At 35.9% G+C, this 72,089-nt stretch overlaps 2 protein-coding genes and 3 pseudogenes across 2 annotated transcripts; 4 read left to right on the top strand and 1 right to left on the bottom strand.

The window, feature by feature from the left end:
- Positions 1–3,686: 3,686 nt before the first annotated feature.
- On the top strand, positions 3,687–4,577 carry LOC125359841 (annotated as a pseudogene).
- A 15,860-nt stretch (positions 4,578–20,437) lies between these two features.
- On the top strand, positions 20,438–26,562 carry LOC125359840 (annotated as a pseudogene).
- Positions 26,563–34,390: 7,828 nt separating this feature from the next.
- Positions 34,391–36,463, top strand: LOC125359457 (annotated as a pseudogene).
- A 20,983-nt stretch (positions 36,464–57,446) lies between these two features.
- Positions 57,447–58,535, top strand: LOC125359839 (vomeronasal type-1 receptor 90-like). Its single transcript, XM_048357718.1, has one exon. The coding sequence runs from the start codon at positions 57,447–57,449 to the stop codon at positions 58,533–58,535; it is 1,089 nt and encodes a 362-aa protein (XP_048213675.1).
- Positions 58,536–68,259: 9,724 nt separating this feature from the next.
- On the bottom strand, positions 68,260–69,183 carry LOC125359838 (olfactory receptor 14C36-like). Its single transcript, XM_048357716.1, has one exon. It carries the CDS (start codon positions 69,181–69,183, stop codon positions 68,260–68,262), a length of 924 nt encoding a protein of 307 aa, XP_048213673.1.
- Between the last annotated feature and the right edge of the window lie 2,906 nt (positions 69,184–72,089).

The following is a 72,089-nucleotide window of genomic DNA, read 5'->3' as shown; positions in this document are numbered from 1 at the left end:
GCACTCTACCACTTGAGCCACAAGTCTACTTTTAGCTTTTTGGTGGTCAATTGGAGATAAGAGTCTCACAGATTTTTCTACACAAGCTGGCTTTGAATCATGATCCTCAGACCTCAGATTCTTTAGTATTTAGAATTATAGTTATGAACAACTAGTACTAAGCTTCAGTTGATGCTTTTAATTTTTTAAGGAAATAAGACCACAGTTAAATATAACATCTACATAAAATATTCCATACACAAACTGTGTTATTCTTTTACATTTAAATATGAGTATCTTTGTACTTATACTTCATACATATTGTAGCTACATTTGTTGGCATGTAGTTTCTGCAATATTGTTTCCTATTTGTGCTAGTCATGTTATACATACAGTGTATTAGTGATCTCATTTGTGTGTGTATGTGTTTGTGTGTGGGCGTGTGTGTGTGTATAAAGGAGAGAAGAAGAGCAAGAGAAAGGAAAAGAGCAGCCCACATGGGGTATAAACACACAGCCCATGGGATAGGAATTGCAAATATTTTAGACACATTCCATGTCTTTCCCTAAATTGTCACCCATGAAATTCTTTTCTTTCTCTTAAAAAGAAACAAAACACAGCTCTTGCTTTTTTTCTGGTTTTGATACAATATTTAATTTTTATTTCTTTTTATTATATTTCATTAGTACAAAGGAGTTGCCATATAACAAATTAGTTTATGAACATTTGGTCAATGTCTACCTTTTCAACATTCTCATCCATCCTGTCCATATCCACCCATTCCCTCATTTTTAAAAACATTTATTATTATTATAAAGGTGATGTACCAAAATAGTTACAGTTACATAAATCAAGTAAAGAATAACCTTCACTGTTCTTAACTTTATAGGATATACACTGTACTCTTGTCTGCATTCTCCCTATTTTCTCCTCTTCAAAAATCTACCCCTTTCTCCTTGACCCATCCCATCCTTTCGAAAACCTACTTCCTGATGTTTTATTTGGCTGAACTTTGATTTTTAACTTGAACTCTGTGCCTGGGCACCGTCCTGAACGCTTCACCTCAAGGCTAGCACCCTACCATTTAAGCAACTGCGTCACTTCCAGTTTTCCGGTTATAATTACATCTTAGATTCAGTGTGGAGAATGCCATACTTAAAGGGAAGTTAAAAGCTTTCTCTACCTGCTTGCCTCATCTCGAAGTTGTGATTATGTTTTTAGTGACAGGTGCTATAGCTTATTTGAAATTAGTCCCTAATTCTCCAAGTCTTATTGATATTTTGATATCTGTTTTCTATTCTGTGATGCCTCCATGTTTAAATCATATAACATACAGTCTGAGAAACAAGGAAATCAAAGCTTCTGTGTGGAGATTTCTGTGGAAATGAAATCATTATAATGATCATGGGGAAAACATTAGAATGACTATGAGAAAGTATAAATGACATTTCTTCCTTGTAGAGCTATATGGTTTAAATGTAATTGTATAGGAACTTTATGATATATGGGAAATAGTTTGAAGACCCATACTTAAATATAATTTTATTCAAATTTTTTAGAAAGGGCTTTATAATGGTTTATCATCACAAATCAACTGCCATTGTCATTGAATCTTTGAGAGTGGGATGTTTGTTGCTCAGAATGATCAATGTAACTCAGACTTCACAGGCCCCATGTGAGTCTCTGACAGGTTCAAAAAGCTGTTGCCAAATCTTGGAGCTGAGAATACATTGCTTATATAGAGACCTTACCAGTAGAATTACTATAAGTATTCTGGGGAAGGGAAGAGTTGCACAAATGTTCACACTAAAATCACACCAATTTTTAAAAGCTGAGGAATGTTGAAAATGCTACTGAGACATTGATGAGAGGATGGAATTTCATTGTGGACGTAGAGGGTGGAAGGTTGTCATAAGCTCCAGAGAAATGGTGGCCTCAGTAACTGAAAAGAGTGAAAAAACATGGAGAGTCCATAAAGGATTCAGCCTTTTCAGTACCCAAAGACATTAGCATAATGTGGCTTATGCTACAGTTCCATATTACAGTACTAGGAAATAATACAAGTGTTTTATTTTAAAATAACTAGTAGGTTATGGAAACAAACAAACAAACAAAAAACAAGTACAAGCCTGAAATCGACAATAGGTGTCTGAATTTGGCATATGAGGACATACTCCAATCCTAAAGTAAAATGTGAAGAATGCTAAATATAATATATAATTCTTACTCTCAAAAGTGTGCGCAATATGCCATTCATATCCATTTTAGATAGAATGTACTCATTCTCCAGAACTTAGATCTCTTTAGTAGCTAGAAATACAGGCATCCTGTGCAGAAGGAGAGTTTGGGCTTTAAATACAGAGTGGATTTTTCATGAAAACATTAACACTTGAGAACAACTCAGGTAATTATGATAATCTAAAAAACATTTCATGGGCACCAAAAACAAACACAATGAAAATGAGTCTTCTTGCATTCATTTATAGAAGCAGTGAATCCTGTTCAGAGATGCACAGGGCTCTCATGTGGGACTGGATACATGCCCAGTGTAGGATATATCTTTGCTGTATTCTCTTTTTCACATCTTCCCTGTCTTTATATCCTCCAATTTTATTTAACATCTTTTCAATGAAACAATTTAATAACCTCTTGTAGCCATTTGCTTCCTCCAGTAGAAAGGTTTTTTCAGTGAACCTTAATGTTAGTTTAACCTCTGTAAGTCCTGCCATCCTCTGGTCCACACAAGAATTGTGAAGATACTGACAACCTCTGGATCCTACCCACCAGTCCTTTTCTGCTCTTGGTCGAACATCTGAGGAATGCATTGCTCCAAACACTGTTGCTATCTGTTCACCTCTATAAATTTCCTGCTCACATGCTTGTTAGTATGCAAAGAATTTCTCTAAAAACTAAAGGTATTAGAAATTCGCAATTATTATCAGAGTTAGATTCATCTCCCTGTGGGAAGTCCATTAAAGCTCAATGCCTCAGTTAATCTGAATCAGACAAGTCTCACACAGTATCTATCCAGGCCAGCCAAGTGTGGCATTTCTTCATTCTTCATGTGACAGGAATTCAGGTTTTAAGAGTTCTCCTTCTCTCTAATTTCTGTGTCTCTTTTCTGCCCAGATAAAAAGTTCCATCTTTCTTTTAGCTCTTCTTGAGGCTTTTGTGTCCTTAAGTGGAGGAATTTCACATTTAGGAAGTTTCATTTTAATCACTTATTAAGACTGTAATTTCAAGAAGTAAAAACATAGGATATATTATTTTAGTTTGACCAGTGAGGTTTCTCCTTCATAATTAAGATATATATTGTTAATTAAAATGATAGGAGTGATGACCTGCACTTTGCAGCCGCTCTCCCGGCTTAAATGAGACTGGGCTCCCTGTTGGCCACTTCAGTGGAGCCCCGCCCTCTCAGAGGCCGTAGCAGCAACCAGCGCTGGGAATGAGTTTGGGCTCCCTCCCTGTGTTCGCCAATTCAGTGGAGCCCCGACGTGGCAGAGGCAGGCGACGCGGCCAGTGCAGCCAGTTAGCCCTGCTTGACTCTCGGGCGGTCAGGTGGTTGAGGCGGCCGCATAGGGACCGGCCGCGGCGAGGCAGCCCGCGGCCGGCGACAGGGACGGAGGGGGGCTGCTGCCACCCCGGGCCGTGAGTCCCGCGCCAACCCGCCGCGGTCCGGCATGGAGCCTGGGCCGCTGGGGAACATGGCCTTGGAGCAGCTCTGCTCGGTCCACAAAGTACTGTTAATAACAATATTTGTGGTAGAAGGGATCGCTGTGTCCCAAAAGACTCAAGATGGACAAAACATTGGACTCAAGCACAGTCTCCCAACTCAGTGTGGCATTTGGGTTAGAACCAGTAATGGATGTCATTTTGCTTCGCCAAATTATCCCAACTCCTACCCACCAAACAAGAAGTGCATCTACATTTTGGAAGCTGCTCCACGTCAAAGAATAGAGTTGACCTTTGATGAACATTATTATATAGAACCATCATTTGAATGTCGGTTTGATCACTTGCAAGTTCGAGATGGGCCATTTGTTTTCTCTCCTCTTATAGATCGTTACTGTGGCATGAAAAGCCGTCCATTAATTAGGTCAACAGGGAGATTCATGTGGGTTAAATTTAGTTCTGATGAAGAACTTAAAGGTCTGGGATTTTGAGCAAAATATTCATTTATTCCAGATCCAGACTTTACTTACCTAGGAGATTGCCAGTTTGAGCTCTCAGGAGCTGATGGAATAGTGCGTTCTAGTCAGGTAGAACAAGAAAACAAAACAAAACCTGGACAAGCCGTTGATTGCATATGGACAATTAAAGCCACTCCAAAAGCTAAGATTTATTTGAGGTTCCTAGATAACCAAATGGAGCACTCAAATGAATGCAAGAGAAATTTTGTTGCTGTCTGTGATGGGAGCAGTGCCACTGAGAATCTGAAGGCCAAATTTTGCAGCACTGTGGCCAATGATGTAACCCTCAAAACTGGAGTCGGGGTTATCTGTATGTGGGCAGAAGAAGGCAGTCAGCTTAGCAGGTTTCGAATGCTTTTCACGTCCTTTATAGAGCATAGCATCTCCCATTTTTGCCTGAAGTAGCTCCAGACTACAGTTCTGCTTCTAGCTCCTGAATAGCTGGGGTTACAGGCATATACCACCAGCCAAACTGTTTTTAAGAGAATTGTTTCCTGGTCTGCCCTTGAACCATGATCTTCCTTCCTATCTCTACATCCCAACTAGCTAGGATTAGAAACATGTGCCACTTCATGTGGCTTTTGCTTAATTTTAAGTTGCCCTTCCCTTCAACCCATAGATGAGCAGGACCAGTTAGCCTCTCTGACTACTCCCTTTACTCACATTAATCACCTATGTTAAGAAAATTTAACAACATATTCATACCGTCCAGCTATAGCTAAGTATAATGTTTATGTCACAAAGATGTATTGTCTAGAAAGCAGTGGTATATCTTTTGTGCTCATGAACAAAACAAAAATGTAGCCTTTGTATCTTGATTCATAAGCTGTATAATTTGTACAACTCCAATATCTGAAAGTTTAAAGATGTAGCAGTAAGATATTATCATGATTTTCTTAATAAATTTGAAAATTAAGTTTTTCCTTTACTTATAGCTCAAGATATTATACTATTTTTCTCTTTATTCTGTATTAAAATCCTGACTATTTGTGGCCATATACAAATGATGTTATAGCTGAGCTTTTATATCTATAATATTAAAAAGACTTTAAGTTGTCAGTTGGTCAGTTGGATTTTGAAGCCAGTTTGCCCTTCCAGCTTTTATACCTGTCGGTGCTCATTTATTTAACATTATACAAGGTACTGTTTGTAGTACTGTGAAGACACAAGAGTGAATGAAACAGTCTGTTCTATAGGATCTTTTAAGATCCTGTGAAATAGAACTGACTGTGACAAAGACAGCATCGATTGTTGGGTGCAGGTTCTGGAAAAGAGATACTTCAGAAGAAATATTAACTGAGTTTGCTATCCTACACCAAGGCCACAGAATGAGCAATGGCGTCAAAGCAAAGCTCGTTCAGACTCTGGGAAGCAATTGTAGAAAGCAGAGGTAAACAAGCCAGGAAAGGAATGGAAGCTCCAATGCAAAGGCTAAATGTAGGCTTTATCTTCTAGGCATCCAGGAATTGTATATCACACAGTGACTTGGCAGAGCTGTGCCTTTAATGGAGTGTGGAGGCCAGTTAAGAGGTTACTTCCAGGGCTGGGAATATGGCACAGTGGCAAGAGTGCTTGCCTCGCATACATGAAGCCCTGGGTTCAATTCCCCAGCACCACATACATAGAAAACGGCCAGAAGTGGCGCTGTGGCTCAAGTGGCAGAGTCCTAGCCTTGAGCAAAAAGAAGCCAGGGACAGTGCTCAGGCCTTGAGTCCAAGCCCTAGGACTGGCAAAAAATAGAAATAAGATAAAGTTTAAAAGAAAAAAAAGAGGTTACCTCCACAGTCAAGGTGGGAAACCATGGTCAGAACCGAACACTGACAGGACAGGGAAAAGTTAAGGACACAGAATCATCAAGATTTGGTGACTGATCTAGAAAATTCAGTTTAAGCCAAATGAGTCAGAAACCTACAACTTTCAGTCAGACTAACTTGGAAAGTGAAAAGTGAGTAGATGAGAATGGACAAGTGTTCAGCTGGTTTGGACTTAGCTTCACAGAGGGTAGGAAGTGTCAAGAGACCAGCTCTGGTGTTGGCCATGGATAAACTGTCCTGCTGATGCTTACTAATGGATATGACCTGAGCTTGTTTCTAAATAGTTTTAAAATTTTTAATTTGAGAACAATTTTTAACTTAAAAAACAAAGCCAGCCATAAGAAGGTTGTTTCAGCAGTTCAGACAACTAAAGCTCAGTGCTTTGTACAGAGACTTCACTAAGCAGAAACCTCTGCCTTCTTGCTCTCCTCTTTGGTTTCTTTCAACACCTACCTGTGCCCTGTGTTACACTATCCTTAACCAGATACCACTGCTCAGTTCCTGTAATGGGATCACAAGCTGATGGATTGTTCTGTCATTGTAAAACTGTACCCCAGATTTTAGATGCTAGTGTGACATAAAGAATATGAAGTAAAAAATAAATAAAATGATAGGAGTTGGTTTTGACATTTGCAACATAAAAGAAGACCCTAATTTTTTTTGATGTTTTCATCAAGTAAAAACAATTGCAATTTATATTTCCAAATAGTATAAAATTAATGGTTTTATTTTAAGGGTAAAAATCTGTATCAAATCAAAATAATGTATAGCACACCATGAATTTTTCTTTTATCTCTAAACCAAATATAGAGAAGGCTGTCGACACCATGTTGATGTACTCTGTGCCATGAAAGAAAATAGATGTCAACCCAAAATACTGTGTCCAGCAAAGCTATCCTTTAGAAGCAGAGGATAATAAAAGCTTTCCATAGTAAACAAACACAAATTAATCCATGACCTCTAAGCACTTCAGAAGATACTTAAAGGAATCCTACTCTGAGAAGAAGAAGATTAAGCACAGCCATGAGATTATGGGAAAGATACATCTCATTAGATGAGTACATAAACAAATAGAAATTAGGAAAGAATCAAACATCACAAAAGCAACAAAATAACGGCAATCCTTATACATATTTCAACAATAACTCCATATGTTAGGGGGTCTCAATATTCTAATTAAAATACCGAGCCTGAAAAATGGATTTAAAGTGAAACCCAATTCTTTGCATTGATTTATTTTTTAAATTCAACTCACTTGGAAAGACACATACAGACTTTAAAGATAGAAAATTGTACATCAAGAGAAGTGAGTATAAAGGCATATATTACAGGGTAGACTTCAAAATAAAATGTAACCACATAAGACACAGAAAGTAACTTCAAATAAACAATGGAAATTATACATTAGGAGAACATAATAGTTGTAAAAATATATACGCAGATATCAGCACAACCAATTTCATTAAGCAAATAGTACTGGGTGTAAATGACAGAAAAGTCCCCAATACGATCATATTGGGTGTCTTTAATTCTCTGCTTTCACTAATCATTCAGGCCAAAAAAAAAAAAATTAAACCAGGTTCTGAGATAAGAGTCTCATGGACTTTCCTGCTGTGGCTGGCTTCAAAGTGTAATTCAGATCTCAGCCTCCTGAGCAACTAGGATTATAGGTGTAAGCCACTGGAGCCTGGCAAAATGTATTACGTTTAATAATTGTTTTAACTTCCCCAAAGATACTATCTCCAAATATAACCATATAGTCATACACTGGTTAGAGTTTAACATACATATTTTGAAGCATATACTTCAGGTCACAGTATTGTAATACCCTTTTCTTTTTGGTATAACATAGCTATTTGGGTATTTGGTATTTTCCAGATATGTTCTCAAAGGTATTTACAAACTTACTTCTAGATTTTGTAAAATTTAACACTTTTTAGGTAACATACAAATCCACTGGATTTATTATGCTTATATACCTGTGACTTTTTAAAGTATACAGATATTTAGTGATACAAGGAAAATAGTTTGATGTCCTGCGTTAAATATTTATCTCATTTCCAACTTGTAGAAAGGGCCTTATATTGATAAAGGGGCGAAAACAATAGTTTGGAAGAAAGATAGCCTCTTTAACAAATTGTGCTGGAAAAACTGGCTCAACACATGCAACAAACTAAAACTAGAGCCTTATATATCACCCTGCACCAAAATCAATTCCAAATGGATTAAAGACCTCGAAATCAAAACAGACACCCTGAAAACACTAAAGGAAGAAGTAGGAGAAACACTTGGGCTCCTTGGCGCAGGACAGAACTTCCTTAACCAAGACCCAGAAAGGCTACAAATCAAAGAAAGGTTGGACAAATGGGACTGCATCAAACTGCAGAGCTTCTGCACAGCAAAGGACATAGCTTGCAAGATAAACAGAAAGCCCACAGACTGGGAGAAGATCTTTACCGGCCATTCAATGGACAAAGGCCTCATATCTAAAATATATGCAGAACTAAAAAAATTACCTTCCTCCAAAACAAAACCGCAAAGAACTAACAGCCAGCTCATCAAGTGGGCTAAAGACCTACAAAGAGACTTCTCTGATGAGGAAATGAGAATGGCCAAGAGACATATGAAAAAGTGCTCTACATCACTGGCCATAAAAGAAATGCAAATCAAAACAAGATTGAGATTCCATCTCACCCCAGTAAGAATGTCATATATCAAGAAAACTAACAATAACAGTTGTTGGAGGGGATGTGGCCAAAAGGGAACCCTACTTCATTGTTGGTGGGAATGTAAACTGGTTCAGCCGCTCTGGCAAGCAGTATGGAGATTCCTCAGAAGGCTAAATGTAGAACTCCCCTATGACCCAGCAACCCCACTTTTGGGTATTTATCCAAAAAACCACAAACAAAATCACAGTAAAGCCACCAGCACAACTATGTTCATTGCAGCGCAATTTGTCATAGCTAGAATCTGGAACCAACCCAGATGCCCCTCCGTAGACGAATGGATCAGGAAAATGTGGTACATATACACAATGGAATTTTATGCCTCTATCAGAAAGAATGACATTTCCCCATTTGTAAGGAAATGGAAGGACTTGGGAAAAATTATACTAAGTGAAGTGAGCCAGACCCAAAGAAACATGGACTCTATGGTCTCCCTTATTGGGAATAATTAGCACAGGTTTAGGCAAGTCACAGCAGGGCATCACAAGGCCCAATAGCTATACCCTTATGATCACATAAGATGATGCTAAGTGTAATGAACTCCATGTTATGGAAATGATTGTTATATCACAGTTGTAACTACTTTCAACATCCCATGTGTATATGTAGTTTCTACTATTGATGATGTTCTTGTATCACCTTCTTGTGATTGTATCTACACTATGTCTGTAATCTTATCTGAGTATATTGGAAACCGTGTATACTGGTATTAGAATTAGGAAATTGAAAGGGAATACCAAAATTGAGAGACAAAGGGTAAAATAAGAGAAACAACAACAAAAGCAATACTTGCAAAACTGTTTGGTGTAAGTGAACTGAACACCTCAGGGGGGGAAAGGGGGAGGGGTAGGGGGATATGATGGACAAGGTAACAAACAGTACAAGAAATGTATCCAATGCCTAACATAAGAAACTCTAACCTCTCTGTACATCAGTTTTATAAAAAAAAAAAAAAAAGAATAAAAGGCAAACCAATGCAACAGTGCTACTCACAAAACAATCTGTTGGAAATTAACTGTACGGCTCAGTGGGGGGAGGGAGGTGCTGGGGAGAAGGGAAGATGGGAGACAAATGAAGGAGGAGGTAATATGTTTGACAAGAAATGTACTCACTACCTTATACATGTAATTGTAACTCTGTCCATCACCTTGATAATAAAATTAAATTAAAAATAAACAAAAGAAAGGGCCTTATAGATGTTCATCACCATGAATTCGTAATCATTATCTCAGAACCTGCATGTGTTGAGTATTTGTTACTTTGAGTGATCTATACATAGGTAGTACCTGCTTCAGAGGAGCCATGGCAACTTATAATGTAAAAATAGAACTATAAATTTGCAAAACTTTGCCAAGGTATACATTACTTTAATTGTAACCAGGACATTATAGCTGTGAGTATAATAAATTTAGGTTGATGATTGGATTTTATAGATAATCAGTTTTTAATTATATTTTAATATTTTAAAGTACTTGTACAAGGGGTTACAATTCAGCTTGTCAGCAAAGTGCATCTTAATCAGTATCACCCTTTTGTGGTGGAGTGATTCTCTGACCTGTGGTTACCTCAGCCTCTGCAAAGACCTGCTGACGTCCTTGGAAAGGGCTTGAGGAGGAAAACCTCCTCTAAAGCACTTCTACATCTGATGGCGAGCCAGACCGTCTGGACATGAGACATTCCTGATAAGAGAAGTCCTGGGAAGACTGCTTTGCAGCTGCACGTGTAGGGGATATTATTGTTAAGATAGTTAGCACAGCACAGACAGCAATTATATGAAAAAATATAGCCATGTTTTGATAAGTCTTTATCCTATGATGTATATTTTTCTGTTTGAACTTTACTTTTGAAGTTGTGAACTGATGTATAAGGACCCTATTCCTAAACCAGTATATAAGTGCTGGCTTTCCTAAAATAAAACATGCATTGGTTCCTTTGCCTTTGCATTCCCCATTTCCTGATTTTTGCAGCTTCAGTTCCCTGGTCCAGGCCCCCTCTAGAGGGCTGCAACACTCTTTCATCATTCTCCCTTTCTCTCTCAAGCCCACTCATCTTCCTAACTTTTCTCATTTCATAGAATATATATTTAATATTATGATTGTATTCTCAAGACAAATGTCAGCTTCTAAAAGCTGAGAAATTTGTAGGTGTTTGTTTAGAAATTGGGCTTTCCCTTCCTGCATTCCTTCTGTCCCAACAAGCAAACCCTAACTATTCAGTCCTCCTGCATTATATCTATCCATATATTATGTGAACATATTGCCTGACAGCAATTGCTAATTTCCCATAAATATCTAATTTTAGTTCATAAAATGTTTTGCACTGAGCTATTTTTCTCTGCTCTGTGACATGTGATAGAGCTCATTTTGCCCAGCAGAAAGTAATGACAGAGATGCAGAGTGAAGACTTTATTTGCAATTTAAGAATTGTGGCCTGAGACAATGCCCAAGCCTCGAGTTCAAGCCCCAGGACCAGCACAAATGAAAGCACGCGCGCGCACACACACACACACACACACACACACACACACACACCCCACTATAAACCAGGCCCTAGTGTCTTGGCCACTCAATCTTAGCTACTCAGGAGGCTGATATATGAGTATCATGGTCTGAATTCAACCCAAGCAGGGAAGTCTGTGACTCTTATCTTTAATTAACCACCTGAATCAGAAATGGAAGGACTTGGAAAAAAATAATATTAAGTGAAGTGATCCAGACCCAAAGAAACATAAACCGTATGGTGTCCCTCAGAGGCAATAACAAGTAAATGATTAGGCTAGTTATGGTAGAAGACAAAAATACCCCAATAGCTATACCCATATGATCACACAAGATGATGCCAAGTGAAATTTCCATGTTACGGAAACAAGAGTTATATCACTGTTGTAATTACTGTCAACATGCCATGTGAAACCATACCTTTTGTATTTTTTTTGTTTTTTTTCTTATGATCTGTTTGTTTGATTGTTTTGCTTAGTTTTGTTTCTCTTGTATTCCTTTCCTGTGGTTGTATCCCCGCTACCACTATATCTCATCTGAATACCCTGGATACTGTTTATATGGATATTAGAACTGGGGAAGTGAAAGGGAATATCAAAATTGAGAGACAAAGGACAAGAAGACAAACCATTCCAAAAGCAATACTTACAAAACCATTTGGTGTAAAATAACTGCACAACTCTTGGGGGGGCGAGGAAAAAGGGAAGGGGGGAGGCGGGGAATGAGGGAAGAGGTAACAAGTTGAACAAGAAATGTTCTCAATGCCTTACATATGAATCTGTAACCCCTCTGTACCACACTTTGACAATAAAGAAAAATGTTTAGTTAAAAAAATGGAACACTGGCTTAGGTGGTAGAGTGCAGACCTTGAGCATAGAAGCTCACAGACAGCAGGCCCTAAGTTCAAGCTCCAGGACCAGCACAAAAACAAACAAAACAAACAACAGCCAGCAACAAAAAACCTACAGTATAGGATAAAATACCAAACTTATCATCTAAAGTATTCTTATTCTTATTATTTTTTTTTTGGCCAGTCCTGGGCTTGGACTCAGGGCCTGAGCACTGTCCCTGGCTTCTTTTTGCTCAAGGCTAGCACTCTGCCACTTGAGCCACAGCAACACTTCTGGCCATTTTCTGTATATGTGGTGCTGGGGAATTGAACCCAGGGCCTCATGTATACGAGGCAAGCACTCTTGCCACTAGGCCATATCCCCAGCCCCCTAAAGTATCCTTTGTCAAAAATATATACAAGCTCAAACATCAGCTTTTTACAGAGTTTAAAAGAAACATAAATGATGAATGGTAAATGAACCTCTTGAAATAGAGAAGAAAACAAAATGAACAGAATGACTGGTGACTTTATTGTCCAGAGACAGATAAGAGCATTAATGATCCTACAAGAATGGTTACAGCACAGACACAAGGTGAGAAGAATAAAGATGGCGCCTGGGTGAACCCACTGATCATCCTCTTGTGGCTCCATGAAGCACTGCCCGGTGGTCCCCAGGAGAAATGTGCTCCCTGTCCCTTATTTTCCCAGTGGGCGATATAGAGTGCATTAAAAATTATTTAATCCTCTTTGAAAAGAGGACTTCCAATAAGATGAAGCCAGTAACTTTCTGTGGAACCATGAAGAGTTCTCAAGAATGAAGGAAAACGTTAATACTTCAAACATAGGAAGTGAGTCACAATATCAGAACTTCATTAAGGCTAGTCAGAAGAGGGACCACCATGGTCCAAGTATAAAGCAGCTTTTTCTATCTGCAAGTAGTACCTTCAAGCACTGACCCAATCTAACTAAAATTCAAATTGCCTAGAAATGCTCACTTTAATTATTTTAATGTACTTAAAAAAATCATAAGTTATACTTCGTATATGTGATATATATATATGATAATTTGATATATTTACTCAATGTAAAAATATCACTTCAGGGTAATTGTGACTAGAGAATTTTTTTATGAAATGCTTCTGGAGTATATCAAACCCCACATTTATTTTTCCTGAATTTTGCTCGTCTAAGTTTAAAGATCATATTGGCAATGTTCAAAGTACTTCTCTACTTGTATTGTATATCTACTGTAATCATCTGTAGGAATTGTGATACAAATATCATTATCAGGAGTTACAAACTCACCAGGTACCATTTGCATATGCCTTGCTACTCCTCAGGATCAGATCTGAGGATCATGTTTCAAAGCTAGCTCAGGTGAAAATTAATTGCCTAGTAAGAGCAAGGTTCAGGCTGTGACAAATGTGTTCTCTTCCTTCTTTTGCCCACAACAGGTAAATGCAGGAGCCTCATAGCCAACCACGCAGTGGAGATGGACTTCCTCCTCACTCAGTTCTCTGGCAGCAGGCAGATCCAGGTTGTACATGCTTTGTCTTTCTGCTGACTTACTTGGTGTGTATCTTGGGGAATCTTGTCATCTTCACCCTTGTCACTATGGACCATTGTCTTCACACCCCGATGTACTTCTTCCTGAAGGACTTATTCTCCCTTGATGCAGGCCTCATTTCAGTCACGGTCCCAAACCTCATTCTAAACTGCTGGACACACAGGAGCACCATCTCTTTCCCACCGTGTGTGTGTCAGCTCTTCTTGGTGGTTCACTTTACTAGGTGTGCGCTTTCTCTCCTCACAGCCATGTCCTATGACCACCCTGTGGCCATCTGTCACCCACTACATTATGATGTCATTATGGACAAGGGAGTCTGCATGCAGATAGGAGCTGCCTCTTGGCTGTTTGGGAGTCTGATTGGGATTTTATATACAACTGGAACTTTCTCTTTGTGTTTCTGTGGCTCCAGAAATTCCCAGTTTTTCTGTGATGTCCCCTCTCTACTGAAGATTTCTTGCTCTAAGATGCATGTTACCATTGATGTTAGTGTGGCCATTGCAATCCTATGTGGACTTTTCTCCTTGTTGTGTATGGGGATTTCATATGTTTACATTTTCAGTACAGTGCTGAGAATGCCATCAATACAAGGGCAGTCAGTCAAAAGTTTTCTCCACCTGTGTGCCCCATCGCATAGTCATCACCACATTTTTAGTATCGGCCGTTTTTTCCTATTTGAAACCAGTCCCCAGCTCTCATCATCTTGTGGACTTTACAGCATATTTTCTATTTTGTGATGCCTCCATGTTTAAACCCTATAATATACAGTCTGAGAAACAAGGAAATCAAAGCTTCTGTGTGTAAGTTTCTGTGGAAGCTGCATCATGTAAGTGTTTTTGGAAAAGCAATAGAACTAGAATCACAAAATCTTTAAGAGCATCTCTTGTTTGTGGGGATTTTAGTAATCATATAGTGTCTTTGTGATGTACATAAAATAATTCAGGGTCACATATTCATACTTATTTTTGTCTTAAAGTTCTGGAAGAGTGGCTCATCATCATTATTTTCACAGAACAGTTGGAGTTGGGTATTTGTTACTTAGAATGATCTATGTAATTCAGTCTTTTGTGACCCTATGATAGACTGATCTAAAAAAATCCTGTCTATTCTCAGATTGTTGGTGTCTATGAATATATTATTACATTGAAAAGGTTGAATTACTGTAAAGAATTTCAAATGGGTTGATGACCAAATATTCACAGTACAATCACAACAAACCTTAAAGGCTAAGGTTTTTAAGATTTTTCTCTGCAGGGAAGATAGTTCTATGGTTGATGGTCTTACACTGCTGGAATTAATGGTGGTAAATTGTCTTAATTTGCCTAATGAGGACAACTTCTAGGGCTGGAAGAGTAAAGAAAACACCATCCTCACTAGAAACTCAAAAAAACAATGCAGAACTGCCAGCTTCCCTGTACTAAAATTTTAAATTACAGAACTGAAAAATAATGCTAGTTTTGTCTTGAGATAATGAATAGGTTATAATAATAGCAATAAAAGTAAGTGCAATACTTGATTTTTCACTATAAATGACCAAATTAAAATATGTGATATGACATAGACACTGAAGTCAATAAAGTTAGGAATGCTGAAAAAATAACACATATGATTCATACTCTTAAATATTTCTGCAGGGCTGGGAATATGGCCTAGTGGCAAGAGTGCTTGCCTCGTATACATGAGGCCCTGGGTTCAATTCCCCAGCACCACATATACAGAAAACGGCCAGAAGTGGCGCTGTGGCTCAAGTGGCAGAGTGCTATCCTTGAGCAAAAAGAAGCCAGGGACAGTGCTCAGGCCCTGAGTCCAAGGCACAGGACTGGCAAAAAAAAAAAAAATATATAATATATATATATATATTTCTGCAATATATTAAAATGTCATGTGTTTTCCAATATACTAACTCATTTTATGAATAAATAGCATAAACACTAATGTAGTTTTCAGTTGTCATTTTAACTTTAAAATTGTGGAATTATAGTTACAGAATGTTATATAAATAAGACTGGGTTTTACTGGGCCTTTAACTTTTCAGTGCCATAGCTTTTTTTTTTTTTGCTTTTTTTTTTCCGGCCAGTCCTGGGCCTTGGACTCAGGGCCTGAGCACTGTCCCTGGCTTCCTTTTGCTCAAGGCTAGCACTCTGCCACTTGAGCCACAGTGCCACTTCTGGCCATTTTTGTATATGTGGTGCTGGGGAATCGAACCCAGGGCCTCATGTATACGAGGCAAGCTCTCTTGCCACTAGGCCATATCCTCAGCCCCGATGCCGTAGCTTTTCTGTTGGTTTTTGTTTGTTGTTATTTTTTAAAATGATATTCTTTCTGTTAAGATGAGCATTTGGGGCCACTGGCTATTTACACATGATGAATATAATTTTAAATAATGATTCTAATATAGATAGAGACATGTTTTATACTTGTCAATGTCAGTTGTTTATATATTTAAGTATAAAAATAAGCCATGTGGAAGGATTAGAATTTAACTGAAGGTCTTTAGCTTAACCAGCGTTGCAGGATGGCAAACTGAGGTCAGGTCTTAGAGGACTGTTTTGCAGAGAGCAGAGCACTTCCTTTAACATGTCACAGAACAAAATGGAGAGAGAATCCATTAGTGTTTACCACCTCACAGTTTATTATTCAGAGTATTCTATCATGTCGGAAAACTAATATCATTACTTGAAAGGAAGCTTGCAGAAATAAGAAGCCTGGATAGTTATGGTCTTTTTCAGTTGCTGTAACAAAAAAGTATAGGTATAGACTGCAGAGAATTTATACATGACTGAATTTTCCTCACAGTTCTTGAAAATGGGCAATTAGTACTACGTTTGGTATAACATAGTCTGGTGCATGTGAGGGCCATCGTATGGTTTGCAAACTGCCAGCAATTCTTTATGTCTCATACAAAGAAGAGAGAGCCAAGTTTATGTTGCTCACAAAGGAATTAATTCTATCAATGAGGGACCCATCCACATAAACTCAATATCTTCTCCCATAGCAAGGCAAGACTGGCATTATGCACAAAAAAATTTGGGGTGGTGGATTTTCTTTTGGAAGGGAAATAAAACTGGATAAAAACACATTCTGCATCCTGGTTTTGGGAGGCTGTCAATGCTCTGGTTTCTGTCTTCCCTAAAGGAGAACCTGGTTGAGAAATGGCATAGTTGGACTGCACTCAGAGTGTTACATCTGTTTTTCTTCCCTCCATATTTGGGAGGAATGTGAGGTTATTGCATAAAACAAATATAAAATCACCATTGGTGTAATATAAAAATTCATATAAGAGTGAGTCATGGAAAGTAAAAGTAGACATGATTTAATTTCTATTATGACAAACAGGTTGTGATTTTTCACTAAAAGATTTCATAATATATTGATTTCTAAACAGGGAACATTTCAAGAAGCTTCTTTGAGAAAGAATAACTTAAAAAATACTTCTCCCTAACTTCTATTTTAGTTATTGTCCATTACTCCACTGTGTGCAATGTTCCACAAGATTTTAGCTTCAACAGATTTAATGTTTCTATTCTTTAGGCAATAACCTGTCCAGGATAGGTGGTGCATCGGTGTCTGTTTGTACTTACCTAACATAGATATGGTGAATTGTGCTGCAATAAGCATGAGTGTAGAGACAGTTTTTACATGCTAACTCTGGATCCTTTTGGATATATGCCTAGTTGCACAGGAGGACTATGGTAGCCCCAAATTTCTGAGAAACATCCATACTGAGTTAAAAAGTGCTTCATGAAATTCTCAGCTGTATGGAAGGCTCTCTTTTCCCACAATCCTCTCTAAAATTTTTGTTGTTATTTCCTTTGTTAAGAACAATTCTGACTAGATATTCATAGAATCTCAATATAATTTTGATTTTCATTTTCACTATGGCTATGAATTTTGAGCATTTTTCAAGTTCTTTGGAGAACTGTCATTTCATTTTATTTGACTGATCATTGATTAAGCAATAGCTTTCATGGTCTTATTTCTGAAATTTCTACTCATTTTGTATACTTACAAGTAGAATATGTTCTCTAAATCTCTATGCCTATTTCTGAGCCAGTATGATGTAATGGGATGTCATCATTAGACAAATTGTCCTCATCAGTTTGGCAGAATCTGTTCTATGTTATTGCACTTTGAGTGAGTCAATGATTGTTTTTGTTTTACCAAAACTAATTGGTAAAATGCTTTAAGAAAAACTGTCTCGCAGAGGGTAGCACCCAGTAAATTTCTGATTATTAAGAATATCAAAGAGGGGCAGGGTCATCCTGCCTTACAAGCAGCCTTGATTCCTTTTCCAACCATCTTTTATGTCCTATTTTTCAAAACCAAAGTTTGATTTGGTCATGACCTTTTCCTATGTTTGAAGAAAACACTTCTATTTTGTCTCATTGAATCAAAGAAAACTTGTATATCCTTGGCAAATGGTTTACATAATATCTGAAAGATCTAACCCATCCAAAAGTTGGAGCAGAAGGCAGAAAATGCCCCATTAATCTAGAGTATAACCCTAGATATCTATAGAAGTATTTTTTTCTTCAGGTTGTGTGTAATTGATTACATATTTAATTACCTTTAAATAGTTGTACAAAGGAGTTGCCATTCACTGAAGCAGTTTCTGAACACAGTGCATCTGGATTGATGTCAACCTTTTCAACCCTTCCACCTACCTTACCAACCCACACCTCCTTTTACTTACCTTAATTTTAGGTTATGTATTTAATTATTTTTGCCTTTTAACAAAGAAGTTCATGTGTAGCTTGGGTTTTTATCTGTGTCATCACTTCAATCTCTTCACTGTATTTTTAGTAGAAAGTATAAAGTCAAATTTTGTCTGCCAAGTGATTTCACCATAATTTAGAAGGGCTTGCCTAGGATAGAAACACAAGCATAGGCCCAATTCTCCTTAAAGAGGCTCATAGCCCTTTGTGTTACCTCTATCAACTCCTAAATAATAAGGTGAATAAATCAAAGATCTGAGAAAACAGGTCACACACAGAAGCTATGCAAGTAGGAAACTGACACATAGTACAGAAAGTATTGTATTGAGAGTTTTAACTGTGTCCACACCTTGCATTGCTATGATAGAAAAGTTTAAGGGAAGTGACAGAAAAGTTTCTTAAAATAACCAAGACAGAGCCTCTCAGATCAGTTGATGAGCAGAGCTCCCAGTAGATAGGAGTGGTAACAAAGAAGGGAACTGCCTGGTAGGCATTGCAATGGAGTGACTCTCTAGGAAAGATTGACATAATGTTAAAAATCACCAGACAATTTGCAGGTCATATAACCTTGCCTACACAATCAGAAGCTTCGTGCAGTCTGATCACACTCTTCATGTGCATTGACTGAATTCCCATTCAGGCACTTTGGGGTGCAATCAACCATTATTCGTTCATTTGTTTTTTTTTCTTATTTATTGTCAAACTGATGTACAGAGAGGATACAGTTTCATACATTATACCTTGGGTACATTTCTTGTATTGTTTGTTACCTCCTCCCTCATTCCCCTCTCCGCCCTCCCCTTTCCCTTCTCCCTCCATGAGTTGTTCAGTTGGTTTACACCAAATTGTTTTGCAAGTATTGCTTTTGGAGTTTTGTCTTTTTATCCTTTGTCTCTCAATTTTGATATGCCTTTTCACTTCCCTAGTTCTAATACCAGTATATACAGTTTCCAGTGTACTCAGGTAAGATACAGTGATAGTGTGGGTACAACCACAGGAAGGGGATACAAGAGGATCATCAACAATAGAAGCTACAGTTTCACGTGCCATGTTGCAAGTAATTACAACAGACATTATTCTTGTACAAATTTTCCTGCGGTAGTATGCTAGGACCTGATGCGCAAGTGCCTACATGTGCAACTGGGCGAGGCCATAGTGAGAAATGCAGAACTTTTGTGGAAGAAAGGTCAGGCTCATTGTTTTGTTCTTACCAACACCAGGGGAACTTTGTTTATGTCGGTTTTGCATGGGGAATTCCCAAGCAGGAATTGTTAACTGATTTTTTTTTTCTAAAGAGTCAGCATATTATGTTTGTGCTTGCATTACTTGGCTTTGTTCCCTTAGCATTATTTCCTGGAAACATACAAGAATCTATCTCATATTCTCCCCCCAACTCCCTCTCTCTACACACACATGCAAACACATATCTTTGCATTGGGATACCTCAGTTTATAGAATCATGTCCATATGTGATTTTGAAATAACCTACAGTATTTGGAAAATTTTAACTGTGCTTTGATGAATATTTATTTTTAATTTTCTGGTTGAAACAAATGATTGAGCTGCTATGTGAGAATTTTCTATACGTGTTCAGTGTTCAAAGTGGGATTACAACTCACTTTGGGACCCAAAGTGGGGTTGCTCTTAGTAACATACAAGAATACTTGTTAGTTCATTCACCTTATTAGAATGGATATTAAGATTTGAATCAATACCAGACTAACAAGTAAGAAATAGTATTTTCAGCTGATAGAAAGCTTGAACATGGGCTGGGAATATGGCCGAGTGGCAAGAGTGCTCGCCTCGTATACATGAAGCCCTGGGTTCGATTCCCAGCACCACATATACAGAAAATGACCAGAAGTGGCGCTGTGGCTCAAGTGGCAGAGTGCTAGCCTTGAGCAAAAAGAAGCCAGGGACAGTGCTCAGGCCCTGAGTCCAAGGCCCAGGACTGGCAAAAAAAAAAAAAAAAAAAAGAAAGAAAGAAAGCTTGAACAAGTTAAAACATCTCTTTTCAAAGACCCACATTCACACAGGCCCCTTTCCAGAGACCTTCTACATCGTCCCTCATCCTTTGATTTTATAGCCAGGTTTGTAAAGGAGCTAGTCCCAAATGGACTTCACAGCAGTGGCCCCTGCTCTTACCATGCGGTCTCTATTTCAGAGTACCCAACTAGATAAGAGGTAAATTGAAACCCCTTTGTAAAACAATTTAAAGACAGTATTTTTTAAAACACTAGCAAAGTAAGAACAAAAAAGATGTAATAAGCAGTAAATATGTAAAAGATTTGCATAATTGGCTTGGTTCCTACAAATGTATATAGCTTTAAAATCCTTAAAAATTTCATAATTTGATGAAAATTCAGGTTAAAATATAACTTTAAAGCAATGCATGTAGTTTTAAAACATACCAGTGTTACCATTTGAGGATAGAAATTTGATGATAAATAATGATTATCTAAGACAAACAACTCTGATTTTCATTTTTTTCATTTAGACAATGTAAAGTATTACAAAGATAACACCTGCCTCTTCAAAGGAAGATCAATTTGAACTTATATACAATTTGAATTTATGCCCACAAGTATCTGCACAAGAGCTAACCAATCCAAAAAAGAGACTATATTACCTGGATACAGCATAGGAAAAAATAAAATAAAATAAACCTATACTGGATTAGAATATTACCATAATTAAGTTAAAATAGGCAGAGAAAGACAAATAGAGCCTGTTCTTACTTACATGTGCAATGGAGCTTATGAAAGTACAGAGGCAGAATGGTGGTTTGTAGGAGAATGATTCTCTGACCTGTGGTGGACTCAGCCTCAACACTAACTTTCTGAAGCCTTATTAGCAAACTAATAGGCCGATGGGGGCATACCTCCATTAAGGAATTTCCTGTGTTTGATGGCGGAAAGAAACCATTTGATAATGAGACATTCCTCTCCTGATAAGAGAGTTCCTTGGAAGATTTATTTACACAGTTACATGGGGAGGGGCTTTTACTGTGTGTGTGTGGGGGGGGGGGAGTTTTATGGCTAAGATAGTTAACTCAGAGCAAACAAGTAGTTAGGGGATAAATGTAACCTTGCCTTGACCAGTCTGATCCTATAATGTATTGACAGATGTAGCCATGCTTAGATAAGTTTTATCTTATGATGTGTATCTTTCTGTTTGAACTTTACTCTTGAAGTTGTAAACTGATGTCTTATGGCCCTGTTCCTAAAACAGTATATAAGTCTTGGCCCTCCTAAAATAAAGTGTGCATTGGTTCATTCGCCTTTGCACCCCCGTGTCCTGATTTTCATCATTTCAGTTTCTGGGTACAGCCCCCTCTAGAGGGGTACCCTGACAGTGGTTATTTTGGTTGAGGAACAGAAGAAATGTGAAGATGTTGGGCAGTGTACAAAGCTTCAGTTAAACAGGAAGAATATATGCTGTGATTCATTTTAGCCATATTATACAGCACGAAGGAACAGTTAATTTTGTCTAATACTGATAGACATCACCATGTTCTAATATAGTTTGTAAGATCATTATTATTTAAGTTTCCCACCATAAAAGTGATTTGCACATGGCTGGTGGATATAGTAATAAAGTTTATTGAATGAAATCACATTGAATTTATAAATCATAACATTTTGTTACTCATAAATGTATCCACTTACCAATTGTTGATTTACAGTTAATTAAATAAAAAGGTGACTCTCCCAAACCTAGTACAGTAAAGAGAAATCTTTATGTAGGAAAGAGATTGTAGCTAGAACCCAACTTTTCAAGAGATCCACTTGTTCTTGAATTTCTAGCCAAAGGCATTAGAGAAAACATTTACGTTAAAGACGCATTTGGGGTTGGGGATATGGCCTAGTGGCAAGAGTGCCTGCCTCGTATACATGAGGCCCTGGGTTCAATTCCCCAGCACCACATATACAGAAAACGGCCAGAAGCGGCACTGTGGCTCAAGTGGCAGAGTGCTAGCCTTGAGCAATAGGAAGCCAGGGACACTGCTCAAGCCCTGAGTCCAAGCCCCAGGACTGGCAAAAAAAAATAATAAAAAAAGACGCATTTGTTTTACAGAGCAAGGAGCAAAGATAGTTTCACATTTCATGACCTCAAATAGTAAACTCCCTTGTTTGTGTTTGCTCTTACTTACATGCAAGCAACCAAAATCTGAAGATATTCAATGAAAATTGTCAAAACACAAATTCACAAATTTTGAATAACATTTATAACAGCACCTGTTGTCTAAACTTTAGGGCTATTGTGTGCTAATCTCTTACAGTCTCTAATTTATAAATTAAACATTATCATATGCATTTATATATGTGAAAACTAGAGAGGACACAGGGATCAGAACGGCTTGTGTTTTAAAACATTATTGTGAAAAGTTTTAGAAGTATCCCTAGCTTATTTGGTAGAACTAATGAGAAAGATTAGTAGTACATGTGAAAAAATCATTTATTGAAAATCCAATTTGTTTTGTGGAAAATGATATTTGAACCTTTATTACTTATGGATTGGTAAAGTATTTTAAAAAGAAAAAACAATATTGTCAAAAAATTTATTTGAGGGCTGGGGATATGGCCTAGTGGCAAGAGTGCCTGCCTCATATACATGAGGCCCTGGGTTCGATTCCCCAGCACCACATATACAGAAAATGGCCAGAAGTGGCGCTGTGGCTCAAGTGGCAGAGTGCTAGCCTTGAGCAAAAAGAAGCCAGGGACAGTGCTCAGGCCCTGAGTCCAAGCCCCAGGACTGGCCAGAAAAAAAAAAAAAAAAATTTATTTGGGCTGGGGATATGGCCTAGTGGCAAGAGTGCTTGCCTCGTATACATGAAGCCCTGGGTTCGATTCCCCAGCACCACGTATACAGAAAACGGCCAGAAGTGGCGCTGTGGCTCAAGTGGCAGAGTGCTAGCCTTGAGCAAAAAGAAGCCAGGGACAGTGCCCAGGCCCTGAGTCCAAGGCCCAGGACTGGCCAAAAAAAAAATAAACAACAACAAAAAAATTTATTTGAATGAGTCAAGTGGCATAGAGTGAAAATACCATTTATATTTATGCATGTGTGTCATTTCAAAACTAGCTTGTGATATTATTGTTTCCTCAGCAGATATGGGATATCTGTAAATATGTAAAAACAATTATATATATTTATATATACTTTTATATATGATACATATATGTGTTATACAGTATCATATATAATTATACATATTTATATGTGCTTTTAAATAAATGATATTTGATAAACGTATCATGTATGTGTCAGATATAATAAAAGTATGATTTCATAAGACAATAGTAAGAGAGGGCTAGGAATCTAGCCTAGTGGTAGAGTGCTTGCCTAGCATGCCTGAAGCCCGGGGTTTGATTCCTCAGTGCCACATAAACAGAAAATGTGAGAAGTGGTGCTGTGGCTCAAGTGGTAGAGTGCTAGCCTTGAGCAAAAAAGAAGCCAGGGACAATGTTCGGGGCCTTAGTTCAAGCCCCAGTACTGGCAATAAAAAGAAAATAATAAGAGATAAACAAGCCCTGGGAAAATTCAGACACGTTAGCTCTTCTGTATAAATGCTCAATGAATGACCAGAATAATATGCTTACTCAATGACTTCTCAGTATTAATAAAGACTCTCAGTTGTATTACACTATTTGAAGGTACTCCTTGCAAGAGAACATAATTTGTGATGCAATGTTTCTATATATAAATTGTGACAACTTTTGTGTCTTGTAATTGAGAGGAATGGATTAATAACGCCCCTACAGCAGTAGCAGCATTTCCCTTTGGAATTTTGGGCACAGCCTTTGGTAGATGGGCAACAGAGATCAAAAGCTTTCCATCTCACTTTTTGCTCTTATACACAGCTGTGTTTGCTTAAATTCAGTGCTATTAGTGAGAGAGCTTCACAAAATTAAGATGTTAGAGACATCTGAGTTACTGATGAGTAATCATTTATCCAGCCATTTCATCAAAAATCGGATGGCCTGTGATCTCTGCAAGGAAGATAATTTAGTAAGTTTTAGTTTTCCTATTTTTCTGGTTATAATTTCAGACATAAAAATTGTCCCAAGAGAAAATATCTATGTATCCTAATCCTAAACATATTTAACACATTCAGCATAGTTTCACTAGTTTTACATGTACAATGTTAAATCTCTACTACCTGGACCTTCTAATAAAATGTTAATTTTAACCAATGTTATACAGTACATAAACAGTTATCAGAGAGTTAGAAACAGATTTAAATAAAGGAAAATATAAATTTATACATATTTTCAATCTTTCGTATCATAGGTTTTAGTTTTTGATATTGCTGGAATTTGACATCAGGGCCTCATGAACATGCTCTACAATGGGCCATGCCCACATTCCTTTTTGCTGTAATCACTCTTCTTGTAGGTTCTAAATAGTGCCTTGGGACCAACCTTGGACATAATCATCCTACCTATGGCCTCTTTTGCACCTGGGATCAGGCATATGCCACCAGGACAAACTTGTTGATAGGGACAGAGATTTGCTAACCATTACCCAGGATAAACTCTCTAATTTCTAGTGCCTAACTTGCTGGGATTGCATGAGTGAGACACCTAACCTATCTATTCTTTTGTAGATTTAAAACCTACAGAAGTATTTAATGAAAGTCTCATCCCCCAAAGAAACTCTGTGACTATGATATTTGAACAAACAATTCATTTAAAAATTTAGAAATTATGAAAACAAGAAATAAAAATGAAGAGAATGAAAAAGGTTTTATTGCTTTACTTCTGAGTTAGCATATATTATATGTATAACATGCAGAAGTTCCACTCTAATATGTCCATATGTGGATACAGTGCATTTTAAACACAGAAAAAGTTATCAGTAAAAAAAACTACTAAGCACCAAAATTATCAAAGACATAAAATAGTTCATGGCAGGGGAATAATGGGTATTCCATGTATAGGGTCTTTCTTGACCCTCATATACTTTCACAATAATATCCTTCTTCACAAGGGACTGATTATCTGTCCTGAAATCCTCTAAAGAGCTTATTGACACATCTGAATACTGTGGTAATACTTAAACTTCTCAAAAACAAAATGAAATAAAAAACATGATGAGAATGAACATGCCAAAAAAAAAAAAACACCAAGCAACTACTGTTTGTTCAATTCAGGAACATTTGCCTCCAAAGCTATTATTTATAGAAACTCACATAAAGTCATACACATAGACAGAAATTACCTAGTTCTTCTAAACATTAAACAGAAAAGTACGGTGCTGTTGATTATTATATTCAAACTGTTTTTAAACACAGGATGCATAACCAAGAATCATCAATGACTCAGTGGTCACAGAGTTCCTTCTCCTGGGTTTCTCTGGCCTGTGGCAGCTTCAGTTCTTGCATACTGGGGCTTTCACTGTGATTTCTCTGGCAGCTGTGATGGGGAATGCTCTCGTCATCACTGTAACATCCTTGGACCTCTGCCTCCACTCACCCATGTACTTTTTCTTACGGATAATGTTCATCTTTTATCTCTCCCTCATTTCTGCTGTGGTGCCGAAAACCATTGCCAACACCATCACCCATCAAAACTCCATCTCTTTCCTTGGCTGTGTGGACCAGGTCTTTCTGGTACTGTTTTCAGCAGACACAGGGCTTTGCCTCCTCATGCTCATGTCCATTTATCACTATGCTGCCATTTGTCATCCTCTGCACTATGAAGTCATCATGTGTGCAGATGGCCACCTTTGCCTGGCTCCACAGTGCCCTGATATCAGCTATACACACAGTGAGTACCTTTTAGCTGTCTTACTGTGGATAGCATGAAGTCCACCAGTTTTTCTGTGATATTCCCCAGTTGCTATTTCTTGTTCAAAGCATATAATTGTAGAAATTGCGCTCATTCTCAATACTTGATTTTTGCTACTTTGTCTACATCATGATCTCCTATATCTATATCTTCTCCACTGTCAGGAAAATTCCATCCACAGAAGGCCAGGCAAAAGCCTGTTCCACTTGCCTTCCACACAGTAGTCACTCTATTCCTATCAAGTGGTTTTATTGCTTACCTGAAACCTACCTTGGGGTCTTCATCATATACTGATCTCATTCTATCTGCTTCCTATATTGTGTTACCCCCTTCCCTTAACCCAGTCATATACTGCCTAAGAAATAGAGCTCTGAAGGCGGGGTTAGTGAAACTGATCAAAAGAAAGCATTTGTCTAAACAGAATATTCTTCAGTTTCAGAGAGACTAGAGTGCCTCTAGTCTGAGTGCTTTCCTTGGGGTTACCTGGAATTATTGTGCTGCTCTGTAGTCAAACTGGAACAAAATACACTAAAAGTTTACTAGTACACAAAAGCTTAGTGTCTGGGGCTGGGGATATAGCCTAGTGGCAAGAGTGCCTGCCTCGGATACACGAGGCCCTAGGTTTGATTCCCCAGCACCACATATACAGAAAACGGCCAGAAGCGGCGCTGTGGCTCAAGTGGCAGAGTGCTAGCCTTGAGCGGGAAGAAGCCAGGGACAGTGCTCAGGCCCTGAGTCCAAGGCCCAGAACTGGCCAAAAAAAAAAAAAAAAAAAAAAAAAAGCTTAGTGTCAATACATTAAACTTCCAGAATACTGGGAAAGAAAGTATGGTATATTGGTGATTCACACCTATGTGTTAGACTTAATTTTGGGAGGTGTACATAGACAGATATATGATTTATTTGTGTTAACACAATTTTAAAAATTGAACTAGAGTCAATAATACAATTATTAACTCAAGAAAATATCCATAAATATGTTCTGACATAAAATTTAATTTATTTTCCATAGACAGGTATTTTTCCCATTTATTTTTGTTGTTGTTGCCGTTGGTGTGGGACTTGAACTCTTGGCCTGGGAGCTATCCCTGCGCTCTTTAGCTAACAGCTAAAACTCTACAATTTTGAGCCACAGGGTCACTTCTGGTTTTTCTGGTGGTTAATTGGAGATAAGAGTCTCCTGGACTTTCCTGCCCAGGCTAGCCTTAAACCTTGATCCTCAGACCTCAGCCTCCTCAGTATCTAGGATTACAGGTGTGAGCCACCAGCACCCTGCCATTTGCCTTTCTATAAGTATTTCTGTTTACTAAAGTCTTAATTATATTTCTTCAAGTTTTATACATTTGTTATATATGAGAAAATAAGAATTTTTATATAACTTCAATATGGATTGTGGAAATAATTTATTTTAACATTATGAAGTACTTCTTTGCTAACATTTGAACTATGTTTTTAATTCTCCATTCTTATTGACTGGGATATGGAAGTAGTATATAGAATCATTAACTATATGATTTGTTAATATTTTCTTCCAAGCAATGATGGATGCCATCTAACAATAGTGACTGCAGGTAACACAGTGCTATGTACCACATTTGGAAATTCCCCTTAGCCCTCAGCCACCAATTAACAGTGGAGCAAGAGTTAGAGGGAAAAATAGGTAGGTAGGTTGATAAATGACAGATAAATGGATGAATAGATGATGTACATAGAATTTATAATTATCTTACAATTTTCATCATTATATCAAAAAGAAATATAATGTAAACACTATATTTAAGGAAATACATTCACACAGACAAATTGATACATTACCCAACCACAAAGAAGTACTTAATGCCATTATTGTAGTAACATGGACAGAAGACAAATATTTTGTCACTCATTTGTAGAAACTCATAAGTCAATTTATTTGCATAAGATACTGAGAAAAATGGAATACAGGGCTGGGAGAGTTGCTTAGTGGGAGAGTGCTTGCCTAGCATGCACAAAGCTACAGGTTATATTCCTCAGCACTATATACACAGCAAAAAACAGAAGTGGCACTGTGGCTCAAGACTGAAGTGGAGTGCTAGCCTTGAGCAAAAAGAAGCCAGGGACAGTGCTCAGACCTTGAGTCCGAGTCCCAGTACTGGCAAAAAGTAAATAAAAAATGGACTACAGAATCACAGTAAGATTCAACCAAACAGATAGAAAGGAAGAATTTATTGTAGTTTCCCTATAATAATCCCTAATCTATTTCAACATAAATTGAAGAGCAATAAATATTCACCACATAAAATAAATAATATTTGAAAAGTATAAAGTAATAGCTATCCTGATTTAATTATTATACATTGCATACATATATGAAATTACCATTAATTCATCTATAAGAATGTACAAATATGTCTCAATAGAAAATAAAAGTAAATTACATTTGAGTAAACAGAACATATATGTAAGAACAATTATTATACTTCCAACACAAAATATTAAAACTAAAGTATACCTAAAGAAGTAACCTCAGTGAAGACCGGAAACCATGAAACTAGTACAGGCGGTGTAGGGGAGTCATTAGGGCTCCTAGGCACAGGTAAAAATTTTCTAAGTAACAATTCAGAAGCATAGCAAATCAAAGAAAGATAAAAGAGATTGTATCAAACTTAAGAGGGTTTGCTCAACAAAGAGCATAGCCAATGAGCTAAACAATAGAATGGGAGATTTCTGACAACTATATATCAGACAAGGGTATAGTATCCCAAATACACAGAAAGTATAAAAATGTTAAGAAGCAACAACCCAATTAATAAATAAGTTACTAACTTAAAAAGAGACTTCTCAGAAGTAAAAATGGCCAATATATACATGAAGAAATACTCAATATATCTGGCCATAATGGAAATGCAAATCTGAACAACATTGAAATTCTACCTCATCTCAATTAGAATGTTCATTATCAAGAAAACAAACTTAAACAGATGCTGGTCAGAATGTGACCAAAAGAGAAGGACCTAAATACATTGTTGATGGGAATGTAATCTTGTGCAACCACTCTGGAATACAGTGTAGAGATTCTTCAAAGAACTAAATATAAACCAGACACCAGTGGCTCCTGCCTGTGATCCTAGCTACTCTTCTGAGGATCCCAGTTCAAAGCCAGCTCAGGCAGGAAAATCTGTGATACTCTTATTTCTACTAAACTACAAAAAAGGGGTGGGAGCACAAGCAGAGCTGTGGCTTAAACCAGGGACAGTGCCCAGGCCCCAGTTCAAGCCCTAGGTTCAGCATACACACACACACACACACACACACACACACGTACACACATACACACAAATGCACACGCATGCACACACACAAATCAAAAACTACAATTGCTCTATGACACAGCAATTGTACTTCTGAGTCTTTATCTAAAAGATCACAAATAAGGTTGTAGTAAAACCCCCATCCAAACTGTGTTTATTATAGAACCAGTCATCATAGACAAGACAGGAAATCAGTCCAGATGACCTTCAACTGATAAATGAATCAAGAAAATGTAGTGTACATACACAATGAAATTTTATGCATCTATTAGAAGGAATGACATTGTACATTTCTAAAGAAAAAGAAAGATTTGGAAAAATGCATGATTCCCCTTATATGTATAAATTACGTAGTACATAGGGTGGTATGCAAATCAAATAGTGCAATTCCTTGCAAAAATGAGTCAAAGCCCAACAAAATAAACACCAGGAAGCAGGTATTTTCAAAAGTAGGGGGAGGTTGGGGAAAGTTGAGAGGGGTAGATAAATGAAGAAGAAAAGGGAGAAGTTAAAGTTAAAAAAGTGAGGCAAAGTGTGAATAGAGAGAGGTTGATGAGAATGTTGAAAATGTTTGTTTTTGTTTTTTTTTTTTGGCCAGTCCTGGGCCTTGGACTCAGGGCCTGAGCACCTTCCCTGGCTTCTTCCCGCTCAAGGCTAGCACTCTGCCACCTGAGCCACAGCGCCCCTTCTGGCTGTTTTCCATATATGTGGTGCTGGGGAATCGAACTGAGAGCTTCATGTGTAGGAGGCAAACACTCTTGCCACTAGGCCATATTCCCAGCCCCGAGAATGTTGAAAGTGTTGACATTGATCAAGATGCACTGTACTCATAAACTGCTTTGTTAAATCACAACTCCTTTGTACAACTAAGGACAATTTAGAAAACAAGCATTTTCAAGTAATAGACACATAAACTAGAATTTACTTAAGGAAAAAATATGTATGCATTCCATTTGCTTCTATCTTTTTTATTATTTTCAAAGACATTTCTCCAAAATAATTTGAAATGAAACTACCAGTGTCCAGCAGTCTCACTGAGTATATATCTAAAGAGTGAAATCAAGTGGAAAAAAATCTGCATTTCTGAGATCAAACAGCCTTATTCTAAGTCTTTGAGGAATGTAAAATTGAAATGCCCATTAATCCAATGTTTAGATATATTTAATAACTATGAACAAGAATTATATTGAACCAGAGCAGAGGTATACAACACATATTCAATAGAATTATTACAGAGATTTTCCCCAATCTCAAAAGGGAAAACCTCACCCAAATAACAGAAGCATATAGAATACCTGGAAGACCAGACCCTAGAAGGTCTTCCCCCAGACACATTATAATCAAGACCTCAGATTTCAACAATAAGGAGCAAATTTTGAACGCAGGCAAAACAAAGGAAGAACTATATTACAATGGAAAAAAGACCAGAATCACAGCAGACCTCTCCACACAAACTTACAACCAATGAAGAGCCTTGAAGAACATAATCCAAGTCCTCTAGGCCTACAACTGCAAACCCAGAATTAGATGCCCAGAGAAATTAGAATTTACTTTCGAGGTAAAACCAGATCTTTCCATAGCAAAGAGTAACTAAAGGAAAATGTGAATAAAATAAAACAGCCTTAGAGCGAATTCTAAGAGGGGAACCCCACCCAACAGAAAACATACAGGACCTCCAGACAGAAACAGAAAGAAACTGAAATAGCCAGAGCCCAACAGGAAGAGCAGGTCAATAAAAACAAGAAAGAAGGGAGAGGAAACACCGACTAACAGGAAAATGGAAGGGAAAAAACCACATCTATCAATGATCTCTTTGAATATAAATGGTATAAATTCTCCGATAAAGAGAAGACTGACAGAGTGGATCCATAAACAAAAAATTGATATCTGTTGTCTTCAAGAGAACCATCGTACAGCAAGGGACAAAAACAGGCTCCCAACAAAAGGATGAAGCAAGATCTTCCAAGCAAATGCACCTACCCAAACGGCAGGGGTAGCCATCCTGATTGCAGACAAGCTAGACTTCTCATTAAAATCAGTTCAAAAAGATATAGGACACTACATTTTAATACAAGGAAAAATCCAGAATCAAGATATCACAGTGATGAATTTATACTCACTGAACAAAAGAGGCTCTAAATATGTCAAACAAATTCTTTCAGAACTACAGAACAAGATAGACCCAAATACAATCATAGTGGGAGATTTTAATGCTCCACTCTCTCTAAGAGACAGATCCAACACACAGAGGATTAGCAAGGGAGCTGAAGACATAAGTAACACCATATCCCACATGGATCTGACAGATCTGTGCAGAGTTTTTCACCCTACAGAGACCCAATACACCTTCTTCTCAGAAGCCCATGGAACATACTCCAAAATAGATCATGTCATAGTCCACACAAAGAACCTCAGCAAATTCAATAGTATTGACATTATCCCATGTATTTTATCTGATCACAGTGGAATCAAGGTAACCCTCAATAACAAAGGATACCACAAAAATTACACAAATACTTGGAGGCTAAACCCCTCACTGTTATCTAACACTTCGGTCACAGAGCAAATTAAAGACAAAATCAACAAATTCATAAGCCACAACGACAATGACAACACATCACCAAGAAACCTATGGGATACAGCAAAGGCAGTGCTGAATGGCATGATCAATGTCCTCAGTGCACACATTAAAAGATGAAATCAGAACAGGTAAATAACCTCATGACGCAGCTAAAACGTCTGGATAAACAAGAAAAAAAATTGAATCTAAAATGACTAGGAGGAGAGAGATCACAAAGATTAAAGAAGAGATAAGTCTGATGGAGAATAGAAAGACCGTTCAACAAGTAAATAAAACTAAAAGCTGGTTCTTTGAGAAAATAAATAAAATTGACAGACCCCTTGCAAGACTTACAAAAAAAAAAAAAAAAACGAAGAGAAGAGACTCATATCTGTAAGATCAGGGACTACACTGTAAAAATTACAAGTACACAGGATATTCAAACAGTCATAAGGAACTATTTCCAGAACCTCTACTCACTAAAGAATGAAAATTTTACAGAAATGTATCAATTCTTAGAGAAGTATAAACTGCCCAAACTGAACCAAGACCTATCAGTGGATCACAATAGCTCAACAGGTATGTACATATGATCATATAAGACGAGGTTAAGCAAAAACAATTCCAGGAGAAAGACACAGGAGGACTCTATTGTTGATGTTACATTTAAAGTTCTAGGTAAATATCCTTTGGCATATGCCATATAGTTACTGTATATGATTTCGGTACACTGGGTATTGTATATATGCCTACCTGATCTAAGGAAGGGAAAGAAAAACAAGGGTGTAAGATATCACAAGATATGTACTCACTGCCCTATTATGTGACTGTATCCCTTTTGCACAACACCTTGTCAACAAAATTTAATTAATAAAAAAAGAATTATATTGAACTATAAGAATGAAATTCCTTTGTATCTGGCAACATAAATATAACTGGAGATCACTCTGTTAAGTGAAATAACCCAGGCATTCTCACTGATATCCACAATCAGAAATTTGATCTCATTGAAATTGAAATAGAATAATGGTTACTGAATGTGGGTAAAATGGGACTGAGGGGAGATGGCAAGTATTTATTAATAGTTAATAAGCTGCAGCTGGAAGTAGACAGTAAATTTAGGGGTGCCACCTCACAATATAGTGACTATAAATAGCAATGATATCTTGTACATTTCAAAAACTCAAGGAACACATTTGGGAGTATCAGTGAGAAAGAAATGATGAATGTTTCCGAGACAAACATGTCTAATCTGGTTTAAGAATTATACACTATACATAATTATTAAAACATCACAGAGCACAGTATAATATGTACAATATTTAGTAGATAAAATCCAATGTATGAAAAGCAATAAAAATTAACTTTAATGTATTAAAATATTCAGAAAAGCTTAAAAGCAGTAAAAATCAACTATAAAATTTTCATCAGCTCTTAGAAATTAACTTAGAAGTCTATATCATTTCCATCCAGTAGGAGGAAGAGCAGTTATAGCCACTACATCTTGTAACTTCATACATGGTATGGCCTTTTATTGGTGGTGGTGGTGTTCCCCAGACTAGGTAAGGAATTTGTATATGATTAAAGTATCTAGTATAGACTTCTGGAGTCTAGCATTTTAACCCACCAGCCACACTCACCTGTCACTTTACTATGTTGAATCTAAATTCTAGACTGCCTGATAGGTAGGTGTCCTTAACATCATTACAATGCATCTGCATGGCCAATGACTCCTCAGATTCATAAGAGGTTACAATTGCCATGACTCAAGAAATACATGCAAAGAGAAAAATAGGGACAATGCTTAAATTACCAGGAATGATAAGAAGTTGTCTCCCCATTCTTATCATATTCACATTTCTTTTAAACTAAATTTAAAGATCTCAACCTCCACTGAATTAAGAAGCTAAACTATGCCCCTTCTCCCTGGCGGTTACTGCTGAGAGTGCGGAGTGTGTGCTCCGGGCTTGGAACACACATTTATTATTAAAAAATCTTAAAAAAAATCCTTTAAAAAAAAAAACCCAAAAATTTACAAAAAATCCACGTCTCCCCCACCGGAGACTTTTATTTTTTTCCTTCCTCCTCTTTTATAAAATAACCCGGTGAAGCAGCTGAGACCGACCCGCCCAGCCGCCCGATGCCCCGCAGCAGCTCCAAGAAGACACCCAGAGACCAAGGCCTTCCCACCGGTCCGCCCGCCTGGCACCACCAGCCTCTCTCCCAGCCAGCAGCCGGCCACCCTGCAGCAGCAGTGAAAGCGATCCAGCTCTGCGGCCTTTGAGTAGTCATGGATTCCGGTTGATTTTTGTCCCTCTGCGCTAGTCCCTGCTCCCCTCCCCCCCCGCTCCAGCCCAGGGCCCCAGCACTCGCTCTCCTCTCATGGAAAGGTCGCAGCCTGTGGCCCTGCAGGCAGATGTGCCAAGATGAACCCCAGCGCCCCCAGCTACCCCATGGCCTCGCTCTATGTGAGGGATCCACACCCCGACATGACCAAGGCTATGCTCTATGAGAAGTTCAGCCCGGCCAGGCCCATCCTCTCCGTCCGGGTCTACAGGGACATGATCACCTGCTGCTCCTTGGGCTACTGGTATGTGAACTTCCAGCAGCCGGCAGACGCTGAGCAGGCTTTGGACACCATTAATTTTGATGTTGTAAAGGGCAAGCCAGTATGCATCATGTGGTCTCAGCATGATCCATCACTTCGTAAAAGTGGAGTGGGCAACATATTCATTAAAAAATTGGACAAATCCATTGATAATAAAGCACTGTATGATACATTTTCTGCTTTTGGTAACATCCTTTCATGTAAGGTATTTTGTGATGAAAATGGTTCCAAGGGCTATGGATCTGTACATTTTGAGACACAAGAAGAAGCTGAAAGAGCTATTGAAAAAAATGAATGGGATGCTTCTAAATAATCGCAAAGTAGTTGTTGGACAATTTAAGTCTCATAAGGAATGAGAAGCAGAACTTGGAGAAGACATGGATGATGAGCGCCTTAAGGAGCTCTTGGGCAAGTTTGGACCTGCCTTAAGTGTGAAAGTAATGACTGATGAAAGTGGGAAATCCAAAGGACTTGGATTTGTAAGCTTTGAAAGGCATGAAGATGCACAGAAAGCTGTGGATGAGATGAACTGAAAGGAGCTCAATGGAAAACAAATTTATGTTGGTTGAGCTCAGAAAAAAGTGGAACGACAGACAGCAAATTTAAGCAGATGAAGCAAGATAGGATCAGCAGATACCAGGGTGTTAACCTTCATGTGAAAAATCTTTTTTTTTGGCCAGTCCTGGGCCTTGGACTCAGGGCCTGAGCACTGTCCCTGGCTTCTTCCCGCTCAAGGCTAGCACTCTGCCACTTGAGCCACAGCGCCGCTTCTGGCCATTTTCTGTATATGTGGTGCTGGGGAATCGAACCTAGGGCCTCGTGTATCCGAGGCAGGCACTCTTGCCACTAGGCTATATCCCCAGCCCCTATGTGAAAAATCTTGATGATGGTATTGATGATGAACGTCTCCGGAAAGAGTTTTCTCCATTTGGTACAACCACTAGTGCAAAGGTTATGATAGAAGGTGGTCAAAGCAAAGGGTTTGGGTTTGTATGTTTCTCCTCCCCAGAAGAAGCCACTAAAGCAGTTACAAAAATGAATGGTAGAATTGTGGCCACAAAGCCACTCTATGTTGCTTTAGCTTAGTGCAAAGAAGAGTGCCAAGCTCACCTCACTAACCAGTATATGCAGAGAATGGCAAGTGTACGAGCTGTGCCCAACCCTGTAATCAACCCCTACCAGCCAGCACCTGCTTCAGTTTACTTCATGGCAGCTATCCCACAGACTCAGAACCGTGCTGCATACTATCCTCCTACCCAAATTGCTCAACTAAGACCAAGTCTTCGCTGGACTGCTCAGGGTGCCAGACCTCATGCATTCCAAAATATTCCTGGTGCTATCCACCAGCCGCTCCTAGACCACCATTTAGTACTATGAGACCAGCTTCTTCACAGATTCCATGAGTCATGTCCACACAGCGTGCTGCTAACACATCAACACAAACAATGGGTCCACATCCTGCAGCTGCTGCTGCAGCAGCCACTCCTGCTGTCTGCACCATTCCCCAGTATAAATATGCTGCAGGAGTCCACAATCCTCAGCAACATCTTAATGCACAGCCACAAGTTACCATGCAACAGCTTGCTGTTCATGTACAAGGTCAGGAACCTTTGCTTCCATGTTGGCATCTGCCCACACTCAAGAGCAAAAGCAAATGTTGGGTGAAAGGCTGTTTTCTCTTATCCAAGCCATGCACCCTACTCTTGCTGGTAAAATCACTGGCATGTTGTTGGAGATAGATAATTCAGAATTACTTCATATGCTTGAGTCTCCAGAGTGTCTGCATTCTAAGGTTGATGAAGCTGTAGCTGTACTACAAGCCCACCAAGCTAAAGAGGCTGCCCTGAAAGCAGTCAACAGTGCCACTGGTGTTCCAACTGTTTAAAAAACTGATCAGGGACCATGAAAAGAAACTCGTGCTTCACCAAAGAAAAATATATAAGCATCGAAAAACTTAAATATTATGAAAACAACATTGCAAAATATAAAATAAATAAAAAAAAAGGAAAGGAAACTTTGAACCTTATGTACCAAACAAATGCCAGGTCTAGCAAACAGTGCTAGTCCTAGATTACCTGATTTAAAAACAACAAAAAAACCTACAAAAAATAGTAAAATAGGGGCTGGGAATATTGGCCTAGTGGCAAGAGTGCTTGCCTCCTATACATGAGGCCCTGGGTTCGATTCCTCAGCACCACATATACAGAAAATGGCCAGAAGTGGCGCTGTGGCTCAAGTGGCAGAGTGCTAGCCTTGAGCAAAAAAGAAGCCAGTGACAGTGCTCAGGCCCTGAGTTCATGGCCCAGGACTGGCCAAAAAAAAAAAAATTAGTAAAATATAAAAACAAATTAATGTTTTATAGACCTTGGGAAAAAGAATTTTCAGCAAAGTACAAAAATTTTAAGCATTCCTTTCTTTAATTTTGTAATTCTTTACTGTGGAATAGCTCAGGATGTTAGTTCTAAGTAACAGAATTGATAACTGTGCGAGGAAACGTAATTTGGATTATAAAATTCTTGCTTTAATAAAATTCTTTAAACAGTGAAAAAGAAAAGAAGCTAAACTATGAGTCTGTTTTCTACTTCTCTTATTATATTGGTCAGACAATTAACCTCATGTCCCCACAAGTCTGAAAATAATACTATGAGCCATATTCCAAGAAGTAATAATAATTTATATTATTATATTGACAATCATTAACTTAAAGATTAGCCACACAATTAATGGTTGGTTATTAGCCACCAACTATATATGATTAAATATTTAATGAATATAATTATTTATATAACAATAAATAGTTATGGTGAAGTGAAAGATTTTACTGACACAGTATTTACCCAATGATAAAATTCAGAACACATAACTATGAAAGATAGACTTAAAAGCTCTTGGAAAACTCAGTGGATTACCAAGCACATTTTTCAGTGGAGATTTTATAAGAGTATAAAATGAAATTTAAGTCTCACAGAGGAAGAAAGTTGCTTCTTCTACTTGCTATTGTTTGTAGAAGGAAACATGGATCAACTAAGTAAGAACAAGAAAAGCTTACTTATCATAGGAATTGTTGTAAGAGAGTCAGCCACTATAGCTTATATTTTGGTACAGTCTCAAAGTAGAAAGAAGAGTAAGAAGAGTTCAATGAGCTCTAACTGGAGGTATAGGCAGGCCAAAGCTGTAAGCTGCCCAAGCTTACATATTCAACTTTCTCTAGTTGCTCATAAATTGGAGGCAGGGATCAAAATCAAGAAAGCTTTCATTTTTTACTTTAATTGAGACCATTTGGGGTTGCTTAGTACTGTAAATATAGTTTGGCTAGCTGGTACTACTAAAGAAGTTGATAATACCGTTTATAGGACTTATTGATAGCACAGTGGTGAAAGTGGTCAGAAGTCTATTTACATGCATGGTGCACATATATTCAATAGCAAAATAAATATATTTCTTAATCTACAAGGATATTCAAAATAAAAATTCTGATATCTTTAAAGGAAAGTTGATTACATCAGTCACCAACATATCCATATATATTATATAATATATTATATATGCTGCCTAAAGAACTGCACATTCTTACAGAAAATGAATGAATATGAATAATTTGAACTATAATCTCAGCCAGTTAGGAAGCAAAGGAAGTAGAGTCTGTGTCTAAGGCAACAGAGAAAAAGGAAAATGCTATCTGACAAAATAGCTACAGCAAAAAGGAATGGATTCATGACATAAGTGGTAGAGCCATTGCCTGAAAATATTCCAGAAAAAAAAAAAAAAACTTCTTTAAGATATGGCCCCAAGATGATGAGGGACATTTGTTTTGTCAAGAAGCTGGAATTTTTTATTGCTTCCTCTATTTCATTAAAGAATAATGTTGCGATATTGATGGGTATTGCACTAAAATTGTAGACAGCTTTTGATAGTATTGCCATTTTCACGATGCTAATCCTCCCAATCCAGGAAATGAACTCCAAGATATGGAAACGAGGGAATTTTTAAAAAAATTGTTGTTATTTTTGGTGTACTACATAAAGGTTTTGGGTTTTTTTTCATTTTCCTTTCCTATGGTTTATCTCCTATTGTCACTGTATTTGATTTTGGTAAACAGGGTTTCGTATATACATTTATCTGAATTAGAGAGGGGGAACATTAAAATGGTGAGACAAAGAATAAAAGAAGAATCAATGCAATAGTGATCCTCCTCACAAGGGGAAATTAACTGTGCAACTGGTGGGTGGTTGGGGGAGGGAAGGTAGGAGTAAAATGAAGGAGGGGTAACAAGTGTGACAAGAAATGTACTCATGGGGCTGGGAATATGGCCTAGTGGCAAGAGTGCTTGCCTCGTATACATGAGGCCCTGGGTTCGATTCATCAGCACCACATATACAGAAAATGGCCAGAAGTGGCGCTGTGGCTCAAGTGGCAGAGTGCAAGCCTTGAGCAAAAAAGAAGCCAGTGACAGTGCTCAGGCCCTGAGTTCACGGCCTAGGACTGGCCAAAAAAAAAAGAAATGTACTCACAATCTTATTTATGTAACTGCTAACCCTTTGTACATCATCTTGACAATTAAATTAAATTTAAAAAAAAGATGCACACTGATGATGCCCAGCCCATGAATTACCATGTAAAGGCAGCCAAAGACTTCCTGGAGACAGAGCAAGTATTCAAATCTTAGGCCACACCTACAGTTATTGTTTACTTTATTGATTTGTTTAGAGATAAGGTCTTGCTACTTTGGCTCAGGACTACTTCTACCTCATGATCTTTGAAGTAAGACAAAAAGAACTGATGATAGTGCATCCAGCAATACCACTTTTAAGTATTTATGCAAAATAATGCAAGTCAGGATTACAGCAACTGCATACCCACATTCAGTGATGCACCACTCAGCATAGCTAAGTTATAGGAACAACCCAGATGCCTTGCAATGGATAGTACATCAAGAAAATATTGTCTGTAAGTCCTTTACCTTGGCCTTCTAAATAGATGAGATTGTAGGTATGGATCACCATGCCCAGCCATACAGAACATTTAACTCATCAGGAAGAAGAATGCATTGATGATTCAAGGAGAGAAATTTAGACACACAAATGCAGTCATGAATGTGTGCTGACTGAAAAAAAGCACATGCATAGGTGTGAACATAGATGCTTAGGAAATTGCAAAGAGTACACAAAGTCTTCACATTCTTGATGATTTCAGAAGAAGCAATCTTCAATGACAGGGTTTCATGACTTATAAAAAGCCCAGGTTTCAACCAAAACCAAAATGTGCAAAACCCAGGGAATCGTATCACATTCATAAGAATCAATCTTCAGATAGTAACACTGAAGTCACAGTGTCAGATTTTCTATATAAAGAAAATATTTTAATTATGTTCAAAAGCTAAAGAAATATCCTAACATAATAAAAGAAAACTAGAAAATGATTTATGAACAAAAAAGAGAATTATCAACAAAATACAGAAAATGTAACAATTGTGATGTTAACAATATCTAATTTTAATACTTTACCAAAAATATGCAAAGTCAGTTTAGTACAGCAGAAAAAATAAATATCAAACTATGAAACAGGTAACTTGAAATTATAGTCTGAGCCTAGTGTTGGTGGCTCACACTTATAATCTGTGCTACTCAGGAAGTTGAAATCTGAAGGTCATAGTTTGAAGCCAGCCTAGTTAGCAATGTCCATGAGACTCATTTCCAATTAATCACCAAAAAGCTGGAAGTAGAACTGTGGTTCAAGTGATAAAGTGCTAGCCTTGAGCAAAAATGCTTGCAAGAGTATCCAGGCCCTGGCTTCAAGCCTCATGATAAAGGAAGGGAAAGGCAAAGGCAAAGACAAAGAGAAAGAGAAAAAGAAATTGTGGTATGGAAATTGAAAGGAAATAAAGATTCAACACAAAAGAAACAAATTAAAGAATTTATAAGACACTAGTGATTAGTGCAGAATGGAGGAAAGATTTCTCAGGAAAATATACAAAAACTTTACACATTTGAGAAAAGAAATGACATGAAAAACTAAGGTACTCAATATACTCTAAGATAATCCCAAAGACAAACATCAGAAGATAAATTATAATTAAAATGTCTAAATCCGGATGCTTTCCTGGAAGAACTAGAGTGGCTAATTAAACACACACACACACACACACACACACACACACACACACACACACACGAAGGTAATAATCCTATTTACATAACTATAGTGTTGACCAATAGGCTTCAATATAGGCCACACCTTGGATTGGATTGGATTCTTGAGAAATAAGTGAGTATTATTTAAAAACCACGTAAAGGAAGGCATTTTAAATATATATGTAAAGTATATACTATATTACAATATATTAATTAATAACAATGAATTATTATCCTGTAAATATGCATCCCATATATTATCTATACCTATTTATATTAATATTTTAAACTAGCCCCATTAACTCTATAAGAAGATTTCACTGTGGTATTTCCATATATATGAATAATGTACCCTCATCAATTTCACCACCTCTATTTTTATTCCCTCATTTCCTCTCTCCTCTCACAAAAATAAATTGAACAGGTTTCATTACCTATTTTCATACATGAATATAGCACACGTATATAAAGCACATATTATTCACCCTACTTTACCTTCTCAGTTCATAATCCCTTCTTACCTTGGTACTCAGTCCCCCAGAGTACCTCTTTTACACTCTTGTTATTCAATTATTTGTGTGTATAACTTGAACAAAGTTGGAATCATTCATGGTGTGCTTTGGGTATGCAGAAGTTCTGATTCTTTGGATGTTTCATGGGCCTCTTTTTTTTTTTTTTTTTTTTTTTTTTTTTTTTTTTTAGCCAGTCCTGGGGCTTGGACTCAGGGCCTGAGCACTGTCCCTGGCTTCTTTTTGCTCAAGGCTAGCACTCTGCCACTTGAGCCACAGCGCCACTTCTGGCCATTTTCTGTATATGTGGTGCTGGGAAATTGAACCCAGGGCCTCATGTATATGAGGCAGGCACTCTTGCCACTAGGCCATATCCCCAGCCCCCATGGGCCTCTTCTTAACAGCTTCATAGTGGCACATGCTGACTTTATTCCTTCTGCAAACTCTCATCCTCAATTCATGTTGAAGCTCATATAAATAAAATTTTTACTATGCTAGTCATATACTATTTGCCTAATTTTGCCAAACATGAGGTAAAAACTCTACAGAATAAGTGAAAAAAGGACTCAAAATTATTGGTCAAAATTATTGTTTATTTTCTCCTTAAGAAGGTTAAGTAAAGTTACCATGAATCCAATGACAACATAGATCACCAGGTCTGGTTAATGCCTTCCTAAAGCAACTTCATTAATGCATACTTATATACCTACGATTATTCAAAAGTATTGCACAATCAACTTTAAAGCAGATTGGCTTGATGAATGTATTTAATAGAAGCAATTGAGCAATTAACTCAAAGATAAGCTTCATAAATGTTATTAATGACAATGGATTTTTGTTATGTCACAAGTAAAATAAATTACTTGTTTATTATGTAGAATAAAAAAGACATTTCAAAGGAATAATGGTTATGTATGTGGGCAACTAGTGATCAGTGGCCTTTTTGTCCTTTCTCACATGCAGAAATAGATATTGTCAATCGTGTACTTCTCCAATTTTTAATGATGTTCCTCTTAAATGGACTCTTAAGTGAAGTTTTCCTTTTTTCTCATCTTTTGTAGCAACACTCCACATAGCTACAATAATAAATGTATTGTAGTAATTTTAGCTGAGCATGACCCTTTGATTGGATGATGTCTTACATTGACTAATATCAGCGGGCACATGAAGATTTTAACTAGTGAATTGACATCATTATCAACATAGCCCCATACCTTGGATTCCTGTCGTGTAACATTCCAAATTTTTTAAACGTTATTTTATTGATAAGGTGATATACAGAGGGATTATAGTTACATACATAAGGTACATTTCTTGTCAAACCTGATACCTCTTGCCTCATTTTTCTTCCATAATTTTGAGCAAATGAAAGTAGACTTCAAAATTCTAAAGAATCCCAAGTGATTACAAACTAAAAGTTTCTTTCTATGAAGTACATAAGAGTCTGCCATTACTGAGCTATTCCTGTGTCTTGTAGACAGCTTGCATTCACAGCATGCATCCTCCCTTCCCCTGAGCTTTATTTAAGCACCACACAGAACAGTGCCCTCCTAATGAGCACAAATACAAAGGAAAATTAGCACCTAATAATGAGGTAAAGTTTGGAATTGAAGTTAACTTTTTGTAAGTAAAGGATATGAACAATAACCATGAGGATCATTAAGCTAATAAGGTAACAACCTCTTAGATCCCATATTCAGAGAACAGTCTCCTGGGCATCTGTTCGTAAGTCTTATGAGTATCAGTCAGAAGACAGATGCTAAGGCAATTAGGGCTCTCTTGGGAAACAGAGAGGCCAAGAAGTGAGTGTTACACTGGACTAAGAAAAGTAAAGGTGCCCAAGTAGCTGTAGGAGGGAATTGTTAAGAAAGAAGGAAAAGCAAACTAGAGGATATTGGCTTTTTGAGAAGATAGACACAGAATGTGACTTAGGCATGCACAGCAGAATTTCTAAGGATTAAAATTTTCTCTACTTTGCTAAGTATTTTGCAATAACATGAATATAAAACGTTCCATGTTCAGAAATTAGATGTATTTTTAATTGGAAAATCTCTGATTTGAAATACCAATTCTTCTCAGAGTTGTATTTTTCTCTAAAGTCAATGTGTAAACTTAACAAATACTGAACCATTGTGCTTATGCAAAATGCAAAACTTTCTATGAACTTCTGCTTAAAATTATTCACTAGTGAATGAAACCAGTTGCCACAGGGCATGTAACTATGTTTACAAATAATATCATAATAAGCCACTATATAGACATAGAACATATTTTAGTAAAAGACAGTGGCTGGGGAAAAGACAGAGTGAAAGTTAAGTACCACCGTGGATTTGGAATTAGACAGTAATGCTTCTATACAATTTTTGGATGTCCTATAGAAAGCCTACATTTTATATCTTACATGTCATTTGTACTCAATAGAACAATATTAAAATATCCCCTATAATACATTTGCATAATTGAGTGAAGATGGGAATGTTATGTTATATTATGTTATGTTCCAAGGTACCAACTTTAATAGAAAGATTTTGGAGATAAATATCCATTACTAAACTTCTGGAAAATAAGTTATAATCATAAAATATTGACTCCTGAGGAAAACTAATGTGTGTAATGTGGGAAAAACTGCAACTATAACTATTTATAATATCCTTTGTGCCTATTCTAACATCAGATTAATTCTAAATTGGTTTATATGAAAGGTTTATTTGTCTTATCATGGGCTATATTTTTTCTAATTCTAAGTTTTATCCTTCAGATTCTACATAATATTATATTAATGAACATATTCTTTTTTAAACTTTTCCATTGACATAAACCAGTTGTACAAAATGTCTTCATTTTAACAAATGCATGTGTGTGTATGCATGTGTATGTGTGTGTGTGTGTATGTGTTGGTCATAATGACCCCTCAATTATTATAAATAACTTCAATTTTTGTTCTGGAATGAAGATTTCTTTAAAACTGATTGATTCAGTTCTTGCTTTTAATATATTTGGGAGGATAGGGGAAGAAAGTAGAACATTGCTTATTAGTTTAGAGTCAAGTGTTCTCTTCATGGAAGGCAAGACCATCCTATGTAGAGCACTCCATACACTCTAACAGTTGAGCTTCCCATCAGAACTTGAGGGGTCCTAATTTAATTCTACTTAAGTATCTCCATTTTTTTCCATTTACTTGTTATTACTAACGTGGCACATAATCTCATAATTTCTCAGTAACATTATAAAAGGAATATCTTTTACTGTCAATCCATTCTCAGAAACACCATGAAAGGGACATATAAAGTTTAGATGCTGTCACCAGAATGGAATTCTGGTGAATTATTCAAAATAATTAGATGTAGACAAAATATAATTCATTCTATGTGATGAGGTGCAATGCATCCCAGAGGTTGAGAATTATATCTTCTAGGAACCTTTAAATATAAATGGCTTTTAAGAAAATTAAGAGGGTATGGATTTTTAGAAATTGCTTCTTTATATTTACTTCCAAATTATTGTATTCAATGTAATAAATTGAATAATAATCAAAAACCAGCAAGAAAAGAAATCAGAAAATTGGAAATTGTTATCTAATTAGAAAAGGAATAATACTGTATTTACAGAAAATCTATTACAATTTTTAGTTACTAAAAATTTTAGTTGAATTTAGTGTGTTTGGAAGTCATAAGATAAATATATCTATGCATGTATGTTATTTGACTATTCTTATAATATTGAAACAAAAATACCTTCTACAATATATCAAAAAGTTGGAATTCTTAAGAGATTAATTAGAAAAACTATGAAAAGCTATATTCAAAAATGTAAAGTGTGTTTTTATTGTAAAGACAAGAAAACTAACAAAATGTAAGTAAAAGTTCAGAAAAATAAGCCCTCATTTACAAGTGGGTCCCTGGGTTTTTGACATAAATCCAGAGAAAATTTATTTAAAAAATAGGTGTTTTTTTCTAAAAATGACACTGAAACATATGAACTCATTGTAAGTGAAAATTTGAACTGAACTGAGTTTTACATCAAGTTAATTGAAAATAATTCAGGGACCAAGTGTAAACCTGAAACTAAAAATATAAAAGTAAACTACAAAACACAACATAGGAAAGAGCTCTTATGATTTTGGATTAAATTATAATATTTTATTTATTTTATTTTTAAAGCATAGTTTATCTCTGGTGGGCACTCCAATACTAGCTATTGATGAAGCTAAAACGTGAGGATTAAGTTTGAAAGCTAACCCAGGATGGAAAGGCTGTGAGATTCTTTTGTCCAATTAGCAACCAAAAAAAGAAAATCCAGATACCATTGGTAAAGAGCTAGTCTTAATAACAAAGGCTTATCGACAGCACCCAGGCCCTGAATTCAAGCCCCCAAACCAGCATACAACACAAGCCTCCATACACACACACACACACACACACACACACACACACACACACAAAACCAAGCCAGGCACAGGTTACTCATACTTAGCTGCTCAGGAGGGTGAGATCTGGGGTTCACAGTTGGAAGAAAGCCCAGATAAGAGAGACTGTCCACTCCAGTTAGCTAGAAAAAGCCAGAAATAGAGCCTGGCCCAAGTAATAGAGCCCTGAGTACAAAACCTAGGGGACAGTGCCCAGGTCCAGAGTTAAAATCCCAGGACCAACAAATTTATTTCATCTTTGTGCTTTCTGTTTGTTTTGTTCCTATTTTGGGGTCACATTCTCACTTTGTAACTGGCTAGTCTTAAGCCCTCAGTCCTTCACCTGCATTTCCTGAGTGATGATGGGATGATAGATAGGTGTGTAGGGTAAATTTCTAGGACACACACACAGACACACACAAACACAGTACAAAGTCATGCATTAGTGCAAATTAAACACCACTATAAAGTTATTTTTGTATGATAAGAATTGTCATCTCAGCCAGGCACAGATGGCTCAAGACTGTAGTCCTATGTACTCAGTACTATAACATCTAAAGATTATGGTTCAAAGCCAACCTGGGCAAGAAAGTCTGCGAGACAAGAATCTCCAGTGAATTACCAACAGGCCAGAAGCAGAGGTGTGGCCCAGCAAAGACACAGGGACAGTGCCCAGTCCCTGAGGAACAGAGCATACTGTCAATTCCTAGTACACACACACACACACACACACACACACACACACACACACACACACACACACACACACTTCTCCAAACTAATTTAACTCTGAGTCCTGGGTCAGATTATTTGAGTTAATTTCCTGATTCCACTATAATAAATTATCTTAGATTGATTGGCTTAAAACCATAGAAATTAGTTACCTTGGACTTCTAGAGGAACTAACTGCTGAGAGAGTCTCCATGACCCACAATGTGATAGAATGTCATGTCATTTCCTTTTAGAGGGTCTACTGTATAATTTGTTGCCTTTTCTATCTTCTAGAGGCAACCTATGTGACTTAGTTCCAGGTCTCTTACTTTTAAACACAGCACAGCATCCTCTCCTTCTTGTAGCTTCATGGTTACAGTCTTACATATTTGAATCTGACCATCTTAATGTTTGCTGGTGCTGGAGTTTGAATGAAGGGTTTTGTGCTTGCTCAGTGGACTCTATACCATTTGAGTCAGGCCTCCAGTCCTGATGACTTATTATTTTGTACAGAGTGTCCCTCAGACATTTCTTCTCCAGAATGGATAAACTGGTAATACTCAATTTCTCTGCATTCTTAGTAGCTAAGATTACAGACTTGGGTCACTGGTCTCTAACTCTACCTGGGATGACATCACATCTTTATAGATAAACCAGGATAATCTCCTTCTTCACAATCATGTCTGCAAATTGACTTTTTTTTTAGTGTAAAATTCTTGGCATCCAAAAATTGGTGGATGGCCATCATGAAGAAGAATCAATTCACCCTATTATAGACCTAGCTGGATATACTTGAAAGAGATTTGTGAAATTCTGATTAAAATAAGACACAAAAGAAATCTAACTAAGCATGTGAAAGTTTATATACAAACCATACTTTTTATTGTAAACATTGATATGCTATCTTTCTTAAATAGTTTCCTTTAGCTTTATTAAGTCTATTGTAATCTAGCTGAGCTCATCAAACCATTAGAGAATAAGTGTAGAGGCCACTAGGACACTTACAGCCATGGAGATAGATCAGGAAATCTGACAGTTTTGTTCTTGTTTTTAAGGGAGTGTTATGTATTTCACTTCTCTTCCTGTCAACAAAGATTAAAACAAGCTACTTAGACATGGCCTAGAGAGATGAACTCACAAAGGAAAAGGATTGGGAACCAGCTGATCCAACATGGTTGTTCTTCCAAAATTTGCTTTGTTGACTCCAATTCCTAATGTTCCCAAGGCCTAGCTTGTCTTGATACAATGATTGTAAGTCTAGTGAGAGATGAGCTGATGGCACTCCTTTATAATCACATCTCCTTGCCTAGTTCCACATGGACTTACCTTAAAGGCTCTCTGGCTGTTTATTTCTCTCATTCACTAACTGTGAGTACCCAGAATACAGATAATGAGTAGGCAAAGTAGAATTTTTTCAGGGAACTATTGTTAAGGTGCATTCTAACAGAATTTTAGTCTAAAGTCTTACTGAATCAAAAAAAAAAAAACACCCAGTAGACATTTTAAGATGTGAAAATATCAAATTTATGAAATGAATGAGTCATAAATTTATAGATTTGTGAAAGTATTTTTAATGCCTTGATATATGTAAATTGAAATTACTTTTATTTGAATAGATTTTCTATTTAGGTTACATTTCTGCATGAACTTATATAACTTTTTAAAATTTATTTTTTGCCTGTCCTGGGTCTTGAACTCAGGGCCTGAGCTTCTTTTGCTCAAGCTTAGAGCTTTGCCACTTGAGTGACAGTGCCACTTCAGGTTTTTCTGTTTATGTGGTACTGAGAAATCAAACCCAGGGTTTCATGCATGCTAGGCAAGCACTCTGCCACTAAGCCACATTCTCAGACCTGAACTGATATACTCTTTAATCTAGTAAGAAATATCAAATCAGAAATAATTCACGGGGCTGGGAATGTGGCTTAGTGGTAGAGTGATCACCTAGCATGCATGAAGCCCTGGGTTTGATTCCACAGAACCACATGCACAGAAAACACCAGAGGTGGGTGCTGTGGCTCAAGTGGTAGAGTGCTACTAGCCTTGAGCAAAAAAAAAAAAAAAAAAAAAAAAAACCCAGATTAAAAAAAAGAAGCTGGGGACAATGCTCAGGCCAAGCCCTATGACTGGCAAAAGAGAGACAGAAACAGAGGAAGGAAGGGAGGGAGGGAGGGAGCGAGGGAGGGAGGGAGGGAGGGAGGGAGGGAAGAAAAGAAAGAAAGGAGGGATTCCCTATCTTCTAGTTGTTTCTTTTTTATTTTGAAACTGTTTTAAATTACATCCATTTTAAGTGGTTTACTGTGTCATCTCTAGTTGTACTGTTTAAATTGGGTTCAGTTTTCTAATATACTTTTTTATGCTGCGTCAATTTTTCAAGTTGTAGGTCACTGGGGTGCTGGTCTCGCAAAACCTAGACCCAGAGTTTGCAGACATTACCCTGCCTTCCCTTTCTTCCCTCTCTCACTTTCCCTCTTCCCTTCCCCCACCCCCTGCTGCTATGGCCCCTATTTCTTCGTTCCCTGAGGTGAAAACCAATACAACTTTTAGCAAATATTGTCTTAGAGTATTGCTACCACAGCCATCTTCTTTCATATTTATGATAATATTTTTCCTCAAATAGAAAGAACTAAGAGAGGAAAAAAATCTACCACTTAGTTTCCTTTCTAGAGAGTTTTTCCTCTATCTATACATACATCTTCCCAAACTGTGTTAATACTGATCCCAATGTTATTTTGATTACATTAACTTAACTTATGGAGCCGAGATGGGGTGAGGGGTTAGGTGTCTTTCACTTAGGCAAGAAATATCCTTTCCCATGAGATCAGATGACTATCTTCTTTCTTGTCCCATTTCCATCACACTCCAGTATAATCTTTCAGTCTTTCTTTTTATATCAGCAGTCAATTTGTGAAGTATTTATTTCTGTAAACTTTCAACTCATTGACGTTATTAGGATTTTACTCTCTCTCTCTCTCTCTCTCTCTCTGTGTGTGTGTGCGTGTGTGTGTGTGTGTGTGTGTGTGTGTGTGTATGTGATTGATTTAAACTTCTAAGCAGGTAAAGAAACCTGTCAATTGTTTCAGAGGAGACTGTATTAAATGCCAAAACAGAGAAATTGAGAGAGGGAGAGGGACAGTGAAAGGGAGAAAGAAAAAACAAAACTTTGTACAATTTTGAACAACCAATCTAATGGTTTGTACACTAGAAAGAATCATTCTAGATTACACAATGCGCCCACTAGGGTAAACTTGTGAGGTATCTTTGTCCAGGAGACAATTTTGTGTTGTATTTTTCTTGTATATTACTTCCAGTAAATATTTGAAAATATATTGAGGTAAACTTGATTTTCTTTTTCATCACAAGAAAATATTCAGAATTATTGTTGTGGTTCTGATGAGCTGCAGGTCTTTTTTTGTCTTTAAATTCATTTCTGGAGGTACAGAGCCACAAGCATACTTTCGGAAGCTTACTTTGCTCAAATATGAATTTAGATATCAAATTGTAACAGGATAATATTTGACAAATGTTGGATGACATTTAGTTTAATGGAACATGTACGTACTGCATTTTCTGTCAGCTCAGGTATAAAGTGAAAGAGAATTGAATTATATATTTTGTGATAACTGGGTCGCCAAAACCCATGTACTAAATAAATTGTCCAAATGAAATTGAAAATAATACTGCTAACTTAATAAACAAGCCTATCACTACATTTAAAGGTTTGCAGATTCTGCAAAATAATTGAGCATTGTAATGTTGAAATCATTTGGATATTCTTAGTGAAAATGAGAGCTTTTCTCTGGAATGTTTTAGACTTGAAAAGTAATTGATTTATTCTAATCTTTTAAATGGTGTTAATAAGCTCAGATAAAAGACTAAGCAAAGTTGTAGAATACTTAATGTACATACTTGAGGAAGTGGGAAATATGAGAGGGAAATGTAAGTGGGAAATACATCTGGGAAGGGGAAGTTGAAATGGGAAAAAATGATAGAAGAGGATCAAGAAGCGTTTAACAGAGCTGGGGATATGGCCTAGTGGCAAGCGTGCCTGCCTCATATACATGAGGCCCTGGGTTCGATTCCCCAGCACCACATATACAGAAAATGGCCAGAAGTGGCGCTGTGGCTCAAGTGGCAGAGTGCTAGCCTTGAGCAAAAAGAAGCCAGGGACAGTGCTCAGGCCCTGAGTCCAAGCCCCAGGACTGGCCAAAAAGAAAAAAAAAAAAAAAAAGAAGCGTTTAACAGCTAAATGGACATCTTAAATTGCTGCTCTCTTATTGAAACACGTAAACTTTAGAAAGTAAAAATAGCTAAACAAAACCCTTCGTGTAATAAGTATAAGTTGCCACATTAGATCTATTATATAAAGAATAATAAATGTTTAAAAGGACATTTCTTGGGTGGTCATGAGGCTTGAACTCAAGGTCTGGTCTGGTTGTCCCTGAGTTCTTGTGCTCAAGACTAGTTAACACTCTACCAATTTGAGCCAACAGCTCCACTTTCAGTTTTCTTGTTATTAATGGAGATAAGAGGTTCACAGACTTTCCTGCCTGAACTGGCTTCAAAACACGATCCTCAGATTTTAGCTGCTGTATAGGTAGGATTATGGAAATGAGCCACCAGTGCTTAAACTAACATGATATTATTGATTTTACCCAATTGAAAGATCTTAATAGATGGCTATAAATAAGTTTTGTACATTCTACTGTAAGAAGGAACACTAACAATTTGATTAGCAAAATATTAGAAATACGGCTTTTTCCTATTATCACATATTTAATATCCAGCAAAATTTCAGATATTATCCTGACTTTAATACTAATATGTTATACATAATCAAAAGACTAACAAGGGAGTATTTATTTGGTCATATTTTTTATAGAAGCATGATTAATACATTTTGTAACATTAAAAGAGATAGTGCATAAAACACTTTCTAATATTACTGGACCAAACATTCCAAATTATATTTGTATACTAAACCTATTCATGAAACACAAGTAAATTTAACCTAATTGATGGATATTCATGACATTTCGTTTACTGTTTAAATTTAGTAAAAATAAAATTCTAATATCTATGAACAATTTTTAGAGGAAAGCAGAGAATAGTCACTTCTTGTAAAAAGTTAAATAAAATCACATAAATAAAATAAGAATGAAATAAATTATTGCATTGAATTTTCCATTTGTGACTATAAGGACATCAATAGCTGAAGAGATTTGATTAATAGAAAACTTCTATTAACATTTTTGAGCATTAAACATTTTTTTCTTAAAACATTCATAATGAAATTCTGCCTTTTTTCCATTCAAGAAGGAATTGTCTTTCCATATATCCTTGGGTCCTAGTGTGTTTGATGAAGAAATTTGGGACATAGAGTATTTTGATTTTCCCTTAAAATCAATTATAGACCATTGCTAAGACTTTCTTCCTATAATTGAGTCATATGTAGGGAAGCATGCCTCTATTTTCCAAAGTCTGACACTTTCTTGGTGTCTTTCAACTTTATCCAATACATCTCTCACTTCCAGAATTTTGTCAACCTCAATGCATGTGGCTGTGATCAATGTCCACCTAACGTATTCTGGGTTTTTTTTCTCCAGTAGCCCTAGAGCCACTTCTACATTGCAAGTAATATTTTCATCATTTTTACACATTCAGCTGCACATAAATTTCATTAGGAAGTAGACACAGGAAGAATCACAGTGGGAAGTTAGCCTTAGAAAAAAGTCCATGATACTGTATCTGTACAGAATGAGGGCATTATGGAGTGTGCTATTCTCTACATCTAAGAGATGTAAGTAGGAGGATCATTATCCAGGCCTGCTGAGGCAAAAAAAAAAAAGTCTTTATCTCAAAAATGACCAAATTGAAATGGCTCAAGTGGTAGAGTGATTGGCTAGCCAGTGCAAAGCCAAGACTTCAAACACTAGTACCAGCAAACAACAAAAGCAACAAAATCTAAGTTCTATTTCCAGAGAATAATTGATACATTTGTAGTTATTTAATGTTATTGATTGCTTACCTAAACTTACATGTTGTCTATTTCATTAAGACCCTTAACTGAGGTGTCTTGTTTAGAAAGTTCCTATTTCTGATTTTGATTAAAGCATTTTCTATCAATAGACACTTAATATGTAACAGCCCATATCTTTCCACCTGAAAGTCTCACAATCAATGACCAGTGATAGATCTTAAAATGCTGCTCCATGAATATTTTAAATTTTGAGAATGTAATAACATTTTGACTCATATACATAGGATGTGTTATCATGCACAGATTAACTTAAAAAAGCGCTGGAAATCAGAGTGCCAAAACCATTCCACATTTCTTAAAATAATAACACTATTTCAACTTCCTCCAAACAACACTATTCAAGCAAATAGGTTTTGCTATTAAAATAATAAAAGTATTTACTAGGGCTGGGAATGTGGCTTAATGGTAGAGTGTTTGCCTTAAATGTATGAAGCCCTGGGTTCGATTGCTCAGCACCCTATAAACAGAAAGAGCCAGAAGTGGCACTGTGTCTCAAGTGGTACACTGTTAGCCATGAGCAAAAAGAAGCCAGAGACAATGCTCAGGCCCTGAGACCAAGCACCAGAACTGGCCAAAAAGAAAACAATAATAATAATAATAATAATAATAAATTTATTCTAAACAAATTCATGCTTGAGTTTATATAAACAATGTCATACTTTCATTTAGACTGTTCTTTAGTTATCTGTTCTAAGACCAAGGATACTTTATTTAAGTTTTTCATATCCAGTTGATAGTAATCTTCCAAGCTATTTGGCATGATTTTGTCCACAGTACTATATTTGTATAATCTGATAAATTATTATGTATTCCAGAAATACAACATGAGATAGATAGTGCCAGATTACTCAGTAGAAGACAAGATATTCTGTTATTTGATACAATTTGTCTGGAATTATCTTATTTGTGAAGACCTAAGTATTTTCTAAAGCATGGAATGGATCTCTGTATTAAGTAAAATCTCAAAATATAGATCATATTGTGATAATTTTGATGTATCTTTACAGGTATAATTTAAACGTGGGGAAAATCACCAAAACAAACAAAAACTAATATGCAGCCATGTTTCTCAAGTGCTATTTCAAACTTTCTAATTACTTTCAACATTTTAATATTCTTCTAGTTTTTAACCTTTGTGTTTATAATGGACCCATGGCAGTAGTTCATAATAACATCTGCATGCTTAATTAGAAGATTATTTTAGTCATTCTATGAACGATCTTGTGTAATTTTTAATTTATATTCCTTTTATCGCTAAGGGTGTGTAACAGTTGTTCATGTAAATATTAATCATTTGCATTTCTTCTTTTTTTTTTTTGTTGTCCTGTGACATTTTTTTCTCTTATTTATTGTCAAAGTGATGTACAGAGAGGTTACAGTTTCATAAGTTAGGCCTTGGGTACATTTCTTGTACTGTTTGTTACCTCCTCCCTCCTCCCCCCCTTCCCTCTCCCCCCATGAGTTGTTAAGTTGCTTTACACCAAACAGTTTTGCAAGTATTGCTTTTGTAGTCGTTTGTCTTTTTATCCTTTGTCTCTCAATTTTGATATTCCCTTTCACTTTCCTAGTTCTAATAACAGTATATACAGTTTCCAATGTACTCAGATAAGATGCAGTGATAGTGTGGGTACAACCACAGGAAAGGGATACAAGAGGATCATCAACAAAAGAAGCTACGGTTTCACATCACACGTTGAAAGTAATTACAACAGTGAAAGTCGTTTCCATAACATGGAGTTCATTTCACTTAGGATTATCTTACACATTCATAAGGGCATAGCTATTAGGCTTTTGTGATCCTCAGCCGTGACTAGCCTAAACCTGTGCTAATTATTCCCTATGAGGGAGACCATAGAGTCCATGTTTCTTTGGGTCTGGCTCATTTCACTTAGTATAATTTTTTCCAAGTCCTTCCATTTCCTCACGAATGGGGCAATGTCATTCTTTCTGATAGAGGCATAAAATTCCATTGTGTATGTGTACTACATTTCCCTGATCCATTTCTTCTTATGAGTACTATCTGTACAGTTTCCTTATCAATTTGTTAATCATATGTAATTTTTATTAAATTCAGGTATGTCCCCTTGAATCCTAGTTTCTTCAAGTTTACATTATGAAACAATACTGAATTCTGTGAATGTTTTTTCTGCCCATATTAAGATGATCATCTGATTTTTGTTCTAAGTTCTATTTATGTGATACTTCTTTATCTTTAATAATTTCTGTATTTTACCAATATATATTACTTGCATTCAAGGGATGACATCAACTTACACATCAGTATGATTTTTTTAATATTCTGTTAAAGTCTAATAACAGTGATTTTTACTGATAATGTTTGTTTCAATGTTTATCAGAGAAATTGATCTATAATTCTTTTCTTATTTTTAATGTCTGCCTAGTTTTGGGTTTGGCGTAACATATGCTTCATAGAATGAGTTCAGTGATATTTCTTCTTTTTCTATTTTATGAAAGAATTTGAGAAGTAATTTATTAATTATTTTCTTTAATTTGATTTTATTGTCAAGGTTATCATACAAAGGGGTTAGAGTTACATACCTAAGGTAGTGAGTACATTTCTTGTAATATTGTTACATAGTTCTTCTTTGATGTTCTGGTAGAATTTGTCTGTGAACACAACCAGCCTTAAGCTTTTCTTGAGAGACTCTTCATTAATTTAATGTCCTTTTTTGTTATGACTTTGCTTAAATTGTTCATATTGTCATATTTCAGCTTTGGCCACTCCTATGCATTTAGAAAAGTATCTAATTCTTCTAGATTTTCTAGCTTAATTGAGTATATTTTTTAAAGGAATCACATCTTGATTGTTTGGATAACTTTTCTTTTTATTGTATTGTTTTATTTTTCATGTCTAATTTTACTATTTGAATCTCTTTTATCATTTTTATATCAAATTATCTGTGGAATTATCAACAACATTTGTTTTCTCAAAGAACCAACTTTTTTTTCATTGATTCCTTCATTGTTCTTTTACTTTCGATTTCATTCATTTCTGCTCTAATTTCTACTATTTATCTCCATCTACTTGCTTCAGTTTTGGTTTGTTCTTGTTTGTGTAGAAAAACATATTGCATTATACAATTTTATATTTGATCATTCATTATTACTTTTGGCGTTTCCTGGTGTGTTTTTTTGTTTGTTTGTTTTTGTTATGGTAAGCCTTCCTAACTATGAACTTTTCTTGTAACTCTGATTTTGCTGTATGCCAGAGGTTCTGATAGGAATGGTAGGATGTCCTTTTATTTTCATTGATTTCCGGGAACTTTTAAATGTCTCCCTTTATTTCTTTGATAAACCATATGTCATTCAACATGTTGTCAGTCTTTATGTGTATTTAAATTATATTTTTATTTAAGCAGCTTCTCAAAAGATCTATTCAACAAAAGTCACCCCATACCATTCTCCCATATCTTTCCCAAAATCTTTTCTCAATTTTCTTAATTTCTTAGGATAAGTATTGAATATCATGACCGTGTTCACACCCCCTGATTCTCTTTACTTATCTTGGCCTCACCCTCCACACACATATTTCATGTGCTAGCTTTCTGTTATCCATTTTGTTGGTCTTTGAATCCGTTCTTCTAAATAATTTATCATTTGAATTTTCCTCTGCAAATACCATACTTTGGCATTTACACTTCTGTATACTTTCATATAGCCCTATATTTACTTGTACAATTATAAATTAGTTGTAATGTTGATATATGAGAGACAGCATACATTCTTGTCTATCTGGTCAGTATGTTACTTAACACACTCTGTGTTTTAAAATATTTTCCGTAATATATTTCACTGTTGAGTTCCAGTTTAATTCACTACCAGGATCAGTTAAATACAGTTTTTTTCCACTTTTATTTGCACATGTATGTTTTATATTCTAGGATATAATCTATTTTGTGAGATTAATTTCATGGGCTATTGAAAAGAATTTATATCCTTCAGTTGCTAGATAAAACTCTGAAGCTGCAGGTTAACTTCATTACAATTATCAAGTCATTCCTCTTTATGAATCATTTCCTTTTACTAATGTGAAGTGAATTCTTTTATCTCTTTTATCTTGAAGTCAGTTTTGTCAGATTTTAACTTATGATTGGAGAGTTATGTTGACTGGCATTCATATAACTGAGAATTTTTGTTGCTTTATTGAAGTTTGCTTAATTATTTTCCTGCTCCATTGTCTCTTTTTGTAATTGTTTCCTTCTAAAACAAGGATTTTGTTCAGTATTTTTTTTTCAGTAATGATTTAGTGGTGATGAATTCCTTTACCTTTTGTTTATCATGGAAGGTTTTACTGTCTTCTCTTGTGAAAGACAAAGACTTAGATGATTTAATTGTGAAATTCTAGTTTTTCTTGATTTCTATATGTGTATTTATATATAAACTTCTGGCTAGGTTCAAACAGTTTCAGTTGAGAGAGGTGACTAAGCAGGCCTGTTTCCTCTCAGAAGGCTTTGCATAAAAGAAGGGCCAAAGAGTTCAAGTTGGTGAGTTATGGGCTGTTTGTTGGTGCTACTATTGTTTGGCCTAAGGTTGCTTGCCTCTCAGGTGTGTCATCTGTCTGCCCACTGGTAGACTTTGCTGGACAGTTTTTATTGTTGCTGTTTCTAAGTAGCTTACAACAGGATTACATTTTATAAGTCATGTTATGAGTACAATGCTTCCGGATAATTGACACTTGTCTTGGTCGTTGTTGTTCATCCTTTCTCTCTCCATTACTGTAACTCCTTTGGCTGAACTGTTTAAGGTGACATAGATTAGGAGTTTATTCTCTGTATGTACCAGGTTTCTGGGAGCTCCCATCAATTTCCACAGCAGGACCCTCAACTGCCACCCCAGGTATCAGAACTTCCCAGGTGGCTGTTCTGCTCTTGTGGATATTTATAGACTTTACCTTGCTGGCCATGATGTGGTTCCCACTGCTTAATATTTTAGTGTACTTTATTAATAGTTTTCCCTTCCTTATCATGCCTCTGACATAACTACTTTAAGTTAACAATATTCCATAACTAACTGTCTTACGCAAAGCCAACTATCCATTGCTTCTTCTCCCTTGTCTCCCAATGAAGCCTTTCAAAGATGGTAATTCCTTATCAATCCAGGGACACAGGAGACACAGAACATTCCAGATACAGTTCGAGTCCCAATTCCTTCATGAAGTCCAGCCTTCAGTCCCTAAAGAGCACACCAGCCCCACCTCTGAAGACCTTAGGATTATGAAGATGAACACTGTTTCCCTCCAAGTTATCACTCAACAATTGTTTTTATTCCAAGCTGGTACTGGAATCTCTGCCAACATCTTTCTTCTTTTCTTACATATTTTCACATTTCTCCAAGATTTCAGAGTTAAACCCACTGACGTGATCAGCTGTCATTTGGCCCTTGTTCATATGGTGATGCTCCTCATTGCACTGTGTATTTTTTCTCCAGACATCTTTGAATCACAGAAACTGAAGATTGACTACAAATGCAAGGCATTGATTTTTATGCACAGAGTGACGAGGGGTATCTCCATCAGTACCACCTGCCTCCTGAGTGTGTTTCAGGCCATCACCATCAGTCCCAGCACCTCCTGGTTAGTAAGATTTAAACACAAATTTACAAACTATGTTGTCTACATAGTTATCATTTTCTGGTGCTGGAATTTATCTATTGGTACTTACTTTATCTTCTATACTGTAGTATATTCCAACAAAAGCCAGAAAAATTTAATGAGAATCAATAAACACTGTTCAATTGCCTCTGTAAACCCCATCATCAAGGAACTATTTTTTGTTCTGACATTCTTCAGAGATGTCTTCCTTGTAGGACTTATGCTACTCTCCAGTGCGTACATGGTGATTCTGTTGTTCAGGCATCAGAGGCAATCACAGCACCTCCATAGCACCAAGCTGACCTCAAGAGTCTCCCCAGAACAAAGGGCCACAAAGACCATCCTGCTGCTGGTGAGTTTCTTCGTGGTCATGTACTGGGCAGACACCATCATTCATTCCTTCTCTACCTTAATATGGAAATATGATCCAGTCCTTTTTAGTGTGCAAAAACTAGTGCTCAATATATATGCAACTGTTTGTCCTATAATACAAACCACTTCCCATAAAATTATCAAAGCTACTGTGCAAAATATTAAAAAAATCTGTGCTATCAATTGAATCAATCAAAATTTAGATAAGATTTTTTCTTTTATTTAAATAAAATGTGGGAGTAAATTGGGTCATTATCTATTAGGGTATTAATAGCTCAGATATTTTCTCAGATATTTTATTCTTTCACTTTCATTTCATTCATTGAAGGGCTCTTATAAGAAATCACTATGTATATGAACATTTGAAAACATTTTATGCAGTATATATGATGTGTTCTTTCTGAATAAAAATTTTTCTCTGCCTTATTAATATGTTTTGCTTTTGCCTGACTATACACAAGCTCAAGAAATTTCCTCCCTCACACTTGAAATTTATCATTATTTTTTTCAACTCCTTCGAGTTTTTTCAACTTTTTAGATGTTACACACTTTTATTGTGACTAGTGATTTTTCTGTGCTTTTCTAACAGTAGATTTCTGAATGTACGATTCTATTTCCAATTTCTAAATTTAAATATGTATGTAAATTATTACTTCCTTGATTATGTCTACCATTACTTGTATTTAATTTTATTCAGCTAGTACTTTCAATACTAAACTAGTCTACTTTTATATGTAATATATTATTTTATTTATAATGCTTCTATTGCTTGTATTCCCTTCAGGTCTTTTACAAAGATGGCTTGACAAACATATAGTGTCTTGCTCTTCCCACGTTGGTTTGAAACCTATTTATTCCATTGATGTAACATATGGTATTATATCATATATTTATTTTTTGATATTGTACCATTTATAAGACTGTGTGCCTGACCTAATTTTTATAATTAGAATGTAACTATAAATCTATAAGTAAAAACATTGAAACACACACACACAACACACACACACGTATGTATGCACCCACACTGGGACATGATAAATTATATAGTATTCCACACATGCATACATTAAGGCTGAAGGATATATATATATATATATAGGAATGGCTGACAAGGCTCAATAGCTATATGCATATGATCATATAAAATATTATTATATGAGATGAACTCCAAGAAAAGGAAATATGAGTCAGGTTTTAGTTACCATTGTTGTTGTTTTTGTTTTCTTCTTTTTGACTTATTTGTTTGCATTTAGGATGGCAAGGGAAAGTACAGAAAATGTGGACCAAGGGTGAGCAAATATAGTAGTGGTACTCCATAGACACTGAGGAAAATTAACCAGATATCTTGTGGGTGGTGACAGGAGGAAATAACTGTGACAGAAAACTGAAAGGGGTGATATAGTTCTAAAAGAATTGTATTCATTACTCATTACCTGATTCATGGAACTTTAACCTCTCTGTATATCAACTGTTCAATAACAGTAAGAAAAACACATGTATTTTAAAGGTAATTCTTATATTAGAACAGTATGTGCATGGATGTCTTTTCATCCACATCTAGGTAGCTTTATTTCACATATGCACAATAATTTATATTTGGATTCTAAATGTAAGTATGTAGATAGACTGCATTTTAGAGATCTGCAGCCATATTATTTTTCCCCTTACATGGAAAATGGGACAAGACACATGGATCTGATGTCTTGATAATCAGCATATCTGGTCATATGTATCTAAATAAAATGCATATTTCTTAGTTTGAATATACCCCTGGATACAAGCCTTACTTGGTTCAGTTTCTGAAAAGTTCTCATATGCTCCTCTCAAATGTGTATGTACTTAAATTCAGGAAATTCTAGTGAGGTGAATCAAAAATATTAAAATAGTTATACACCATGAACAGTTGTTTAACTTATGTTTTTATTTTACAAGTGCAATGTTAATATAAAAAAGCAACCAATACTGTACAATATTACTTGAGCAATAGACCAAAATAAACATTTTACACATAAAGAAAAACATTTAATGTATGCCACATGCCCCAGAAACATAGAATAGAACATCTAGGACCTATTAAAAATCATCTATGTCAAATTAGAACTGACATCATATTCAATAATTAAAGAATGGGCCATAGTCTATAACTTTAAATGGCGGTAGAACAATAATTGCTCCCTTTACTATTTTATTTGAAGTTCCATTAGAGGTATTGGAGAGGGAATATATTTAGGTAATTAATATCATTCAGATTAGGAAAGAAAGAAAGCTTTATTTTGTTCCAAATGTCACAATCATACACAGAAATTAAACAATTTCTAAAGAAACAAGAAATTTAAAAATACTGGGCTGGGGATATAGCCTAGTGGCAAGAGTGCCTGCCTCGGATACACGAGGTCCTAGGTTCGATTCCCCAGCACCACATATACAGAAAATGGCCAGAAGCAGCGCTGTGGCTCAAGTGGCAGAGTGGCCTTGAGCGGGAAGAAGCCAGGGACAGTGCTCAGGCCCTGAGTCCAAGGCCCAGGACTGGCCAAAAAAAAAAAAAATATATATATATATATTGCATGACTAAAATATTGCACAAATTAAACATTACATGGACATTAAAGTAATCAGAAATCTGCAAATTAAATTCTGAAAAATTCCCCTTCATAATAATAACAAAACATCATTACACAAAAAATTATCATAATTAGAACAGAGCTTTAGAATAAAAATTAAAACTGAAAAATTGAAAGAAATAAATAGAATATATCAATGTGTGAGAATAACAATGTTCAATATTGTACAGAAAATAATATAATAATTGATTGAAAGATCAATGCAGTCCTCCAAATCCATAGTGTGTGTGTATGTGTGTGTGTGCGTGCGCAATCACAGGCGCGCGTGTGTGTGCACGTGCATCTGTGCTATTTCTAGGGCTTGAACTAAAGTTCTGAGCATGGTCCCTTAGCTTTTCTGCTAATGGCTATTGTGCTACCACTGGAGCCACAGCTCTACTTCTGGATTGTTTGGTGGTTAATTGGAAATAAGATGCATTATCGAAAAACTAGACCATTACTTTGTGACCATGAAAATAAGCTGAAAGACCAATATTTTTTCTTTTCTTCACCTTTTCCTTCTGGTCTTTAGCCCAACATTTGATTTCTACAGGATCCTTCTGATTGTCAGATTTTGCTATGTTTTACTGGTAGGCTCCTTCTCATGGGATAATGATCCACCTGATATGCCTATCACGGACGGTTATTTCTTCCATTTAACTAGACTTTTTGTATAACCTCTTTAAAAATTATCTGTTGAGCTACAGATGTGGCTCAGGTGATTGAGCACTTGCCCAGCAAGTGTGAGGCCCTGAGTTCAAACCTTAGTGTCATAAAAAGGAAACCACTATATGTTGAGCTTATCTAGTTCTTTGTCTAAAAATAGTCCATGTCTTACCCTTCTCCATATCACCTGTAGTCAATTTTAATATTGTATTCAGAATCAAAATGCAATTCTTCATGGATTTAGGGAAATTACACCAAAAGAATGACTAACAGATGGCATAGTTTTCTGTGTATAATGCTACTTTTTATTACTAAGTCAACAAAATATTTACCAATAGACTATTATAACACAATGATCCCCATGTTTTAAACCACTAATAACCTGACAACAGAAGGACTGGGCTTTGATTCGATAGTTGTTACATCTCTGTCCATCTTCAAAATGAACAGTACCTCATGGACTGTGCCAAACACTGGTGTTTGGGTTCAGAATATTACCAATTACTTACAAAAGGAATGGGACTTTAAAGTTCAGTAAAGTACTGGAAAGCCATGTTGCCCTATGATAAAAATTACTTTATGAATGCAAAATTTTTCCTCAGGCTTTTATATGCCTGGATTCAGGTAAAATAAGAGAGTGATGCCTCTTAGGATACCGAACTATCCAATTTAATGTCATCTAATTAATTTTCTAAGTTTCAACTCAATACCACAGACTCAATACACAATGTCTTTCTATGATATGACTATCTTAAAGTTTGCCATAACTTCTTGTTGGGTTTTGCTTCACACTGCTAGTCAGATTAACTATCTAAAACTTTTTCACTATGGGGCTTGAACTGGGTATTGTCCCTGAGCAATTCTGCTTAGGGCTGGTGCTCTACCACTTTGAGACACATCTCCATTTTGGGTTTCCTGGTGAATAAAAATCACCAAGACTTTCCTGTCTGGACTGGCTTTGAGTATTTCAAATATTCTTTCTATATTAAAGAAGAGGAAATGTCGCTATTTTAGCATAACCTTTTGTATACATTTTCTAATTATTATAATTTATAGCATGTACAATTTAAATGATGACCACTTAAAATTGTTTTTGTTCCTGTTATAAATAAATGCTAGTGAAAAATACTCATGATATATATTTATGTCAAATAAATTTAAGAAACTGGTTCAATACATAGGACACAAATTGGATTTAATGCTAATTTCAGTGACATTGAACAATAAATTCAAAGAATAAAAATGAAGTCTTCCTACAAAAATTTCTCAATATTATTTTCTTAATATTACATTCCACATGGTGTCTTTTCTCTAGTTCTGAAACTGTAGGAGATAGAATTTAGGAATTGTGGAACAATTGTATAAAACACAGAAAAGATAATGTCTTTAGTCATTTCAGAGTTTTCTCAAGCTCTCAGATACACAATGACACCAGATAGAAACTGATTTTGGTACCCTGGGTATTGTATATATGTTTATCAGAACAATGGAAGATGAACCTCAAAATGGAGAGACAAGGGGTAAAAGGATAACCAATGCAACAGCAATTCTTAGAAGACAATATGCTGTAAGCCAACTATACAATTCTGGGGAGAAGGGAATTAAGGATGGAGGAGGGCGGGGAAATGAGGGAGGAGGTAACAAGTTTGATAAGAAATGTACTCACTGCCTTACATATGACTGTACATAACTTTGACAATAAAATTATTAATTAATTTTTTAAAAAGAAGCACAGGCACCACAACAATATGAGGAATACAAGGATAGGTTTTTACTGATTCTTCTTTCACTGAGAAATTCAGCACAGTAGAAAATATGAGTCTGTAGGAAATGAAAATAAAGATAAAGCAGCAACCAACTATTCCAACAGTAGAAACAAAAATTTAGAGAATATTGCTTAAAATATCTGAGCATGACAGCCTCAGATAAATGGGTCTATCACAGAAGAACTGAGGGACCACGATGGACTGAAAGAAGGATGCCTGAATGTGATGCCAGTGTGCACACCTGTAAATAGAAGATCTCTGGGGGAAGAAGCCAGTGTGGTATGGACACAGAACTACACTGGTGAGTTATGATGACAGGGTAATAAAAGGGCTGACAGATGGCCACATAGCAGCCTGGGCCATGATGGTAAAGAACAGAATTTCCACAAAAGCACAGTAAGTGATTAAGAAAACAGGTATCACACAGACAGCTACTGATATGAGGCTATTTTTCAGCAAGTGAGATAGCACAGACATTAGGGATGCCAATAGAAATGGAACACATATTCACTGTGAAAAGATTAATTTTATTGTCAAAGTGATGTACATAGGGGTTACAATTGCATAAGGTAATGAGTATATATCTTGTTAAACATGGTTACTTCCTCCCTCATTTTTCTCCCACTTTTCCTCCCCCAAGTTGTAAAATTAATTTCTAATGTGTTGTCCTACGAGTATTTCTGTTCCATTGGTTCATCCTTGTCCTTTGTCTCACTATTTGTTGTTCCACTTGTCTTTCCCAATTCAGATAAACCAATATACATGACACAAATCAAATTCAGTGATAACAAGAGATACACTGAAGGAAAAGAAAATCAAAGATAAAAGAATTAACTTCACACCAAACATTAAAACAACAAAGAAAAACCTCCTGTTTCCATACCTTGGAGTTCATCTCCGTTAATATCATCTTGTATGGCCATATGTACATAGCTCTTGTGCTACATAATGAAGAGATTCCTAAGGAAAAAAGTGTGCAGTATCTGATCTAAGGTGGTGACAATGACAATAGTAAGATTTCCTAATAGGGTGGCCAGGTACATCAGCAGTGTGGAGAGTAGGAGCCTGTGCTCCCACATCTCAGTAAAGCACTCCAAGTGAAAGTCAGTCACCATGTTCTGAAAATGTTGATTCATTTGGAAAAAAGAATAAAATATAACCATGAACATTTGCCTTGGTGCTATTTATATCTGTTATATATACTGTCCTTCGTGCATACAAAAGTAAGACTTGTGTTCCGTAACCTGGTCCCATTCTCACAATCCTTCTTGTGAGCATACAAAGAAAAGAAAACACACATAAGGAAGATAGGACACTCCAATCACATGGAATGGGCTGAAAAATGAACCCTCTTCTTCAGCTTACCAAATTTACCCATATGTCATGATTTTTTGAGGTAGTCCCAAGACTTGCACTCAGAGCCTGAACACTGTTCTTGACTTTTTTGCTCAAGACTAGTGATCTACCACTTATGACACAGCTCTATTTCCAGCTTTTTTGGTGGTTGAGATAAGAGTCACACAGACTTTCCTGCCTGGACTGGTTTCAAACCATAATCTTCAGATCTCAGAATCATGAGTAGCTAGGATTAAAAGTGTGAGCCACTGGTGCTTCATTCATGAATTTTGAAATGATATGGTAATGAACGTTAAAGAGATCAATATAAAAAGGTTCCTCTTACTGTAAATAGTGGATCAGTCAACAATTGGCAGAGAGTATATAGCAGAATGAATCTAAATATATGTGTATGTGATTGTCATTTTGTAATTTACAAATATTTATATTCATGATTAAATTATATGTATTATATATTACATATGTGTTATAAATGCACATATATTTCTATGCACATAAATGTATATTTAAAATATATAATTAACATACATATATTATATAAGCACATATTACAATATTACATACTTAATAAAATTAAGACTATAATATTGCCTTCAAACATATATGACTATATGTTTATCATTCTAACCATCTAACTTTCTGCCATATATATTATATATACATTTATATATATTCATATATATTTATGAATCTGCTATTCTTCCTCTGTCATTTGTATATATATATATATATATACATATGTATACAAAAACAAAAATGTGTAAACATGTATGCATATATATGTAGAAAATCATGCTTCTAAAAATATAATCAAAAGCCTTGGACATAAACAACTCAATGTTAAAATAACCAAAAAATACTAAAAATTTAGCATTTTTAAGACCTAGTAAGATATTTATTCTAAACACAATAATGGGCAATACATTTATAAAAACATACTATAGGATAATAATGATAAATAAATTGAAATAAGAAATGCTGGGGGGCTGGGAATATGGCCTAGTGGCAAGAGTGCTTGCCTCCTATACATGAAGTCCTAGGTTCGATTCCCCAGCACCACATACATAGAAAACGGCCAGAAGTGGCGCTGTGGCTCAAGTGGCAGAGTGCTAGCCTTGAGCAAAAAGAAGCCAGGGACAGTGCTCAGGCCCTGAGTTCAAGGCCCAGAACTGGCAAAAAAGAAAAAAGGAAATGCTGGAACTCTCAATTCATACTAGTCAGAATGAACAGCTATAATTAAAATTGACTGGATTTGGAAAAGGATATTCCTTTACAGTGCTAGAGGGGAAGTTGTTGCAACTGCAATGATTATTATGGAATTCCCAAAAAGTACTAATTCTGTCACTTCCTACTGACATAGAAATGTCACTTTCTAATGTTGTATCCAAAATAACTTAAGGGAAGGATCTCAGATACCTCTGAGATTTTCTGTTCATGTCTGCAGTACTAAAACTAACCAAGCTATAATGGAATCTATGTGTCAATCAACAGATGAACAAATAAAGAAAAGTTAATATATTTGAAAGTAGAAGATAATGCAACCTTAAAGAAATCTTTCCATTAAAAGTCAAAGTTTTTATGAAATTTAATATAAATAATACATAAAATATAAAGTAATGATGAATGATTATGCCATGTGAAGTGGACTGCAAATATATGGACAAATATTACATAATATTCCTCACAGAGGCAAAGTTGGTTGTTGGGAGATGGTCACACAAATGTGTTAGTCTACGGACACTGAATTTTAGTTAGAGGACAAGACTGGAATTGTTGCTTAAGAGCTACTGCACAACCAAGGAAATAGCTTACATTTCTATAATACATACTCGTATTTGCTAAAAGGAAGATCTTAATTTTATTACAAATGTAAAGTAATAAAGTGAGAGGCAATTGGTGAATGTGATGGCTGTGTGAATAGCTGAGATTTAGGCCATAAATCTGTAATCATAACTTTAACTTAAAAACATTTTGTATACATTCAATATTTCTATTTTTTGTGTGCCAATTGTGTATAGGCAATTAAAAACTATATAATTGTAAGAAAAAAGCTAAAATATATATATTTAACATCTAGAAGGTAGCAAAAATTAACAGAAGCATTAGCTTTCCTGAGGGAAAATATCTACTCTTTTGTTTCACTATTATATATCAATACATTTTTATAGTTAGTATGGGTATAATCAACACTTTTCTTATGAGATATCAATCTTGTTTTATTTTCATTTATTAATAAATTTCATCAGAAATGTTCAAGAATGAAAAAAACAAGCATAATTACATTTAGAAGAATAGAAATATTCAAAGGGCCAAATAAATCTTAATTTTTTTCATGAGATAATATCCTCAAATGTAAAAAATACCTGATCATTGTATAAAATGCATTTTTAAATTATGGATTAAAATGAAATTTTAATAATATATCCTAAGTAAAATCACTTTCTATGACGATTTCACAACTAAAAGAAAGGCAAAGATTAAGTTGAAGAAAGACAGGCCATGGAAAAAAGAGTTAGAACATTCCTAAATAATGAATGGGGCTAGCTAATTATTTTCTTCTCTTTGTCACTAAATTACACCTTATGAGTGTAATTTTGAAATCAGTGAAAATTAGGTAAGAATAGAATAATCAGCTATGATGTAGTTTACTACCAGAGATATGAGTTCTCCACACTCCCTGACATAACTCGTTGGTCCTTGAGATTATAGGATAAAATTCTTAAGTACTCTCTGTGATTGTTTTTTTTTTTTGGCCAGTCCTGGGCCTTGGAATTAGGGCCTGAGCACTGTCCCTGGCTTCTTCCCGCTCAAGGCTAGCACTCTGCCACTTGAGCCACAGCGCCGCTTCTGGCCGTTTTCTGTATATGTGGTGCTGGGGAATCAAACCTAGGGCCTCGTGTATCCGAGGCAGGCACTCTTGCCACTAGGCTATATCCCCAGCCCTGTTTTTTTTTAAATAAATTAACAATTATTGCTTGCTTAGAGATTTTACCAGTAATTAAACTTCATTTACCTTCTACTTTTATATTTCCCTTCCCATTGTTTTCCAGCAGTCTACCTTTCGCTTATCTATCTATCTATGTATCTATCTATGTATCTATCTATCTACTTGAGTGTGTGTATGTAGATAACATGTGTGTATTTATAGTGTATATGTTTTGTGTAAGAGAAAAAACAAGCACTATTATTGGCTTTTAAGGACTTATTTAGTTTAATATAATAATCTCCAGCCCTAATTATTTTCTTGCAAATACTTGGTTCATTGTCATTTATGATTGAAAATACCCTATTACATAGGTATACTATTTTTTTTACATTTATTAGTTGATGGGTACTGAGTGTTATTCTACTGCCTATGTATTATAAATAATGCTACAATAAAGATTGACTATCAGTTCCCTATGATAACTTGCATTTCTTTATATGCACCCACAGGAGTAGTATAGAAAGGTCTTATGTTAGACATTACAGAATAATTACAAAATGCAATATTAAAGTTTTCCTGAAAAAATACTTAATATTATTTTCTTAATATTATTTTCCTGAAAGCTTGTTTTATCTGTTTGTTTCTCAAACTATAGATGATAGGATTCAGAAATGGTGGAACAATGGTATAAAATACAGACAGAATAATGTTCTGAATCATTTTAGAGTTTATGGGAGGTCTTAGGTAAACAACAGCACCACAACTGAAAAACACAGATACCACAAGAATGTGGGGGACACATGTGGAAAAGGCTTTTCCTCGCTCTTCTTTCACTGGGAACTTCAGCACTGTTGAAAATATGCGAATGTAGGACCTTACGATGAAGATAAAACAGCCACCTACTGCTCCAAACACAGATATAAAAATTAAGAGTTGGTTGCTAAAGGTGTCTGAGCAGGACAGCATTAATAGAGAAGGTACATCACAGAAGTACTGAGGGACCATGTTGGACTTACAGAAGGACAGCCGAAAAGTGTTGCCAGTGTGAACAGCTGCATAGATGAGACCAATGAGTATTGAAGCCAGTGTGGTCTGGACACAGAACTGGTGGTTCATGATGACAGGGTAGTGGAGGGGCTGGCAAATGGCCACATAGCGGTCCCGGGCCATAATGGTGAGGAACAGAATCTCCACAAAAGCACAATAAATTACTAAGAAAATCTGTATCGTACATCCAGCCATGGAAATGAGCCTATTGTTAATGAAAGAATTGGCACAGATATTGGGGACAGTGACAGAAATGTAACACATGTCCAAGATGGACAGGTTCCTGAGGAAGAAGTACATGGGCGTGTGCAGGTTCCTGTCGATGGTGGTGACAGTGATGATGATCACATTCCCTAACAAGGTGGCCAAGTACATCAGTAGATACAACATCGAGTGAAGGAGCCTGAGCTCCCACACGTCAGCAAAGCCCTCCAAGAGAAACTCAGTCACTACCACGCTGGTATTGGCCATGCTCTGAAAACGCTGATTTAACTGTAAAATAGAAGAATCAAACAGATTAAAAAACTGATAATAAGATCGTGAACATTTCCTCTGATACTGCTTATTTGTTTCATTTAATTAAATTTTACACAATAAATGTCAGATTGGTGGCCCTGTGACTTGTGTCAAATTTCACAATCCCTCCTTGTTAACAAATAAAGCTGTCAATGACAATAGAGAATTCTTACTAAGTCATGTTTCATGTCATATTTTAATCTGTTTTAGGCTGCTGTTATGAACCACTGTCATAATGAAGATAGAACACTCCATTATAATTATACAAGTGAATAAGACACAATTTGATCCTTGATATCCAGTCTACATGACTGTCCTAATGAAAGTTAAATTGATTAGTGTATGAGAATGTCTTTTTATATAAAAAGTATATGCATCAGTCAGGAATATACAGAAAATGCAACCAGTGAAACGGGGTGTGTGTGTGTGTGTGTGTGTGTGTGCGTGTGTGTGTGTGTGTGTGTGTGTGTATCCTATTCTCTGAATTGGACAGGTATAACCTTCATCAGGGATAAGAAAAGTTACTCTTTACACACACACAGACACACACACACGAGAGAGAGCTGCTCTTTCATGAGGATTAGCTTTCAATTGTCAGAAGATATTTATTAATGAGACTTATTGTTCCTTTAGTCTAAGGAACTGAAGAAGATAATGAAGATAAAAAGTGTTAGATATGAAGTGGAAGGAAAGATACCACACCTATAACTTTATTTTAGTCAGCCATCTAAATATTACAGGTCCAAGTGAAGCATTAGTAATACAGTTGGAAATTGCTCTTATTATTTGTTACAATTATTTAGACAGTTGCATACAATCTTAATAATTGTACTAATATTAAAATATTGATTTAATACTCATGTATGCTCTGCAGCCTATATGAACATATATTCAAGTGGTTGGTAAATGAAAATTGTGTTTAAGTAAAATTTTGAAAACTGTGAAAATTAGTTAATAATAGAATGATCACCTGCACTTTGGTTTTCTATGCAAGACATGAGCTGAACAAACTACCAAACTTTACTGGATAGCACTTAAGATTAAAACTGCTCTAAACTAATAGAGATCTATCTCTATGTTTTTTCTTTTCTTAAGTTAAATAGCTATTACTTACAGCCATGATTTGTTTCAATAATTAAAACCACTAATTGTTATGTAATAATACCCAAGTTTGGTGTTTAGTAATATTCACTATCCACACTTTCACTATTATTCATTTTCAATTTCTACAATGAGACCCAAATACCAGAAGTCCAAAATTTCAAAACTAGATCAAAAGTATGTGTGACATTCCTTACGGAGGCAAAGTTGGTGTTGAAAGCACAAATCTCTTTGTTTCACTTATAGGTCAGGAATAATTGTTTAAAAGCTACTTTACAACTAAGCATAGCTTGTACTGCTATATTATATATTCATGTTTGCTAAAAGGTAGGCCTTATTTTTATCACAAATACAAATTATGGAAACTGGAAGGAAATTTGTGAATGTGATGGATTTTTTAATAGCATAGATTTGGGACATCAATTTTTGTCAGAAAACTTTCAAAATCATTAGGTGGTATATTATCAATATATCTTGAGTTGTACATGCCAAACATATATAGGTAAATAGTGTTTAATACAATAATAAGCAAAAGTTTGAAGTATTTATTGAAGCATTAACAGTAATATAGAGTAACAGAAGTATCTTCTTTTATTACAGTTAACATCTGCCATTTGTCTCATCAGTGTATATCAATACATTATTATAAATAGTGTGGATTACCTGAACTTCTGTAATCAATACTTTTGCCTAAAAACTAAATTATATACTAAAGATACTAATTTTCAATCATTTTATTTTTACTTATCAATCTCATCAGAAAATCTCAATAATGTTGAATCTGAGCATAATTTTATTTTGAACTAAAGAAATATCCAAATGGATAAATAAAACATAAATTTCTTATCATAGACTTTCCTCAAATGTAAAAACAGTATATGGGTCTTGCATAAGTACTTTTTGAAATTATGAATTGACATGAAATTGCCGAGGTATGTCTGAAATAAAATCAAATCATTAAATCTAACATTTGTAATTATATTTATCAGTGTTGAAATATTAACTAGTCATATTTCACAACTCTGGAAACAGGGAAATGAAGATGTTAAATGTTAATGTACTTAGTGTGCTTTCTGGTCTGCACAAACATTTGGTAGAGTTCCAAAATCTTTACAAACTTTAACACATACATTTTAAGTATTTTTTCACTATAAGAATGAATGTTAAATGTTTGAAAAGAGACTCTAGAATAGTAGAACCCAATATTACAGTGACATATACATCATAATACAGATAAATGTTCCACAAAGAAAAATATTTCAAGATTTGCTATACACTTAAGCAGACAATCTTCTATGTTAGTGTTAAGGAAAGAAAAAGTATTTTATTTAAAAATAATATATTCATATTACTTATAAATTTTGTAATACAGACAGATATATAGATATGTAGATAAGAGGTATAGATATATAACTATATATCTGTATGTAATCTGTAAAGAAATTCAATAAAATATAATATTTTAACATTCATATGGGTGTAATATGAGAGAATATGAATAATATTTAATGTTAATAAATATTTTGATTAAATTAACCATAAATCAAAGCAATAATGTTTGGCAAATTAAGTATACTACTATTTATACCAATTAATTTATAATGCATTTTATAATACTTTTTTGTAATTTTTTCCTTATAATTCCAAATGTATAACAAGATTCATTATTTTCTACTTTAATTTTCAAGTTTAGATATTTCATTATTTGGATTAATTTTAACATTTGAATCCATATTTACTTCTCAAAATATCTGAAAAAT

The sequence above is a fragment of the Perognathus longimembris genome, chromosome 11 (assembly GCF_023159225.1).
Source record: "Perognathus longimembris pacificus isolate PPM17 chromosome 11, ASM2315922v1, whole genome shotgun sequence".
In the NCBI taxonomy this organism is placed as follows: Eukaryota; Metazoa; Chordata; class Mammalia; order Rodentia; family Heteromyidae; genus Perognathus; species Perognathus longimembris.
Note: the sequence above shows the minus strand (reverse complement) of the source record. Positions and strands in the feature narration are given on the sequence as shown.

Coding starts and splice junctions, on each gene's coding strand:
- LOC125359838 (XM_048357716.1), bottom strand. CDS start 69,183: ATGGCCAATACCAGCGTGGTAGTGACTGAGTTTCTCTTGGAGGGCTTT.
- LOC125359839 (XM_048357718.1), top strand. CDS start 57,447: ATGAAGCCTTTCAAAGATGGTAATTCCTTATCAATCCAGGGACACAGG.